This window comes from Epinephelus moara, chromosome 10 (assembly GCF_006386435.1).
Source record: "Epinephelus moara isolate mb chromosome 10, YSFRI_EMoa_1.0, whole genome shotgun sequence".
Lineage (NCBI taxonomy): Eukaryota > Metazoa > Chordata > Actinopteri > Perciformes > Serranidae > Epinephelus > Epinephelus moara.
The window spans coordinates 17,080,638-17,143,784 of NC_065515.1; the positions used below are offsets into that span (position 1 = coordinate 17,080,638).

A 63,147-nucleotide genomic window follows, 5' to 3' on the forward strand; every position below is an offset into this window, starting at 1 on the left:
TTACCAATCACACTGTCAACATTTCATCAACAAGCCCTTCTAGCATGGAAGCTGTCTTTTGTCCACAATTTCTCACCCCATCAAACTTTTCTCTGGAATAACAGCAATATTCGTATAAGAAACAAATCCTTATTCTTTCCTAAATGGTGTCAAAGAGATATCATCCATATCCTCAATCCTTTTGATAATGCTGGTAATATGCTGTCTTATGAACGTTTTATGTCTGTACACAGTTTTCCTGTTCCCTCCAGAGAATTTATCTCTGTAACTCGTGCTATCCCAAAAGACTTACCAGTAATTCAACTTATAAAAAGCCACTTGAGTTACAGTGAATACAAAACAAGTCAGCCTGTGCTGATGCTGGGTGGAATTGAACTAACAGATAGAAAGTGTGATAATAAACATATTCACCAGTGTTTTCAAAGAAAGAATGGAGTTGTGCCTAGAGGCAAGTTTTATTGGAGGTCTCAAATAGAGGACATAAACTGGAGAAGAGCTTGGCTTTTACCCCATAAATATTGCATATCGAACAAGGCTAAAGAAATACATTTTAAATTCTTGCATAATATATACCCTGTTAGTGTTATTGCTAAGTTTATAGATGTTGATGACTCCTGTACTTTTTGCAATCATAATACAGAAACAATTTCACATCTGTTTTTTTATTGTGATATATCTAAAAAGTTTTGGAGTGAGGTTGAATCTCATCTTTTTGATGCTGCCGACTCTACCTACTCTCTTACTCTTAGAGATGTTATTTGCTACTATGTTAATCCAGAAGATAACACTCTTGAACACCTGATGAACTTTTTTATCCACAAACAAAAATTTGCTAAATCACTACCTGAGGTCGCTCCTTTTCTCCTGGAACTGAGCCCTTTGCTTAAATCTCTTAGTTTGGTGAATAACAAAAAAAAAGCAATACCTTACTGAGTCATTACGAAAAGTTTTTCCCTGAAACCCCTGGATAAACTTTTGTTTTATTTCTTTATTTGCACTCTATCCTTGATTTATTTATGTAGTATCTATTTATTTTCTCTTTCCCTCAATCATCTTTTTTTACTGATTTACTGTTATTTGATGTATATGACTGTCCCTGATGTACTTGATATATTCTTTCTGTACTCTCATCAGTTGTGCTGCTTGTTATTGCATACCTTGCTGTTTTGTGCATTTAAAATGTTCAATTAAGTAAAAAAATGTATCAAAAATATTATCAGACTCATATATCAGTTTGTTCTCACTCTTGAGTTGTTTTAATTATGATAGATTGGTTTATTAAAATGCTTTACAGGCGATGTGTAACTTGTGTCCATGGTTCAACCTCCATTCGACATGAACTCTCATGTAAATCAGCAACATATCAGTTTGACCTGTCCCTCTAACTACAGAGGCTAAATAAATTCTGTCTGACTATAAGGTTCATATTATCAGAGGAAAAAACACAAGACAACAGCTTTCATTAAAGATCAGTCAGATACAGTCAGGGCTTCACATCTGTGCAGATGTTATTTTAAGAATCCTCACATCTCACTGACCACAAGTCTCTGTGATGCTAAATAGGCCACTTCAATAATTAAAACAGTCTGTTGTTAATATACAATAGAGTATGTGTAGTTTATGATGAATGTATTTAGTCTCTAACAAGTGAACTTCACCATCAGTCACATAACATGTTTTCTGTGAACAGAATAAAACTTCAAATCAGACAAATGAAATTAAAATCTCTGAAATTCACTAAAATTGAAAAGTTTATCTAAAAGGTCATATTATTGAGTCAACATCTAAACCAATTAGCTGTTAGACCAGGTGAGAGCCAGGCGTTTCCCATGATGCCCTGGGTCTTTTCAAAGATTTGGCTCTTTTGGCTCGGCTCCCTTAGAAGAGCCGGCTCTTACGGCTCTGAAACGGCTCTTCATTAAGTATCACTCGGAGACTTATATTTTAACCTAATTTAGCAATTATGAATGGTTTGTGCGTTGGTGAGCAATTTTTCATTCAGTGTTTTCGTAAAAGCCTTATTTTTATGCAGTTTTTTTTTCCGTTACAAAAAAAAATACACATTTACTGTTGTTTAACATTTTGATCAAACCTTTGAATGAACAACTGAACACAGGACCACAGCAACCACAGCAAACAAATCAAATAAATAAAGGCCAAAGTCTTAACATTATGACATTATGACTGAGTCTTTAGTGCAGGTTGGCATTCAGAAAAAAGAGATGCCCCAGCTTGGATGGGCTGATGGGATTTCTCTTCTCTGTGATTATTTGTCCTGTTTTTGAGAAGACTCTCTATGAGGGGACCAATGTGGTGACGATGCAGAGTCTTCCTGCCATTACCTTAACCAGGCCTGGGTAGACTGAAGCCTCACCTCCAGTACCTCCAGCAGACCTCTTTCACTGTCTCCCATTCCTCTTGACTTAGAGTATCATCAAGAGCGTTGATGATAGCCAGGGTGGAGATGATGGCATCTTTTGACTCCAGGATACATTTCAACATATAAAATGTTGAGTTCCACCTTGTAGCACGCTCCTGTTTGGGCTTTAGCTCTGGCATCCCCATCTGGCGTTGCGTGGACTTCAGCTTCTCTGTAGCAACCGTGCTTTTGTGGAAAAACTCTACAATAGCCTTCACCATGTCCACAGTTGGTTTCCCTCAGCCTATCTTTAACCATCAGGTTTATTGTGTGCGCAAGACATGGGTGGTGAGTCCACTGCAAAATTTGTATTGCTTTTGTTATGTTTGCTGCTGTATCAGTAACACAACCTTAACTTTTGTACTTGTCCCACTGAGTTTCCCCCTGACGCCGCTGGGCACCATCAAACTATAACGGCAACCGGCCACGTATCATGCCGACATTGAAAGACACCTTTTTTCTTGGTTTCTGACACTGCAAGTCACTGCCCAAGCACCAAATACTTGCTCTGCAGCTTTGAGTGTGTTTTGTTGTCATGTCACCTATTTAATATTACAGATTTTTATCCAGGCGACTGTGGCTCAGGAGTTAGAGTGGGTTGTCCACCAATCGGTAGATCAGCACTTTGATCCCTGGCTCGATACTGAACCCCACATTGCTCCTGATAGCTGTTCCATTGGTGTGTGTGAGTGTTAAAAACTGGGTAGCCAGTGGCACCTTGTATGGTAGCCTCGGCAACCAGTGTATGAATGTGTGTGTGAATGGGTGACTGTGACTTGTAGCGTAAAAAGCGCTTTGAGTGGTCAGAAGACTAGAAAAGCACTATACAAGTGCAGGTCCATTTCATGCATTTATCTTACTACTTTACAAACTGTTGTGGAGTTTAAGCCATGAAAATGCATCACACTGAATGTGGTTCATTTCTGAGAAGTGCACTGGATTGGAATACAGTAACATAAAATGGAAATACTCAACACCTCATATTTGTACCAAAGTACAGTACTTCAGTAAATATACTTAGTTACACTTGCACACTGTTTGGAATTCAAATGAAAACAGTAACTGAGAGTGGAACTAAAACACTGATCTTATGTTCCGTCTCTGGGGCAACATGGAACACGTTAAAGTTTGTAAATACATGTGGGCACAGAGCTCCAAGCTCATTCCTGCACAAACCCTTGGAGAGGTAAGACACACTTTTTACCAGAAAAAAATGTTTGTCATTTGATTTTTTTTATGTTCAGTTGTGATGGGAGATGAGTACATTTACTTTTCACACATTTTTCTGTTAAGTAAATTACTGTTTTCATTAGTTACAATCAAAACATCAGCACAGTAACATGTGCTGTAGTCAGGAGATAAAAATGCACATGTTGTCTTTTAAAACACAATTTAAATTTGTCAACTGAAAAATTAAGATTATTTAATAGGTATTTTACTAAAAATGACTCCTCCCTTTGTTATCCCTGTGTGGATCACAAAATGTTTTTTTTTGTCATGTTACAGAAAAAGCTTTTCTTGAACTTCTTGTGGAAAACAATCATTTCCTTGTAGCACTGACATTCATGTTCTGTTTTGATTTTCAAAGTAGTATCACCTATATTATCAATATTACTGTTATAATCATTATTATATTACTGTAACCACATTTTTTAGAGTCCAGTATCGTTTGTTGAATTAACTGCATTAGTTGCAACAACAGTACTGTATTTAGTCTTTTCAGTGTCAGTTTTTAGTGTAATCATAGTTTTGGTAGACCTGCTTTTAGAAATGAACCTTTACTTGTTTTTCTTATGGCACAGTGTAATGACCTGAGAAATATTTCTCGATTTCAATTTTAGCTCAGTTAAACAATTCCCCTCAGGATAAATAAAGTTTAGTTTTTAAGTCTTATCTTCAGATTTAGTGGAGTTAGAAAGTCAGTTAAGAATTTGTTCATTGTACTGCTTGAAAAAATCTGATCATAAGTGAAATAATTGTTGTGTGTGTTTGTGTCTGCAGTTTTCCAACGTCAGTGTGAGAAATGATCATTGAGAGAATACTACGATCCATTTTTTCAAGACCTTGGTCTTTAGGAGATATGTATAAACTAAGGGGTGAGAGACCTTCGTCTCCTGAAGACTTCAACCCTCCCACCATCTGGAGGGAGCACGAACGAGGGGGTGAGAGACCCTCGTCTCGTGGAGGCACCAAACCGTCTGCCATGAAGGAGCACGGACCAAGGGGTGAGAGCCCTTCGTCTGGTGACAACAAGGCTTCTGAGACCTGGAGGAAGCAGGGACAAAGGGGTGAGAGACCTTCATCTCGTGGAGACTTCAACCCTCTCACCATCAGGAGGGAGCAAGAACGAGGGGGTGAGAGCCCTTCGTCTTGCGAATATAACAAGTTCTCCGCCACCCAGAGGCAGCAGGGACGAAGGGGTGAAAGCCCTTCGTCTTCTGAAGACAGCCAGTCCTCCACCACCCGGAGGCAGCAGGGACAAAGGGGTGAGAGTCCGTCGTCTTCTGACAACAAAAAGTCATCCACCACCCAGAGGCAGCAGGGACGAAGGGGTGAGAGTCCGTCATCTTCTGACAACAACAAGTCATCCACCACCCAGAGGCAGCAGGGACGAAGGGGTGAGAGCCCTTCATCTTCTGGAGACTTCAGTCGTGGAGACTTCAACCCTCTCACCATCTGGAGGGAACACAAACGACGGGTTGAGAGTCCTTCGTCTTGTGAATATAACAAGTCCTCCACCACCCAGAGGCAGCAGGGAAGAGAGGGTAAGAGCCCTTCGTTTCCTGACCACAAAAAGCCTTCTACCACCCAGAGGCAGCAGGAACGAAGGGGTGAGAGCCCTTCATCTTCTGGAGACTTCAACCCTCTCACTACCTGGAGGGAACACAAACGACGGGGTGAGAGTCCGTCGTCTTGTGAATATAACAAGTCCTCGTCTCCCAACCACAACAAGCCATCTACCACCCACAGGCAGCAGGGACAAAGGGGTGAGTGCCCTTCCTCTCCTGACCACAACAAGCTCTCTACCACCCAGAGGCAGCAGGGACGAAGGGGTGAGAGCCCTTTGTCTTCTGCAGACTCCACCAACCAGTGGATCGATTATGATTTCTTGGTTTGGCTGTGGAACTGGAGGGAGAGAAAACGAGAGGAGCAGGAGGAGAGAAAACAAGAGGAGCAGGAGGAGAAAGAGAGGATGGAGAGGATGGAGAGGACGACAAAGGCGAGAGATGAGCTGTGGGGGGAGATGGCAAGATTAGATGAATTGAGGAGAGAAAGAATGGAACGACAGATGAAGGAGGAGAGAGAAAGATGGGAAAGGGGGCCTGATAAAGAGCATTTGAAGAGGTTGGAAATGGAGAGGAAAAGACAGAGGGAGGAGGCGAAAGAGAGAGAGAAGATGGACAAGCAGGAGAAAAAAAGACAAAGGAAGGAGGAGAAAAAGAGGCTAAAGATGGTGAAGAAGGAGATAAAAAGAGTGTGGAAGGAGGAGAGGAAAGAGAGAAAAAGACAGAGGAAGGAGAGGATTGAAAAAGAGTGGAGGGAGAGAGAGATCCAGGAGGACTGGGGAACTTTTGTTCTCTTTAAAAGAGTCCAAATTGCATGGCGCAAATCTTGGAAAGACAAGGTCACAGTAATCAGTCAGCAGGAGCATCACCTCCTACAGAGAGGTAAGAAAGTCAGCTGGCATTCCACCCTACTAGTCTAACTTTGTGATGTGGCACCAGGCCAACATGTGCTCTGTAACAACATGACAAAATGATACAAATGAAGCCTGTTGACTCTTTCCTGTTCAGAGGTGTGCAGGTGCACAACTGGACTCCAGACTTAACCTTTTATATGCTGTTAATTTCAGGTGGCAGGAATGCGGAGAAGGAGACTGCAGAAACACAACAGGAAGTGAAGTGGGCAGAGTCTAGGCAAGAAGTGAAGAGAGAGAGGAAGAAAAAAAAGAAGGAGGATGGCGGCAACTCAAACGCCCTTCAAAAATTCTTCAGGGCATCGCCACACAGATGTGATAACTTCATATAAACACACCTTTCCTGCCCACTTACTCACCTGCATCGCCCAGGAACCTGCCTTTCTCCAACACTGGTGTCCACCACTAGTTTCTTGAGTTTCTTTCACAACAGCGACTGCTGCTGCTGAAAATAGATTAATAAATCAATACATTTTTAGAAAAAAGTTTGATCAGTGAAAGTTTTCTTCATTTTTTTCTGAGTCTGTCTGGCAAACACAAATAATTAAAACATGGCCCTGCGTATAAACTGAAAACCAACTTTGACAGTGAAAGGCTGACAGATCTGACCTTGTCTTAACCTCACTGTCAACACCTGAGGGTTGTACCATGAAGCCAGTTCAACAGAGCCAGGCTCTCTTTGCCTGATTTGGCTCGACAAACCTTAAAGCCGCGCTCAGAGATGATGGGTACCATGAAGGTGGTTATTAACTTGCTCTGTTAACCCAGGCTTTCTTCTTCAGGCTCTGTGCACGCTCTCATAAAATAAGTCAAATGAAGCAGTCAGTGCAACCTTGCATGTTAAATAAAACAATATTCAAATTCATTTAAGTGGAATTTGTAATTATAACCAGATTTTGTTGATATTTAATTTTATAAAACGATCCTGTGTTACAAAATGTTGCAGTTTCTTGCATTTCCCGTGCAATGTAAATTGTTTCCAGTGTCAAAATCTATTTTTCTTATTGAACAATATTTTTTTACATGCAATGAAGTATAATCCATAACCACAAAAACACTAAACATACAAGGCACATCAGGAAGGAAAGATAAATTCTATAAAATAAAATATAATAACATAGGCATCAAGGTGTAGAAAAGAGAGGGAAAAAGTTAAATAAGTTAAATAAAATTCACTTCAATTCAATAGAGCTTCAATTACAGTCACACAAAATACAGGAACAACCATTAATTAATTAAAAAAAAAAACAACAACAGTGGGTAACCCGGGTCAGGATCACACACTGGGGCCAGTTTTTAAAACAGTAGGGTGATAAATATCAGTCAAAAAACTCCAAATATACAAGATATAAAGTAAACCAGTGCCTTATAGAGTAACATCGAAGTCGGATAATTACAAGAATTACTAAATATGAACTAAAATATTTTAAAAAAAAAAAGAAGCATGATAATCAATGTTATATTGTATATAACATCGAGAAGTAGTATTGCACATGAGTTTAAGAAAATGATATTGCGCTACATTGCTAAGTGACCATGATACTGAAAAGTAATATTGCGAATAACAAAAAATAAATAAATAGTAAATAAATAGATAAATGTGGCATGCACTCTTCCATTGTTAGTCTGGGGTCCTCAAATAATTCCAGTTTATTTATCTGCCTGAGGGTCTTAGGGGCTCTACATCTGTTGAAACTTTTAAACATAATCTCAAGATGCATCTTTTTTTATCATTGCTTTCTCCTGAAGCCTGTAGTCCAAAAGGTCCCTTTTAAAAACAGAGAAAAGGGTGTCGTTTTTTTCCCCATTTGGATGCGTGACGTCATATATGGACGTGGAAGGTCCATGACCAAACGTCGATATGTGTCGAGGTCGGAGTGAGAATGTGTTGCTACTGTAAACACAGCTAAAGCCAAGTTAGTGACCGATTGTTGCTGGAGCACGAACACACACTGTCGTGTCTTAACCCAAGTAAGGAAAATTAGGGTTCCAAAAAAGAAAGAAAGAAAGAAAGAAAGAAAGAAAGAAAGAAAGAAAGACAGAAAACAAACTGACTCCGAAACATTTTTTCAAAAGATGTGTGAGAGAAACACGGATCAAGAGAGGAAGGCCAGGGGGCCTGCAGAGACTGCTTATGCATTTGATCCTATACACCCCCGTCTACACCCATTCAGAGATCCAGTCTTAATGAAGAGGGACGCAAGTACACATTGCTTTGTTTTAAGGGGGCTCAGGGCAAAAAGGTTGGGAGCAACTATTTCATTTTTGTGTCCATCATGTATAATGCAATACATATAGTACAATAAATGCACACTGTATGTCCCAGTGCATCATGTGGCATGCAGTTCCAACTTTGGCCACTGTGACAAAATCTCCCCATACCTGTTGTCCCTAGCCCTTTTTAGACAGGAATTGTGCAAATTTGCAGGAAAGCCCAATCAGTCTTTTTTCAGCATTGGCAGTATAAAAACAAAATCAGGGAGTGCAGCAAAATGCCGCCTGCCTACTTTTGCTTATACAGAATGTGCCTTTTTCGGGGCAATGGGGGGCGTGAGCAAGTAACAAAACGTGTAGCTCAGCGTGTGACGTAACCAGTGATGTGGGAGGGAAGCCGTGGCTGGTCAGTCCTTCGGCGATTCTCTCATAAGTTGGCCCATCCTTCACCGTCCCCATCATCTGATGGTTAATGGCCTCTTCGTTTGTGAGGGCAAGGAGGGTGCGCAATTCCTTGTCTCCCCAGTTGCTCATCTTTACAGGTGTCAGGTTTGCGTTTCCCTCTTGCTACTAGCTGCTCGCTAATTCCTGCTATCAGCTGTTTCCTGTTTATCCACCGCCAGTGGCTCGCGCGGCGTCATCAACAGCTCCTCCCACAAGTCTTCAACAGCCCCTCCTGTTGTGGAAGGCCACCTTGGTCTGTTTAAACTAAAAGGGTTCTGCCAATATGACTACCCTACGAGGTGGCACCTCCGATCAACTCGCCAATCCGGCTCTTGTGTCTAAACGCTCGCAGCTTGCTGGCAAAATGGCCCAACATTTAAATCTGGCAGTGTAAAAGGGGCTCCTGTGACTTGTCTCCCATGATGATGGATCCTGGGGTTATTCTCACTTTAATCCTTTAAGGGACAGTTCACCCAAAAGCAAAGCAAGTAACTGTACAGCAGATCCAGCAGTACGCCGCAGTTATTCAAGTCTCCCCCACACAACAACAAAAGACACCACAAAAAATCTGTCATTTTTCTTCATTTTATTAAAACATTTTCATTTATAATATACGACAAATATTCAGTCTAGCCTATATTTATTTTTCATTATCAAACCATGAGACGGTTATCTACTGTCCAGCACAACTGAATTATGACAACTGTATCAAGAGTATTACATTTAACTCGAAAAGAAAGGGGGGTGGTACATTAAAAATCAACATATTAAGCTTTTTGAGATGCTGCAGTTTGAAAATTTAATCTGGATTTAAAAAGCTTTATTGAAAACTAAGGGTTGTTTTGTTCCTGCAATATCATGATCAGCAGACACTTAGCTGTGGATTTCCAATTGAGTGATGTTACCCCTCGATATAATACCCGGCAAGTATCACAATACCATTTACTAATATGGTACAGACGACTGATGAAGTTGTTGAGCAGTAGAAAGCACTGATATGAAGCACTGATATTCCTGTAACTTGTTCTTTAAAATTAGTACACAAGAACATTTTACTTTTTGCATTTCAGTGCCTCAAACATAATGCCTGCCATGTAAGGACTAGTGTGATATTTACAATACAGTACTATGATACTTAAAAATTGCTGGTATCAATATCGCAGGATACATATCATAATACCCTTGGCGTGGGGACAAGAATCGTGTCTCTTTTTTGGCACAGGTATCATCCTACTCTACAGGGAGTGCATCTTTACAAACGTAAACAACATGTTGCATTTTTTTTGTGTTGTGTATCCCTCCCATAGGAATGCCAAGCATACTGCTATTTTCTTCCCTCTGCTGTGTAACCGTACCATGAGGGACAAAGTTTTACAAAAAGGAGTGAGAGACAACAGGGAAAGTTTCCAGAACTTGGAAGGGCATCAGTAGTCATAAGCTGCAAGAAAGAAACAGAAGAGCAGTTATCCACATCTGCTTTAGTTCACGAGGAAGAGGAGCATGCGATCCACTTCATAAAGAGAGGCTGAAATCCAGATAGGAGGTATCATGCATTACGCAGGCATGCAAATCACACCAAGGTGGTCTTACTTTCTATTGTGAGGATGCAGGTACTTGCTGCTGTGCCCCTGCTGTTCACAGCCTTGCACATGTACTCTCCCTCGTCCTCTGGGAAGGTCTCTGGCAGGTAGAGGCAGTACGTCTCTCCTCTGTCTATATACTGATAGTCCTCACAGTCTTGAAGCATCTCTCCCTCAAACCACCAGGTCACCTCCGGCTTGGGTTCCCCGGTGATCTTGACGGTGAATCGAACCGGCTCCGAGTCCACCACTGATTGATTTTTAAGCGGCTTTTTAAACCACGGAGCCCCCGATCTGGCATGATCGTCCTCGTCTTCGTAGGCTGCGGAGCCGTTGATGATGCTACCCTCGTCCTCCACATCATCCTCCCTCTTCTGCAAACAGATGATAAAAAGATCACAGACCACTGCCAGGATCAAAGCAACCTTAAACCAGACTACTGCTTTGCTTTAATGCATAAAAATGATCTTGCGTATATGGTCGTGAACATGTAAGATTTACTTTTTGGAGGGCAGCGTCGATCTCTTGCTGCTCAAACTGCATCCTCTGCAGCTTCTGCTCCTCTATCCTCCTCCGCTCCTCCTCCTCTCTGGCTTTGGCCATTTGTTGAAATCGGGCTTTCATATCCACCTTCTGTTTGAATGGTGACTCCTCGGCCCTCGCTGAAGTTGTTTCTCTTTCCTCATCTTCCTGAAAAACACAGCGAGTACAATAGATGATGCTGAACTAATTCTCCAAGGAGGGTCAACAGTTTTTGGTAATTGTAACATCTTGAGTTATTGACTTCTTACCTCCTGGAACCTCTCAGCTTCTCTCTCTTTGATTTCATCATCAATGGCCTTCCTCCGTGCTCTCTCCATCTCAATCTTTTTCTGGATTTCCTCTTCAGTCAGCTGATTGATCTTCTCAAATTTGGACTTGAGGTTCTTGGCCTGGATGGAGCCGGTTCTCTTGAGTTTGGTAAGTTCTTCATACTCTGTGCTTACAACATCTGAGCTTTCATTCACCTCATCCTGTGAGATAGAAGCCAATTAGTTTTTTGTATAGTTGTGAGAACTCCATAAGTGATGGGAAAAGCGACCACAATGTGCAATGACAAAGAAAATATGACATGTTATTCAAGTCAAACAAGCACTGACCTCGCCCATCTCTTGTCTGAGTTGTTCAAATTCCTGCTTCTCCTGCTCCAGCTTCTTTTTGCGTTCCTCTGCTTTGCGTCTCCTCTCAGCTTCCTCCTTCTCTTTCAGCAGCTCCTCGAAGTTCATCTCCAGTTTTTTAGGGTGCAGTGCTTCCTGAGAGTCACTCTTCACCATCCCTTCATCCTCATCTACTACCTATAAACACACAAGTGCAAACAGAGGAAGAGATTTCTGAATGGGAGTAAAATAACTGACCGTCAAATTTCATGTTCATAACAGAGCAAAACAACAAACAAAAAGTCCAACTAAAACAATTCCAGAAAAATCGGGACACAGTGTGAAATGTAAGTAAAAACAGAATGCAATGATTTCAAATCCCTTTTGACCTATATTCAATTGAATACAGTACAAAGTCAAGATATTTAATGTTCAAATTGATAAACTTGAAGTCTGCAACCAGTTCTAAAAAAATCGGGATAGGGGCATGTTTGCCACTGTGTTACGCTCCCTTTTTTAACAACACTTAGTGAGTGTTTGGGAACTGGGAGCACTAACTGTTTAAGTTTTGAAAATGAAATTCTTCCACAGTCTTGCTTGATATACGACTTCAGTTACTCAACAATCCGAAGTCTCTGTTGTCGTATTTTGTGCTTCATAATGCTCAAACAATTTCAATGGGAGACAGTTCTGGACTGCAGGCAGGCCAGTCTACTACCTGCATTCCTTTACTACGAAGCCACGCTGTTGTAACATGTGCAGAATATGCATTGGCATTTTCTTGCTGGAATAAGCAAGTACATCCCTGAAAATGTCCTCATCTGGATGGCAGCATATGTTGCTCCAAAACCTATACGGACCTTTCAGGATTCATAGTGCCTTAACACATGAGCAAGTTACCCATGATGCCATAGCCACTAACACACCCCTGTACCATCACAGATGCTGTCTTTGTGCTGGAAACAATCTGGATGGTATTTTTAGTCTTTAGCCCAGAGGACGCACAGACGCACTTTTACACTTTGTGTCAGTTTGTTCAGCCTCGCCCCTTACACGCAGAAATTTGATGATATTATGGATTATAAATGGTGAAATCCATACATTTCTTGCAATTGTATGTTGAGAGAGGTTGTTTTTAAACTGTGGGACTGTTTGCCCTAGCATTTTTGCACAAAGTGACCATCCCTGCTTGTAAACAACTGAGCCTTTTAGAGGACGCCCCTTTATACCCAGTAATGATACCCAGTTTTTGAGTCTTCCACAACTTTCCCAGTCTTTTTTTGCTTCTGTCCCAACTTTTTTGTAACATGTTACAGGCATCAAAAAACAATAAAGTTCATTAGTTTGAACACCTAATATCTTGTCTTTGTACTGTATTTAATCGATCAAAAAAGATTTTCAAATCATTGCATTCTGTTTTTATTGCCATTTTACGCAGCGGCCCAACTTTCCTGGAATTGGGGTCGTACTTACCCAACATTAAATAATGTCATAAAACCAGCAAACAGTAAGCAGGAGCCATTCTTATTGTTGCACATAGCATTTAAAAACATCATGCATCCCAACCTGATCATCATCATCTGTAGATCTCTGTGCCCTTGTGCTTGCAAGGAATAACTTCATAATAAAATACTGTATAAACAACTGTTGTTTCCTCATATTTCTCTGTGAAATATTATACTCTTGAAATTAAAAAATATCTTACTGTTTCATCTCCATATGCAGACATTTCCTGATCCAGGCCAGGGCTCTTAAAGAAATAATTCGGACAAGGAAACAGCAATGCAGGTGTACCATTTGAACCAATCAGAACGATTAACAATACATTAGTCCTCATCCAATTAGAAACTTATTATAGATCATATTTAGAGAGTATTAGTATGAAAAGGTTTAATAGGCGATAGCTTGATGTAGAGTAAAATTGCCTTGGTCATGACTGATATCTGTTTATGATGCTTTTAACCAGCAGTGCAGTAGAAGTTGATGAGGTCGGTGCACTACTAGGTAAATAGATAGGTTACTGAGGAGGAAGTGGGTATACACTCCTATTTATTTCAGTGGCTTTTTGGCTGATAGGTGGGTATACAGTAAAAGGCCAGAAAAATAGATGTTTATACCCCGTATACCTGTGTATACCCTCCGCTACACCACTGCTTTTAACTAATACAAAGATCTCCACGTAGACATTAAGTGTGTCTATGTGTCTCTGGGCAATTAAGCACTTTGTTATAAAGCAGATTTTTATGTCGCTTTTAAAGCTCCACGGTTCAGCAGCAGCAAACGAAGTCAAAGCCCGAGCAACAATAACTGTCACGTTCTGTTAGTGACCAGTAAAATACATGCAAAGTATAATTTTTGGTGCCTGAGATAAATGTAGACTCACCATGCTCTTGCGGGCCTCAGCAAAGAGCCTCTTCTCCTCTTCCAGTCTCCTCTTGGCCTCCTCCTCAGCCTTCTTCTGCTCCTCCTCTCTTCTCTGGCGCTCCAGATCCTCAAAACTGGCACATATCTTCCCGGGCTTACTGCCCTCCAGGTTCAGTAAGGCCATCAGCACCTCGTCATCCTCATCTACAAGCTGAGGAAGACCACAGAAGGGTGAGCTTTGAGTAGTAAAGATAAGGAGTGGCTGATGGTGTAATCACCTTATGCCAGTTTAATATAACCTTTCTTGTTTGCTCACTAATTAACATTCAAGGAAGTCACTGCTGCAAACCAAGAAACAGTACAACACAACACCTCATTTAAATCATAAAATTTTCGCTTTTACACCTCAGGTTTGTATGGATTAAACAAAATGAGATAAAATTGTTAATTAATAAACTTTAGAGATGCTGCTAAGTGGATTTTATTACCTTTGAACAGAACCAGGTTAACTGTTCCCCTGTTTCTAGTGTTTGTGCTAAGCTAAGCTAACTGGCTGCAGCCTTATATTTAGCGTGCACATGTAAGAGTAGCGTCAATCTTCTCATCTAACCAGAAAGTGAATTAGCATATATCACAAGGCCATATCAGATCTATAAGGATATATGAATTATAATGACATTACCACCAGATATTTTTGCAAATTGAGGTGCCAATACAGCAAGAGAATTTTCATTAAGCTTTCTGAGTTCTCTTAAATTTTGTATTCATTTATGGGAAGCATACTGACCATGCTCTTCCTGGCTTCAGCGAAAGCTCTTCTCTCCTCCTCCATTCGTCTCTTGTACTCCTCCTCTGCTTTCTTGCGCTCTTCTTCTACCCTCTGCCTCTCAAGCTCTTCAAAGCTCAGCCTCAGTTTTCCAGGTCGGGCCTCCTCCTTGTCATCCTGAGCTGGCTGACCGTCCTCCTCGTCTTCTCCCTGATAACATGCAAACGTATTATAAGCACTGATCGAGTCAGTCAGTTCAAACATCGCACAAAATTCACTGTGCAAACATGTTTGGCAGCTCATGAGGTGTAAATGGAAAATGAATACTCCATCTAGTCTAATGTCTAAATTATATTTTTCTTATGTCGCTGCTTGTCAGCATCTGGAGGATACAGAGATGTTGACATAGTGTATTGCAGAAAAAAAGTGATTTGTCTTTCCATTGAAGTTTCGTTTACCATTTCCAACCGTGCCTCCTCGAAAGCTTTCTTCTCATCTAGCAGACGGCGCTTGGCTTCCTCCTCAGCCTGCTTCCTCCTCTGCTCCTGCCTCTCCTTCTCCAGCTCCTCAAATGTCACATTCAGCTTTCCAGGAGTCATCTGCGCCTTGTCCGAAGGCTTCTCTTCTTCATCCTAAATGTGAGATTACATTGTTGAAATGTGATCCACAATCATTAATGCGGTTGTAAAAAGCCAAGATCTTATTTAGTGTCAGCAAACATGTCCGTACCTGTTGGACAACGGAGCGTCGCTTGGCATCCCTGAAGGAGCGTCTGTTTTCATCGTACCGTCTCTTCTTCTCTTCCTCTGCCTTCTTCAGTATTTCCTCCTCTCGATTCTTCTCCATGTCTTCAAAGTTCATTTTGATTCTACCTGGAGGTCGTGATGACTTTGCTGGAACTACTCGTACCAGGATTGTGTCATCTCCCTCCTAAAAAGTGTTTGATAATGTAAGATTATACGACACAGTGCAAAGGCACAGAGTAACAAAGTCAGGTGCAAGAGGTTGACAGCAACTAAGTACAATTTTGAGTTTCTTTACTTGAGTATTTCTCTTTCAGTGCATGCTACTGTTGATATGTTGAGTACATTTTGCTGATAATATGTCTTTATTTTAAGGGATTTTAAATGCATAAATACTTGTAATGGAGTTTCTTTTACATTGTTATGAGGAGCATTTAACTTAGGGTACTGTATCTGAACACTCTTTCAGCTACTCTTGTAGATGGCATGACATTAACTTTTTATTGGTGGAGGGAAAATAAATAAATCCAGGTCAATCTCAATGCATATCCACCCACACACACAGAGACAGACTGGGAATAAGAGCATGTGGGTTGGGGTCAACTCTGTTGGCCTAATGTCGCCATTTGCAGTAGGTCAGAGTATGGGTGTCGGTCTAAGATAGCAGAGTCTAATTCGGTCACGGTAAGGAGGTCTAGAGCTAATTTAATCACTGGGAGGTGTGGGAAACAGTTGCCAGTCATATGCTGTCTACACCAGGCAGCTCTATAACTGTGCTATTCCAGTTGTTTCTACATCATGAAATCACTGCTTCCCTCTAATCATGATACATTAATCTATTTCTGATAAAATATCTAAAGTATAATTTTATCTTTTAACATATGGTCAACCAAGAAAAGCGTGCTGTACACACAGATAGAAAGTAGATACACAAAAAATGTCTCTAGTTAATGTAATTGTAGATGTGTATCTTTTGAGAATACACTACGTTTGCAGAGAGTGGTGCTGCTGATTGCATTTATGATTTTGTCTGCAGCATTTCCAGGGTTGTAGCCATGATTTTAAAAACACCAAGGTCATCAGTCAATGGCCCCATTCATCCCAACATCACCCCGAAAGAAAGTACCAATTTTTTTTTCTTCATAATTTTGATTTTTCAGTTAGTTTACAACCAGTGAAAGCAGCCTAAATAATGTCCGAGTCTTAAATAGTGAAACACTTATTAATTGTTGTTGTTAAAACCCTGAGATTCCCTCCAAAACCGCAACATGACCTTAGTGTCCTCAGTGATAGCTGCATGCTTGATCATTTCTAATGGTGATAAAGAAAAAGGAGATATATCCAAAATTAAAAGCTGAATAAAATCCCTACTATTACAACTGGTCCTGTTAAAGCTTTCTGTATAGCTCTTGAACGCAGCCTTGTTAACGCCATTATCAGTTTGATTGTTCTCTCTGTGCTAGAGCAGAATTAGGGCAAAGAAGTAGCAGGTAATTGCCTGTAATTGCTGGCACAAGGATAGTTACGTAACCATTCCCAAGAACTACACTGTGTAGAGGTATAACAGGTCCTCTATCTGTTCTGTGCTGGTTGGAAATACTCCTTTGATTTACATTACATCATTTTCCAAACTCCACAGTCAGATATAATAAAGGCGACTGATTTCCATGAGTTCACCTGCTGGTCATGTCAACAATGCTACTGGTGGTTTTAAGACCTGTGTCCAGCCTGTGCCAACTGTTTGGCTCTCAAATGCCACTTAAAATAACTCATCCGAGTGGCAGCTGAGGATTACCTGAATCATTACAGATACACATACAACGTTCTCATCAGAAAGGCGGCACAGAGCCATGTAGACATGCTGTCCCACTTCCCAGTGAGACCCTGTACAAACAATTAAGTCCAGGTGTACTTACCTCAGCTGCTTTCTGAGCCAGCTCTTTCTTTATTTTAGCCTTTTCCAGATTGTCCTGGGCTTCCCTCTTCTTCCTCTCCCCTTCCATCCTCTTCCTTTCTTCCTCTTGCCTTTGTTTTTCCATTTCTGCAAACTTCCCCTTCACACTACCTGAAGATTTCACAGAGCACAGCACAAGCCTTCAGCTTCCTCCTCCTCCTCCTCCTCCAGAGCCCTTGCTGAATATCCACCCCTCCTACCCTTTGCATCCCTTTGTGTGTCTTACCTGTGATTTTGGGGACATAGGATTTTTCAACCTTTGCTGGCTTCACCTCTTCTTCCTCATCACTGGAGGCGAGTAGTTCTTTTATCTGTGGCGGATCAGATGGAGAGTGGTGGTGAGGTTACGGTTTAGCTGGGATCATCTCCTTTGCCTCTCAGGAGCCATGCTGGTCCCAGCAAGAACAAGGGCCTAATCCCTGCTAATAGCCAGGTCATGTGATCTGCATGTGGGCCTGTGATTGGGCCGAGGTGTTGTTCCACAGATAGCAGATGAGCGTAGGTGCTCGAGCCCGGCCAACATATGGCATGGCCGTACACAGGGATGTTGTTCTGTCTGAGTATCACTGCTAATCCACTCACATAACACCGTATCACTGCGTTTATTTCCCCACAGTCGATCTTGAAGAAAAGCTTAACCTAGAATGCCTGATCTCTGACTTTCCCTTTTCATTTTCACACATGCACACAGTATTTCCTCCACACTGTTTGTCAGTATCATCATCTGTTTCTTCTGATGAAAAACACACCATTTTTTCATAGGTTAATATTGCATACACTAAAGAACAATAGATGTCTTATGCATCGTTTTATATTGCTATTTATTCATTGATTATTGGCCATTGTGATTAGTTGATTAATTGATGAGTTCAAATGCAGAATATGGTGAAAAATGCCCATTACTATTTCACAGAGTCCAAAGTGATGTCCTCAAATGTCTCATTTTGTGCTGACCAAAAGTCCAAAACCCAAAGTTTACAACGAAACAGAAAAGATAAGCAAATCATGGGCAATATTTGCAGTTTTTCCTTAAAAATGTCCCCCCAAAAATTACACTATCAAACACTGACAAGTAAAAGTGTATTCCACTGATTTAGCATTGCACTTATGACACTGTCGGACTCATGATGGACAGTTTAAAAAGAGAAAGGGTCAAAATCAGTGCAGCAGAACCAGATGTACTGTCTTGTTTTCTCTACACATTCTTCTTCTCTGTCAAAACCTGGTGCCTACATTACCCACAATGCAACTTAAACACAAACAGTTCAGTCAGATATTTTCATCAAATTGTGTGGGAACAGCACAGAAGTATAAAATTGGCAGAGTTCCCCTATAATTTTGTCCTTAGACTATTTAACCTCCTGAGAGCCAAACTTTGGTTTGCATTTTAATTTATTTTAGCTATTTGGAATCAGTAGGATGAGAAGTATAAAAAATTAAACATTGTCAACAATAATTAAGTCCCAGTGTCCTCAATGAGATGATAATAAAGTCCCAGTGTCCTCAGACGAGTACTTCCTAATTAACAGTGTCTTAGCTTGTTGCCGTTGCTGAAATTGGTCAAATTTGTTGCCATATCAAACTACAAACTTTAATAATCATAAATATACAAGTTAAACCATAAAATGTGATCAGGTTTTGTAGCTTGTCCACTTTTGTGTCGGGATCTGCTGCAGACTGACTTGCTAGAGATGGCTGCCATCTTGTTTTTACACGAATTAGTGTATTGTGCTCTTACTACCACTAGATGGCACAAAAAAGTGTCCACGAATGAGGACAACAGGTCCGGAATGAAGTATAAGGTCAAGTTAACCCAAACTGTGATGTCCTCATATGAGGACACAGGGTCTCAGGAGATTAACCCACATTAATCAGCATTATCTTTTATAATCTGATTTGGGATTGGGATTGGATTACAATGTAAAATAAAGTTTAATGAGCTGAACAATATTTGGCTAACATGCGTTTAGAATTATGGAGGATCCATGGAGGACCAGTGGAGTTAAGTTCTTTAGTGCTCCTTGTGCTCGTTATTAAAGTTAAAATGACCACCTTTTGTAAATCATAAAATCTTGACTGTTATGTGAACTGATAATTAATTTGTTAGTTGTATGAAACAGTGTGGTGTATAGAAGACAGTGAATTCTCACTCAAACTGGCAGCCTTGTCACCCCGTCATGCCTCATCATGCCATGCAGGTCACGGTCGGAGGTTAGTGGGGGTTATCTGTCTTTGACCTGCTGCTTCCTGCGGTTCCACTCTCTCTCCTTGACGTATTGCTCCTTCCTCTTCTGCTGCTCCTCCTGGTTCCTCTGCCTGCTGCGCTCCTCTCTGGCCTTCTGCATGGCCTCAAACTTGCTCGTCACATCTCCCTTTTCTTTGCTCTGCTTCGGCACGTAGCTCCTGGCCACCTGCTTTCTGGATCGGAGGAGTCTCTGTGGTTTTACAGTGAGACGGAAGATAAGATTATTTGTCTCTGTTAAGGGAAATATCCATATCAATGAGAAACACTTTAGAACTGTATCTCATCACTTGATCTTAAACTCCTCACTCACCTCTTTCTTAAGCGCCACATCCGAAATATTATGGTCTTCATCTGCGTCATCTTTTGCATCCTCCTTCGTCTCTGTGTTCTTGGCTACACCATTAACGGCCTCTGGGCTTTTCTTTTTATCATCAGCTGTGTTTTCTTTGTGTGTCTTGTCAGTCTTATTACTTGCTTCATCATCCGCATCATCTATGTACGATGTCTCCTCGTCTTGATCAACCACTGCGTCATCTTCCTGGTTTTCTGCATCGCTCATGTTGAGTTCACTTTCATTTGTGACATCATCCATGTCGTGGGCGACCACAGCCGCAACCTGCGCCACCTCGGTCATGTCTGTACCACGATGACAAGTTGACAAACAGGCTCTGTCTGAATGTTACCTGCAAAACAAAGCACAGTTCAAATGGTAACTTTCTTTTTACATTAAGCCCAAGTGACTGATTGCAAATCTGCTCTACTCACATTTTCATTAATTACCAGATGTATTTCTTTTTAAATACAGTATCTTTGACCCTTGCAAAAAGTTATTAAGCTTTTAATTGATCGGCAATGCAAAAATATATACAAGAAAAAGGACTTATGGATTATGTATTTGTAAAATACACTTACAGTGTGTTTATTATTTCACTGAGAAATGTAACCGGTGAGTTGAGCACTCTTTAAACACTCAAGATGGCAGACAAGACTCATGTTTTAGCAAACTTGTGACCAATTTATTAATTAAATCAATGATCCAGGTTGTTCTTTTTTAACTAAATTTGTATACTTCTAGTTACTATGTATTTTTTTATATTTTAATTTCATCATTTTTCTATGGTTTTGGGATTTAAATGTGCAAAAGACACTCACTGACCACAAAGTTAGGGTCAAAGAAAGCTGCTCCACTTCCCAGTATACTGAGAACGAGTGCAATGGAAGCCTGACCCCTATTAATAGCCCACTTGTGGGTGCAGGACATGTGATCATGGCTATTTCTGAAAGGTGATCGGCAGTTGGACGGAGCTCAAGTTGGCACCCACATGTCGCCCCACAGACCCTTGACAAAATGGCCCCAGACAAAGAGCTAGACAACTGGATGAATGAGAGCTGTTTGGACTGTTAGTCATCCAACACTAAAAGCTGTTGCTGTTTATCAGTGTCCTCAAATACCGTTTGTATTCATGTATGATGATTTAATGCCGCTGATTAGGAGCTTGAGCATTTCAGTGTTGAGTGGAATACAAGTGGAAATTATTATCACAGTGTAGCTTCTGTTTCCCATGTTACAGTGACTTTGAAACTTCTAATCAGACATTTAGTCCACCTGCCAGCGTGACCATTGTCGGCTTCACTGGTGCAGTTAACTTAAAATGTCTGCCCCATTGAATCCTCTGACCAGCACATTATCTGGAGTAATATTTAAATTTTACTTGCATATTTCTGATTTAGCTCAGTTGCATTAATGCTCCAGACGAATGGGACTGAAGATTTGGAGTCAGAATAACACTAAACATACTCATTTATAAGTGGTCCAGTACATCTGATATTGATAACAGCTCTAGTTTCACATTTTGTACATTGTACACACTAATTGATTCTGATCCTTTTGATTCATCTGACACTCTCAATCCCGTAACAAGGAGGAGAACATCAGGAGACTGACAGGAACACAAACTGACAGCTGTTTCAGATCCTCACCTGCCCTTTTCAAACTGCAGCCTGTGACAATGTGTCTTCTGTAGTGCATTTCAAACTCAGAGTACACAACTAAATAATCTTTCATAGTAAGTTCTTTATGACTTGAAGGTTTCTATTTGGGCTGATGTTGAAAATGTTAGCTACTGTGGGCAAAACATCCGATCAATCACATCTCTCATAAACCTTCTTATCTAAATTTTGACTGATAGTGTCAATGTGACATCTGGCAAATCATCACTGACCTGAGAAAATCAAGTTACAGGACAAACTTCAGGTTTGGGTGGTGACGTCCTATTTCTGTACCCAGCTGGCACAATATATCATGGCAGTGTGTGTCAGGGAGAAATATAGTTTGACACATATACAGATTGAATCATATATTAATGTATCAATCTGAAGAGGCTGTTAAAGCTTTACAGAATTATTGTGTTTCTGTTCCTGTGTGTGTGATCACATTGTGAGGACAACTGTAAGGACCACAATCGGAAAAAGAAAGTAGATTTAGATGTTAAGTGATGTCTGCATAAATTAAGACGTATGATTAGTTTAAGTGAACTTCTGATTAAACACCTAGCTTTGACCTTGCCACATAATGATGAACAGACTGCTTTATGATTTTGAAAACCTCATGCTACTTCAAAATGAATAAAAAAAATGTGAGTTTACCTCTGTAGCTCGCTGTCGTCCTCCTGTTTTTGACTTTGTAAATATCCTTTGGTTCGTTATAAACCAGATGAAGTGAAACGCAGGACAATCCGAGATGCGACCACCCGGTGCACCAACTCGACTGGCTGCTGGATATGTGTCGGAGAGCCGTTTCCATAAAAGTACCGTTACTTTCTACCGGATACTGCATTCCGCGCGCGCCTGCCGCAGGTTCAGCTGTCGCCTCGCGCGCGCGCGCACACACACCCCCACACTGCTCCATCCAGATCATTTGCAGTCGCAGCTGCAAAAATACTGTAAATAATTGACTTTAAAAATTACTGACAATTTTATTCGGACGATTAGAGCCTGTTATTGACCTTTAATGGTTAATTTGTAGTGATTTATTGTACAGATTTATTTTAATATCAGGTTATTGACTAATGAGGTTATAATTACCTGAGGGATATTTATTTATTTATAGTCTGTGATATCACATTAATATGATGCTGAGTTCACAGTCACCATAATACTTCACAAAGTATCACTGAGAAATTCCTAAAATAATATATTTGTCGTTTAGTTGTTAAAGGTGTATTTGATGACTGTTTTTTGTTGGTGTTTTTTTTTTTTTGTAAACCCTCACTGCCATGCTTTTATTTTGTATTTGCTATTTCCTGATTTTTTTGTTGCTGTTGTTGTTGGTTTCAGACATAAATTTGTCTGATTAAAGATGTTAATAGCAAAAACCACGGCCCTTTACTTTTAAAAAAAATGTGTATACCCTCACTGCCATGCTTTTATTTTGTATTTGCTTTTTCCTGATTTTTTTGTTGTTGTTGTTGTTGTTGTTTGTTGGTTTCAACCATAAATTTGTCTGATTAAAGATGTTAAAAGCAAAAACCACGGTCCTTTATTTTTCTATTTTTTAATAGCTTTTATTTTGTTTTTGCTATTTCCTGGGGGGTTTTTTCCATTGTTGTTGGTTGTTGAGTTTTTTGTTTGTTTATTTCAACTATAAATTTGTCTGATTAATGATCTTAATAGCAAAATCGACGTCCTTTATTTTTTTAATTTATTTTTTTTATACCCTCACTGCCATGCTTTTATTTTGTATTTGCCATTTCTTGTTTGTTTTTTTGCTTGTTTGTGTTTTTGTTTGTTTCAGCTATAAATTTGTCTGATTAATGATGTTTATAGCAAAATCCACTGTCCTTTATTTATTTTTTTATACCCTCACTGCCATGCTTTTACTTTGTATTTGCTATTTCCTGTTTTTTTTTTGTTGTTGTTGTCTTTGTTGTTGTTGTTTTTTTCAGCTATAAATTTGTCTGATTAATGAAGTTAATAGTTTTTTTCAGCTATAAATTTGTCTGATTAATGAAGTTAATAGCAAAATCCACGGTCGTTTATTTTATTAATTTTTTAATTATATATTTTTTTCAGTAATGGTCGACCAAGATAAGAATAGCTGAATTGTCTGGTACAAGAGAAACTAGACACCTCTGGTCAGGTCTGTTTGGGAGGACTACAGTCTAAATGCAGACAGACATTATCATTATCTGCATGTTGACCCGTTAGAGTCAGGATTCCAGACTTATCAGTTAAGAGGGACACCAGCTTGACCTCTATTTTTCCCGCCTCACCTACATGTTGCTGTCACTCTGCCATGCAGTGACGGTTGGAACTCACGTGATCATGCCAAGAGGTCACATCAAGTCAGAGACCAGAAATTCAATAGCACATATTTTAGGAGATAGAGGCCTATTGCACAAAGTTCTGATGAGCGGGTCTTCCTTTAATCTAAGATGAGAAAGTGGTTGTCTCACTGTGGGTGGATGTAAATAGAAACTCTACAGCAGACACATTTTGTCTGCCCCAATGGCTCCATGCACAGCTGCTGACTCACTGACCAAACAGGCCACAGGCAGAAAACCCACCAAGTTGTCCCCATTCAAGTATTCCAGGAATGTTATGGAGATTTCTGAGAGTTGGTGAACCTCTTCATTGATCTCGCTGTTGGATACTTTGCAGCACTGCCTAAATAATAAGTTGTGATGTACTGAAAACCTTGTTTAGTACATTGCATTACATATTCACTTGAAAATGATGTGTGAAACCAGGTTAAACAGCGAGTGTTCATACAAGCAATGCTCACTGCATCCAGTTGGAGGTGTTGAGGCTTTGGGAAACCCCCAACAAGAGGGCCGAAGCTTCAACTAATACTGTACTCAGAAGTGAAATCTGAGACCGAGAGCATCATTCAAATTCCTTGTTTGCAAAAAGTTAAGCCTACTTGCGCACATGATTCAGCAGACATGTACAAAATAATTATAAGAGTGGTTGTAATATAATACATAGACTGCCAGCCAGCTTACTTCAAGCTCAGTGTACTTCCTGGAAGCTAGCATGAAGTGTCCTCTTTACATTGTTGTATTTGACAAGCGTTTGTCACAGATCTGTCCTGTTTTTGGTGATTTTATAAATTATAACATAAATTAGCCTTTCTTAAAAGTTACATATAAAGATTACAACAAACTAAGCTGCATGACATTGGTCAGCCTATTTGCACTTCACAGACTCTAGAGCCTCTTTACACCCCGTCATTTATCCACTTCCTGCTCAGATTGAGGCGTAAACCAGATCGGGGTCTGTTCTGTGAACTCTCAGGGCAAAGGGGCTCCGTCCTCCTCTGTTCCGGGTCCTGCGGGACATCAGAGACAACAAGGGGACTGCTTAAAATAGCACCACAGTTGTGGCAACTTATCAGCACTGTAAGGACAGCTAACCTGAGTCAGATCGGGCCTCAGCTGCTGCAGCTCAGCCCCTGGCACCCCTGTGAATATTTTTGTGGTGGTACAGCCCACACCCCACTGCTGAAGCCCCAGTCGACTGGCTCAGGAGGTCAAAACTGAATAATGTGCTGGTGGATGGACACACCAGTGCCAGCTGTCCACACCTCCACTGAAACACAGTGCATAATAAATATCAGGTCGCATTATCCTGAATAAAAGCTCAGATCAGACAGCTTATTTGGTGAACACTGACTCTAAACCCCACTTTTATGCACGAAATGTCTATCATGGCTCTACATTGTACACTTATTCTGAGAGTCAGGAGTGTCTGTTGTATTCATGCCGAGGGCTTGCATGTGCTAACCAGCCTAGACTGTGACCAGACCCCAGCGGTGAACTCCACCTTATGATGCTCCTCTCCTTTGCCCAGCAGCTGCCCAGTCAAACAGGGTTAACAGAGGTTAAACCACTGCTGCTGAATTGACTGGCCAGGCCCATTAATCTCAAAAACCAGATTGTGATGTTATTCTCTTATAAAGACCTCCATAGAGGACTAAGGTATGTGACCTTTGTTTTTGCTTTAGAATTTATCTGTATCTCCAACAACTGAATATATTTTAGCTGTTTCTCTCTTTAACTACACAACTAGTGAATATGCTTGTCATAATGTCCCAGCTGTGACTGCTGAATACTTTGATGTTAAAAGGAGAAAAAGTAATCCCATCACAGAACAGGTGCCTCCTGTAGCCAGAGCACTCTTATGAGGCTGCTTTAACCCTTTGAAACCTGGAGTGACATCACTTTTCTTGTGCTGCTCTCAGCAACCTTTGAACCCTGAAGATATTGGTGTGATTTCTGTAAGAAACATGGGAAACAAGGCATTGATCAACTTGGTAAGAAATGTCCCACAAATTGCAAGAAAAAATTAATGAATTGAAAAAAATATATTTTTTTTAAAAAGGGGGAAAAAATAGGGGAAAACTGTTTTTATAATTATTATCATTATTACATTTTAAAATTATGTTACAGAATTATTATCATTTTTAAGCACACTTTTCAGGTCATTTTTTTGTTTGTTTTCAACTTTCTTTCTTTCTTTTTTACTAATTTTCCTGTTTGTAATTTTCTCTTTTTACTAATTTCTTGCTCATTTTTCGAGTCATTTCTTTTATTGCTCATTGCCTTCTTCCCATGTCTTAAAAGAAATCAAGCCAATTTGCTTAGGGTTCAAAGGGTTAAAGAAACACAGTGAGCCTTTTTAAATGAAAATGTGATGTAAATTTCGCAGAGTGCAGTAAAAGTAATTTAATTTAATATCATATGACAACGTGCAAAAATTCATGAATGCAATTTTAAATGTTTGGCCACAATACACTACATGAAAATAAAAAAATGCTCCACAGATAAGATGTTTTCTTAAATGCTCCATTATGTCCTGCATACTTCCTCTGCGCAGTGTTCACCAACCTAATGTCAGACAATGTGAGACATAACTCTGCATTATTGGCTGTTTGACAACCTCACCACAGAGAGACTGTTACCAGTGGTGCTATCCACGACTGACCACAACCCCTTAACAACACCAACCACTGCATTATCACAGTTTCCCATATAATTGAGCACCAGTCAACAGTTGGTCACATGCTCTGGCCTCACATATTTCATTTTGCCTCCATCTGGAGAAATCATGAGGGGGGTTTCATGTGTTTTGATTCCTCAACTGTTAAACCAATTAAATCATAAAGTGCATTTTCCTTTAGAGAAACCCATCAAAGTTCAGTTTGTTGCTGAAGTGTGAGAGCTGTTGCAGAGTATATGGATCTCTCACTGCCCTCTAGTGAAAACACACAGACAAAGGCCTCTGACACATTGACTTTGTTGTTGACACTATTCAATTACATGTCCTATTCCCTTCACTTCTTTACTGTTTTAATTCAAAGGCTGTTGATGAACCAAAGTACTGCAGAGCTAATGAACATGATGAATAAATATTGAGCATCACAGCGACACACACCCTTCTTCCATCATACAAAACCTGTTTTTCCCTCTATATTATTTACACATACTTACAGCATGATTGTCAGGTCATGTCTACATGCCAGAACCAATTATCAAATCATGCAAAATGAATTTAAATCATGTGACTGATCTCTTTTGTTTCTCTGCAGGCTGTAGATTCACACATGCATGTTAAATATGACATATGATATTACTGGAGACACACAGCAAGAGGTGGATGGACTTTCCTTAAGGATTTGGAAACTGAGAGCTCATCCTCCTCCATACAAAAAAATTTACAGAAAAAAAACACTCATGTTTACTTAGTGGAATTCCAATCAGTTTTAAAGGGGTAATACATTTGCTTCTTAATCTTTTTTGTGTGTGTGTTTACATACTTTATAGCATGTGGTATTAGTTCTTTAGCCTGTTTGTGTTATTTGAGTTGTGTTTATTGCTATAACGATGTTTTTATCTCACTCTTTTGGCCAGGTCTCTCTTAAAAACTGGTCTGAATCCCAATGAAAATTTCATCTGATTAAATAAAGGGAAATCAAAATGAATAAAATGTGTTTTTGTCTTATATTAACTAAACAGTGTTTATGCCATAGCCCCCTATTCAATGTTTAATGTGATGTGAGTGATATAGTTTTATGTATGGGGTCTAACAGCAATAAGAGCGATATATATATAGAGGGATGTTGATAGTTTATTGAATGGAGTTTGTTGAATCACTTGTCATTTATTTTCGTTTTAAAGATAAAAAATCTTCTTAAAATGTATGCTACTTTTATGGGAGACTTTATCCTGATTTTATATGGCTTTGATTTTACTCTAATTTTCTGTTTAGTAATTTCTAAAAATAAATAAATAAATGAATAAATAAAAGTCTATTATTATCTTTTTTATTTCTTTAGTTGTGCATTATTGAAATTGTTTTTATGTGTTATTATAAAATCAAATTATTTCAGAACTTGTTTATTTTATTTATTTATTTTTTGCCTTTTATGAAGCACTTTAAAACTTGTATGAATAAAGTATATAATGAATAAAGATTTTAGCCTAATAATAATTTCAATTATGAAAGTGTGTCTTAATTACAATATTAATGATAGCCTATTAAAATGTGAATGTAAAATGTGAATATAATATATAATATAATATAAAAACTGAATGGAGTTCAACCATCCGATCTTGATCACAGGGGCAAGGCATGCAGACATGCGCAGTAGCGACAGCGTCGATCCAGCCGATTTGAACAACTTCCTGGTCCGGGAAAATCTGACATTATCGCGATAGACAGCCTGTTCGTATGCAATTCAGCGGCAGGGGCCTGACGCTGGAATGCGAAACTACAAGTTATTTTGTCAAAAAAAGACATTGACAAACCTCAGCGTACCATTTTGGAAATATCACAACTCCCCCCGGGACTCAGCCATGGTCCGAGGCACGAGGGAGACTCGTAACACACGGTAAGTTTTATGAAACCGCCAGTGGCTAACGCTCGCTGACTTTAGCATGGTTAGCTAGCTAATCCATCAACACCCAGGCTTGTGACAGCTGACCAGCCAGCAGGACCAGGCTCAGGTTAGCATTAGCACAGTTAGCTGGCAGGCAGTTGACGAATGGAGTTAATCTTGTTTAAACGGGTGACTTGTATAAGGGATTGTGTTGCTGATTTAGTAACGGGTGACATCGGACAATCTACCTGCTGTGGTAATGTTGCTTCCTGTGGTAGCCTCACGGCACACCGGTGTGCTTGTGTGTTTGAGTGATGTACGGAGGCTAACAGATGCTGATAACTAGCCTGCTAGCTAGCAATGGTATGTCGTCGTTGCTTGGTGCAACAGTATGGCTAAACAAACAACAACAGACTGACAGGCACCTTGCTAGCACTCGTGTGATAATGTGAATGAATACCAGTAACGCTGGGGTGTTTTCACCCTGTCAGTGTGTTATAACCCGTCTGTTTCACCTCTCTTGGTGGATAAATTAAGCTCTCTTCGAAAACTCAGGTTGACACACCTCTCAGATATTATTTTATTCATGTGTTCGTTGTAATTATTGCTGACACATTGGGTGTGTGGCAGAGATTTGGCAGGCCAGCAGCGCTAATAGGGATTATTGCGAGCACTCCCATGACATTCAAGTTTTGCTTCAGTTCTGCCTGTCATGTCTGCATCTTCAGGGGATGAGACGAGACCGGTTTTTTCAGCATTTGCAGCTTTGGGCTCGTTGACTCTCTGTGTCGGCTCAGGATGGCGCAGGGAGGCTCTCAGCTTGACTACCACATCCTGCAGGACCTCAAGCAGCGTTTCCCAGAGATCCCAGAGGGGGTAGTGTCACAGTGCCTTCTGCAGGTACACACACACACACACACACACACACACACACACACACTCATTCCTGCATATGCTCAGAAGAGCTGTTTAGAGAATGTTGGAAATTTGTGGCATTCACTTGGGTAGCAGGGTGATTTGTTTCAGGATAATTTGCTATATTCACACTACTCAATATATTGTAATATCCCCCAAGATGTATCCGTATGACTGACCCACAGTGCATGACTGACACTGCTCTCTGTTGCTGTCCCAGAACAACAATAACCTGGATCTTTGCTGCCGCCTGCTGGCTCAGGAGAGTAACAGATACCTGTATGGCGAGTTCCATCACAGTCCAGAGGAGGGGCGGCTGAGTCGAAACCACATGCTGCACATTAGCCTGGGATACCCAGGCTCAGAGGCAAGCAAGGCAAATGGAGGAGCAGCAGGAGTAGGGCGCTCCCTTGTGCACAGCACCAGTGACAGTCACATCGAACCTCAGCGGCCCAGCTACCCTGAGCCACTGTCAGCCCCCGCCACCATGGCCCCCTCCCCGGGTTATAACCCTTTCTTCATGAACGATCAGAGCCGCTCAGCTAGCACTCCCACTCCTCCACCCACAATGCAGGGCATGTCTCCCACATACTCCCCAGTCCCACGTTACACTATGAACCCTATAACAGTCACGCTTTCGCAAAGTATACCCAGTGTCCCACAGGCTCTGCAGATTCCTCCTGGCCACTATCCTAACAGCTCCAATACCACCCTGTATATACGACCCTCACCCTCCCAGAGCCCTCAGCCAGCACCCTGGTCCTCCTCAGGGGCACCTGTATATCAGCATCAGCAGTCCCCCTACAGCACCCCCACGTACGGCTCGCCTTACAGCTCCCCGCAGCATCAGGTCCAGCCCCAGCCGCAACCCCAGCCGCAACCCCAGCACCAGCAATATGTCTTCCTCCCTATTAGCTCGCCAACCCTTCCCAGCATGCCCTACCATCACCAGCAACAACCCCAGCAACAGCCACCTGTTTACAGGCCCTACCACACAAAAAGCTCCCTCAAGAACCAGATAGAGATTACCCTGGAGGGTCCACGACCTCGCAGCAACTCACCTGTGCACAACCCACACCCCCAGGGATCGCTTTACATGGCCACCAGCCCCTCGCCCAGCTCCCCTTCGAGGGGTATCACCATGAGTGGACCTCAAGGCCCGGCATCCTTCCACCCTGGGATGTACCTGCAGCATCAGGGTCCTGCAAGGCCTCGGCCTGCCTCCTCTCCTCAGCCAGGCCAGTCAGCCTACACCTTCAAAATCAAAGTGTCCCCAGGAGGCCAGGCCCAGAGGCCACTCAGCTCACCTCCTGTGGCTGAAGCAGAGTCTCTTCTCAACATAGTAGATCAAGCGGAGCACAACACTGCACCTGCACCCATCCTGCCCATCTCCGCTCTGCCAGGGAATATTGTCAGTCAGTTTCAACATATGCCCCGACGTTCAAGCTCAGGCTCTGATGACTATGCCTACACACAAGGTAGGGGATTCTTATTTTTTTAATCCTTTTCTCCATCTATTGCTGTGTGTGTGTGTGTGTGTGTGTGTGTGTGTGTGTGTGTGACTTTCTGTCACTAGTGTTGTACAGTTGAAGTTGACATTGGATGTATGTTTCTAAAAGAGACTCAACTAGAGCATTTAGCCTGAAAACAGTTGTATCAAAGCGTCATCTTAGAATATGTCTTCCTTGTGTTTACAACACCACTGTAGAGCAGAGTTTATAGCTGCATATCATCTTAGAATTTGATGACTGGGCTATGTTGTTTATTGGTGGTTAAGATGTGGACCATATAACTGCAATGTCCCTGGTTTGATTCCAGCTGGGTGTATTTGTAGTTTGTCATCTGTCTCTCTACATTTATCTACACAGTCACTAATTACATATTCTAAAAGTGTATAAAAATTCATGTTCACCTCATTGATTTAAAGGTTCATTCTGTTTATATTGTATATATTCATACATATATGAGCAAATATTTAAGATCTCAACAGCTTTCCAGAATTTGATAAGAACCAATTTGTTTATATGCTGCATGTTTGTGTGCTTTCCATCAAGAATGGGCCGAAACCTTCTGTCACAGTACATGTAATTTTACATCTTGGTAACGGTATACATCACAATACAGTAATTATTTTGAAAATTCAATCATGGGATAAGTAACCATACTGTACTTCATCATATTTATTTTCTTCTTTACTTTGGAACTTAGATTTAAACAAAAAAGCAGCTGTCTCACATGAGACAACACTTCAGTTAAAAACAAAATAATTAAAACAGTAAAACTAAAAACCTCTCAAATTTGAAGCTTTAAGGTTCCAGACAACAATAATTTCAAGTGTTACAGGTGTCTGTATTTACAACTTCGTTCCCCTCCTCCATGTCCGCCCAAATCACGTTACCTTGCCAGGCAGCTGGATATGCAAGATCACGCAAGAATCTTGAGTTATAATGAGAATCAAGTAGTGATTTGCTACATAACCTGCCCCGAATAGCTCCTGCTGTAGAAACGGTCTTGACAAATCTCTACTGGTGGAAACATACCTACTGTCGTATGGTATCTACCGTCATATCTCCCAACACTACTTTCTATGGCTATAAGGTGTTCCTACAGTAATATGCAGCAATCCTTACACGCCAACTTTATGTCTAAAACTGACAGTCTTAAAATTTACCACTTCACCAACACAAAGATGTGTCGGTGAAGTGGTAAATGACCATCATTTAGTTGCGATCTTGTTTGCATAGTTTGCTGTCATATTCGAAGCTGTCTCCTGAGTGGGGTTGCAGCAATAGACAGGTTTCAAGGTATACCATGATGTAAAAGTTGATGGTAATCATACCGTGTGAATTTGCCTTAGAAGAGCAACTGGACGTTGAATCTCCTGTTAATTTTAGTTATTTTCTAAGGGGAGACTTTTTACACACACTTCCATTAACAAAATAGATTCAAGTTTCAATTATGTTATAAAACATTTGTTCAACCAAAAATAACCCTTCCATTTTTATTCCTTTAAGGGTCATTCTCACTGATGATGATAATAATTCTGTAATACTGTGATACCATGAAGCTGCAGTATTTTCTGAGACAGTTATTGTACCGTGGAAATCTCATTGCATTGCAACCCTACTCCCAAGCATGGAAATCATGTCATTTTTGTGACTGCTTTGTGTCTGTTTGCCCTCTTTAACTATGTTTGTCGTCTTGTGCTACATACTGTTAAACTGCTGATGGTCCGACTTCTTAGAAAGCAAACATCCTGCTTGTTGGCCTATATTTTAGTTGTCTGTGTTGCTACCTTTCCAGTTTTTTGTTTTTTTTTCCAGACATGAATTAGTTAGTTTGTTCAGCCCCTGTTCCTTTATGCAGTGTTGGGCTCTATTATTTGTGAGGAGTAGTAACAGTGCACTAAAGTGAGAAAAGGGTTTATATAAAATTGTATTTTTTTATTTTATGAAATAAAAGCATTTTGTGTTTGGTGTGTATTCCTGCAGCTCTCCTGCTCCACCAGCGGGCCAGGATGGAGCGTCTAATGAAGGAGCTTCTTATGGAGAAGCAGAAACTAGAGCACCTGAAGTCCGATGTCAATAGCATGGAGTATGACGCTCTTCAAAGACGCTTTCGACGAGTCAACTCCACCAGTCTAATACCCAGAGTAAGGACCGAACAAACGTTTTCTCCTCTTTACAATTTTGTGTCACTACTAATCTTCTAAAACTTTTCACATGCTTACAAGAGGTGACGTACAACAATAGGCTTATCCACAAGTTTAACACTCAAAATATTTTAGACTCTGTCTTTATCCCATGGCTGTGGAGGCTCAGTATGCTACGGCAGCTACATTGCTACTGACTGACTCTGGGTTTGAGCCAGGCTTTGAACTTAATCATGTGTTGTCATATCAAACTTAACTTAACCTAGTATTCTAGGCACACCCAGATTGTAGCAACAATAAGACAATTTGCTACGCTGTGTCATGAAAAGTGACGTTTAAACAATTTTTTATTAGTAAGAAGAAGTTTGGAAGGAGTGCTGGGGAATACTTGGGTGTTTATTTTGGTCTAATCTAACTGGGTTGTGTGTTTCGCTGGCTGCAGCCTGAAGAGATGACCCGATTGCGGAGTCTGAACAGACAGCTTCAGATTGATATCGACTGTACCCTGAAGGAGACGGATCTACTGCAGTCTAGAGGTATACACACACACACACACACACATAAATGCACATTCCTACACATAAACCTTTGAAGTGTGTCTCTGATTTATTTGAAAGCATTGATCTTGAAAGAGCCAAGCCCAGAAGCAGACAGAGTTGGGTCCAAAGTGATGGATGAGGCTCCATCACACTGCATACAGATGCAGCTTTCTAAAAATGACCGGCTGGTCTGTGACAGGACCCGGGCCAATTCAGTGTTGACACTCACTGGGCCCATGCACAGTGTTTGGCTGGTGCGTGATCCTTGCTGATAACGTAATTGATATCAGCCCCTAATCTCCGAGTGTGAAAGAGTTGCAGAGCTTAATATATGTACCAGGAGTGATGTTTTTGAAACAGTCCAATTGGCAGCAGGCTCAAGAATGTAACTAGTTTGCTTGCAGTTGGCCCCGTGCCACTGAACATTTGGGTCGTGGTCGTCCTGGGAAATTTGCGAACCGTTCTTCCACTTTGTTTCAATCTTGGCAAACACTAGCCGACATGTCATGTATGCAAGTTGTTTTCAACCCTTTCTCTGTGCCGCTCTTCCATAAAGCTGCAAATGGTGAGGCACCCGGGCAGCAGTTGTTATATATACAATGTCTCTCCTCTGAGCCTCTGAACGCTGACTTCCCTCATCAGTGCCCCTCTCACACTTGTTGTTTTTGTGGATGGCCTGCTCAGTCAATGAAGAAATCTAAACAGCTGCTGCAGAATAATTGGATTTTCTGGTCAGCCCCTGAATTTAAACGTATACTTCTTGGGTGCATCATGTTTGTTTGAATGTTAAAATGTTAACCGAGACATGTTGTCTTTGCTGGCAGACAAAAGACATGTTGAAAATCAGGGTATCATATTGTTACATACAATTACATACATTGTTCCTGTTATTTAGATTTTTTTAACCTTTGTCTTGGTGCAAAGTATTTGATATTTTGGGCTCTGTCCAGTTATCTAACGGCCAGTTGTTGCGAGTTGTTGGAGAAAATAGTTGAATGGATGTTATAGGCCTGTTAAAAATGGTGTTAACTGATGCCTCTTTTGTAACAAACAGCCAAATGTGAAGTCATAATACGTGTGAGTGGTCTGTGTACTTCTCAGGGCCAAGCTTTCATACACTCACAGAGCAGCTTATTTAGTTAGAGAACTTTGCTTGCAGAAAATTCCACCCAGTTGCAAAAATAAAACAGAAAATCGGGTTAACATCTGACTGCAAGCCTGTGGCTGTACGGCCTGTATTTCTTTTTAGGCTGATGAAACTGCACCTAAGCAGACAATGAAATCCCATGTTGATTAATGTGTCGTAAATCTGATTTGAAGAAAGATAGCAGGCTTCCTTATTTAATGTTGCAGTTAATTAAAAAAATGTGTTTTGTATATCCAAGTGAAGACTTGCCAAAAAGATCAAGGTTTCATCTCCTGGCAAAATCCTGTGACTGTGAAGAGTGCTTGAATTGGCTCCTGTATTGTAGCATCAGTGATTACCCTAGCGGCCATTAAGACCAAGTCAAGCACTACATTAACAAAACACAAGGGGCTGCGTTGGTCGGGGCTTGTTGCTACGGGTGCCAGTGAGATGATTAAATACATTCCAGGACGGTCAGTTTGAGTAATGGATCCATGAATTTCAAGGCTTTTTGGATGCTAAAACACTGCACAGTGGTTTGTAGTACTATGAGACAGGATTTTACGACTCTGGAAAGTTATTACAGAAACAGTTATTTGACCAAACTCTGTCGTAAAGACCTGGAGGTAACTAGTAGGATTACGCTGTTCATGTTACAAATTAGCCTAACGGGAATGTGCCTGCATTTGATTGGACATCCTAGTGTGTAACCAGGTGATGTTTCATTACGTTGCTGCAAAATAGAGCCAGATTCAACTTCTTCACCTGTTGATCCTGCAGTCCTCTCTGCATTGCAATGACTGAGGAGGCTGGTATCGTCAGTCTGAACACAGTAGTCAGTCAGGAGGTTCAAGGAGAAAAGCTGGAAACTGTCTGGACCTTTGGTTGGGATAGACACATCTGAACAAACTCATGTATCTGATTTCTGCTTTCTCCCACAGGGAAGTTTGATCCAAAAGCAATGAACAACTTTTATGACAACATTCAGCCTGGTCCCGTTGTGCCGCCCAAACCTGGGAAGAAAGGTGAGAGTTTTTTTCAACACAGTTTTCAGAATTTAAAAATGAGTCATGAGACATTTTCATCAAGAGAAGAAAAACAGATGCCTCATGCATTAATCCTGTTGCTAAGTTACAGGTTTGAGTTTCATTGCAGGATCATTCAGGTCACTGATCACATACAGTATTTCTCTTATGCCTACCATACTCTAGAGGACTTTGAAAAGACTTTTTAAGGACTAAAGTCTCACTCGCTTTTACACACCCCTTTTACAAAGACTGGGGGTCTGGCAGGGTCACTATTTGCTAGACTACAATTAGATATCTTATGAGATTATTTCCCATCCTGCTCCCAGTAGAGAATATTACGCCAAACTTCCTTAAAGAAATATGATTTAACAATCCCCCATGTGTCAGCATAAAACCCCACATAATTCTAGAAAAAAAAGGTAAAAGGTGTCATACATTCTCATCATTTTGGCATCAATATATTCTACAAAAAAATAAACTGTAAGTTCGTACAAGTTTTACATTTTGAATTTTGAGTTTTCACCTCAAGTTACAATCAGCCTCAGTTGATTAGCTGCATTATTTTAGTGGGAGGAGACCGGGGGAATTGATGCTCATATGCCTCCCCGGAGTCCCCTCCATGTTTACCATCTACCCAGTCTGCTGCTTCTTGTCGGTACTGGAGAGAGCGCAGCTATTGGTTGTTGATAATGTTCGCGACATTGAACTTCACAATTTGCACCAAAGACTTATGGTAATATTAAACGTACGATTTTGTTGGAACGTCATGAAGTGAAAAAGATCGACTCAAGACAGCTCAGTTTAATGACCACCTTAAGCCAAACGATCAAGATCACTGGAGATTTAGAGAAAGTGAAATTGCTTGAAAATTCGTCTGATATAAGCCCGAGATTTGTTCTGCAGATTTGGGACATTTTTATTTTCAAACCAAAACTAAAAGCTTAATTTCGACTGGGAATGTAGGCTGAACATTTGTATCGGCCGATATTCACCTTGTTGACTGCCATCAGCTTATCTGCAAATAAGATGACATTCATTGATGCCAGTGGCAGATGTTTTCTGTTGTGTCACATCAATTTTGCACAGGCTGAAGACTAACAGGCACAGACTTAGAATAATGAGCAGATACAAGAAGAATACAATGACTGTTTGGCAGATGGGCTCAGTGATCTTGCTGTTCTACTATGAGATGGCTCAAATGAGTATCTGGCAAAAGTAAATTATAGCACTCTCATGATGTGATCAATGTAATCTTGTAAAATGTAGTTTATGGCGAGATGGTCAAATTTGTTGTTTTCACAGCAAGATAAAAAATATATTAGAATGGGGATTATGATATACAATATATAATAAAAAGAGGTTTTTTTTAAAGGGTGTATAAAGGTTTCATGAATTTGAATTTGCTCTCATGCAAAGGTCGTGTAATAAGGCCGTAATTACTTACAAACAGTTCATGTGTTTTTTTCATGGTGTAGATTTCTTCAACATAAAAACATTAGTAGTGGCTATCCACCAAATTGTTATTTTAAACATCAGCATCAGCCCAGAATTTCAAAATCAATGCATCCCTAGCGTCCACAAATTTGTTAAAATGGAAACTATATGAGAAACCTTACTATGTAGCAGATCCCCATGTCTATCAACATTAAAACTGAATGGTTGCTGCTTGAACGCCTCACACGTGTTGAGTGACGGCCATGGTTAATTTAAGCCCGGCGCTGATGACACTTAAATTGTTGTGTCATGCACTTTATCACATGAATGAACAGCCTTCGTCATGCACTGCCTCTCTCTGTTTCTGTTAGAAGCGGAGCAGGGCCCAAAGCCAGTGCCGGGGCCCCAGAGGGACGAGGACTTCGAAGGCGCCCAGTGGAACTGTGAAAGCTGCACCTTCCTCAATCACCCTGCACTCAACCGCTGTGAACAGTGCGAGATGCCGCGCTACACCTGAGCTTAGCGCTGCGCTGTAATGCCCCACCCCTGCCCCATCCCCTGCCAATCCTTGGATAGTATAAGCCCCACCCCTCCAAAGTCTGCAGAATCTGTGTAGAGGTCTTCCCCCTGTCAATCAGTATATAAGCCCCTCTTACCTGCTGAGGAAGAGCCACTACCCCTCTCTGCCCACTTGTCCTTCTCCCATCTACTACTCCTGTGCACTTTGACCCTGTTTATTTTCCGTTGGAGGATGATGATGAAGATTCTTATTCAGGACAGTCGGAGACTCTTATCATGGCAAATGTATAAAAGAGGGAGTGGCGCTGCGACTCTGGCAGTGGGTGGGTCGGGGCTTCGGAAAGGTCAAAGCGATCAAGGATTGAGGAGGAGGAGCTACAGTTTACCTAGAGAACATTCCACGCAGAAAGAGAGACTGCCCTGTTTACAAGACTGCGCCCATTCCTGAACTGACAATGGAGGCACTTCCACTTTAATCTAGGACCTGTAACTCCCTCTCTGACAGTGGAACAATGAAAGCAATGGTATATACATTCTGACTAATGCGAAATGTAGACTGTACACTGTATCTGGCTCTGTATTAGAGCTCACTTCACTGAAAGAAGAACACTAAAAGACATTTGCATATGAGTATATTCCTGGTACTTTTATGCATATTATGCCACCCTGTATTATGTGTTCGGAAGATGTTGATTTCCTGTGCAAATGCCTCAACTTGCTGTACTTAATAAAGGAGCTGATTCTATGTGACTTGACCACGCACAGCTGGCATGTCTGCATAGTTCTTTATGTGGGTTTATGATGGTGGTAGGGAACACAATATCTCAAGAAAGCCTTAAGGGAAGTCTTTCAAAATTGGCGCAAACATCCATCTAGACTCAATGATATGTATATTAGAGGTCAGGGTCACTGTGACCTTGTGTACATCTCATTCTCATGAGCGCGATATTTTAATAAGGTCTTGAGTAGGGATGGGAATCACCAGAGGGTCCATGAAATGATATCATGACGATACTTAAGTCCCGATACAATATTATTGCGATTTTAATGTGTTGCAATATTCCAAGTATTGCGATAAAATATACTGCGATATATTACCTTTTTCCAACTGTAAATTATGTCGCCCAAAGGAAAACTTTGTCAACATTTGTATATCTAATAAGATTCAATCTGTTCATCTCGCTTCAATAATTTTATTTGCAACAAAAATGTATGTCGTGGACTGAATTATTATTCAAGTAAAATACCTAAAGTTTAATTTGTATTTGTAAAATTAATAATTTATATAATAAAAAAGCAATACTTGACACTCAGTACGTTTACATGGACAGTTTAATTCCACTTTTAATCGGAATGAAAGGCCATTCCGATTAAAAGTGGTCATGTAAACGGTCATTCCGATTGAAAATTAAATCCGATTAAAGGGGGTGGTTTATTCCGTTTGTCATTCCGAATGAAAGAATTTTGTGTGCATGTATACACTCATTCCTCTTTAAGTTCATTCCGGTCTTTCTGCGCATGCTCGTTTCCTTGCCCTTCTGGTGCGATGACGTAATAGCGCGCATAGCAACGGGCTGCATAGCAACGGGCTGAGCTAGAGTAGTCGGACTCGTTGCACTCACCGGTTTCCATTCACCACAGCACGGTCTTCTGCCTCCCTTCTCCTCCTCAACAGATGAAGCATTAGCAGAACAAGGTTGTTGTCGTACTGCTGTTTCAAGAATATAAGCAAAACACGCCCGAAAAAGGCACTAAGAACGGCGGCGTCAAGCATCTTGTTATCCGGAGCGAGGACTACAGTGTTTTCTTCCGGTAAATGTAAAACACGTAACATCCGCCCCCGCCCCCTATCCAATCAGAAACCTTCCCTGCCCCAAACCTTGCGCAGACCTAAATAAAGGCGATTGAACTGATCTCCCATGTAAACCCTCATTCGGAATGAATATTTCCCATGTAAACTACGTGGAAAAACTTTAATTCCGAATGATTTCATTCAGATTTATTTCATTCCGAATGAGAAGCCATCATGTAACCGTAGTGACTGTGTGACGATACAATATTGCTGCACAGAAATATAGCAATACTATTAATTTATTAATTAAAAAAAAATTGTAATTTCTTTAAATTTGGCACAAACGTCCACTTCAAATCAAGATTGAACTAATAAAAATAACTCAAGAATTCACAGGCTAATTATGACAAAATTTCACACAACTGTCTAATAGGATGAAATTATGACGTGATGGCAGTTTATACTCATAAGGTCAAAGGTCAACTTCACTCTGACATCATACAACATTTGGTCAGATACTGAATTGGTGACACTTATCTTGGGTGTCCAACCTTGAAATTCTACTGATTGTATAGATCGTCCGTACTGCCAGGTTGAAGATGTGTGTGAAGCATTAACGTTTCTTGCAGCAGCATCCATTATTTGAAGCATCGTCAGCCGTCACAGCTACACGAGTCCGGGCAGACATGGATCTTAACTGCGACTTCACTGGTTTGCAGAGGTAGTAATTCTAGTTAATAGCTCTCCTTTCTCCCCACATCATCCAAACACACCTTGTTTTTCTCCAGTACATGTTTATTGTGTAAGTAATCAAACCCCTGGGAATCAGAAACACAGCAGCAAATGGTAGTGGCATGCACACACTCTCACTTTCACTAATGTTGCCAGAAGAAGTTGGAGAAGTTTCTGACCCTGTCGAACGAAGTTTGAGAAGACATATTACCACCGCAGGTCCTCCGCCGCCACAGGTCTCACCTCTCGCTCAGGTATGAAACTTCCCATTTTCTACTTGATTCTCACAGTCCTCGTAACACTACTCATGCACGGCACATAGCACTCTGGCATCTCCTAAAGTACTTTATCATGGACCTTTAATTTAGATGCAAAAACTACATATACTGACTTTTTCTGATAACTACAATAATTTTCTGCTACAGCCTCTCCCTATCTGAAATTTGTTGTCTTCTTACTGGTGTTTACTCTACCAAGCATTCCCATTTCCTACAGGGTGAGAAGATAAGGAGGCATCACATGGGGAGCTGTGTGAGCACATGCTGGGTGGTATGATCATGCAGACGTGCGTGCAAACTCGGCAGACATGGTCATTTGCCATCTTCCTTCCCACTGGTCTTCCTGTTGTGAATATTACTTTAATATGCTTAATGTGCATACTTACATATAATACAACCATTTTTAAAAAAGAAGGTATAACTTGGGTTATGCTGCAGGTTTACATGTGATAGACTGCTGTTTATTAACCTCTCACCAGTATGCTATCATTTGGAAGGGGGCTGTGGAATGTGTTCACTGTCTTAGGTAGCTTCTTTTGTTATCAGTATCTCTGATGCTTTAAATAGGACAAAAGAAAATACAGCGACTCTTTCGGAGCGTCATGACACCCTTTAACCCAATCTATTACACTCTGCTGGAGGAAGAAGGCTTTGCCAAATTCCAGTTTCTAGTGTAACTCTGGGGAAATGTAGCATTTCCTTAGGTGTGCCCTGTCTTCCTCACTTTGTCATGCTATAACTTCAATAGGACATTTCTCTCCCTGGATGTGTGACTTCCCTTATTGGCTTGAGTTTACATCATTCTCTGCTCTGATTGGTTAATTAGTCCATCGATTCGTCCCAGTATGGGGTCAGCGAATCCATCTGTTCCCTCCAGATTTTCTGCCCAAATTTAAAGACCTACTGGAGTTCCACTTAAAGGGGACGCGGTGTTATCTGAGCGCTGACATTCTCTCCCAAATTAAACTGGCTGGGTTGGATTTCTTTTTCGCAGCCGTGTCTGCTGCCAAACCTTCTGAGAGAGACAGCACGGGGCTTCGGTCCAATGAGTGAGGATAGTCTCTGAGACAACAAGTTCACAGTATCAAATGGAGGAGCTCGTTTCCAGTCTTGAAACTAACAATAAGCATTTGTATTTCCTGTTTTTTATTTTTAGTCTGTAGTTGTGCACTGTGTAACAGACAGAAAGTTCCTATTTCTGAGAGGAAAGTGGGTGAAACAGAGAGTCTCAATTCCTCCTCTTGTCTCACACGTTTTAGTAGTAGTCTTCATAGTTCTTGGGGTTGAGGCAATAGAGGATGGCTCCTCCAAAAGAGAAGATGGTCGACCCCCAGGCCAGGCCGTAGCCCCAGTTAAACTCGTGGTACACCCTCAGACTTACTGTCTCTATGAACTTGATGGGGAACAGGATCAAGCTGCACACCTGGAGCACCACTGCAGAGGGAAACAGGAAAGAGAGACGGTACTAATGTCAAAACAAGTATGGTAAATACACACAAAGTGGAAGAAGACACTCTGATAGCTACCAAAATCCTACATTCAACCTTTTTGTTTTGCCTCCCTTTCATCTTTCCCCTGACAGCTATCATGGATGTAGATTGCTGTGGAAGCTGGACAGTCATTGTGTTGTATTTTTGGACTGTCCTTGAGCTCCTCCTTCTTGTTTGTTTGCGACAGACTCTCTCCACGTACCTGCAGAGAACAGCATGACAGCCACAGGCTTGTAGCAGCGACTCCTGGAGCCCGAGCACAGGGAGATCAGCGCTACGAGGAAGGAGAGCAGGGTGAGGGCCGCCCCCCCCACCAGCAAGGCCAGTGTGGCAATCTGCCAGTCTGAGACACACACACACACGCACACACACACACACACACACACACACACATGGGGACAGAGAGGAGGGAGGAGAGGCATGAAATCACACTGAGATAGAGAGTGACATAGGTAGCTAAAACGAGGTTACTCTGGAGAGCCGTGTATGTGCCGTTGACAGCAGAGGGAAAGTGTTTAGATAGACGAGGAGGGACAAAGGACAAAATAGGTCCCAGGCTGTTTTGGTGAGCCGCAGCAACACTGCCATGGTCAATCTTTCACAAGAGAAAAAAATGATTCCACCCACTAACGTTTGTGGTGAATTACCACAGCGTAAACACACAAACTATTTGTGGTTTGGAGGCTGAGACTAACTCGTTGTTCTTATTCTGAGAAGCTGACGATGGCTTATCGTGTTTTGATGTGAGCCACTGGGGATTCGAGGCCAGTGGCGGAAGAAGAAGAAGAAGAAGAAGAAGAATGTGAACCATGCGGTGAATAACTGTCGAACCGAGCACAGCAGTTTCTGGCTGACAAGAAACAAACAGACACACACACACACACACGCCTGGCTACGCTCGGATATCAGCGGGTTCAGTAATGGATCCCGATGCAGCAGAAAGCTTCTGTGAGAGGTGACTCAGATAATGAGTATCCCTCCCTCTTGGCTGATGCCAGCTCAGCAGCTTTCTCAGCATTTCATTCAGATTTACTCTAAAAACAGTCAACTGGAAATAACTGCCGTCTCAATCTCGCTTTCCCATCCTTGTTGGAGTGCCGAAGTGAGTGCACAAAAAGGGAACAAAATGTGTTTGTCAAAAATAGAGTGAAAAAAGGAGCGATTTTTTGTTTGCTTTGTGTAAATAAAAACAACCCACTTCATCAGAAGAGCGCGTTTGAGATTTAATTAGCCATGGGACCTTAACTGAGGATTGTTGAGAGACACACTTTGTGTTATTGTTCAGAGATTAAGGGTCTGCTCCTTAGTTTTTCTGTGTACTTGCGGAAACAGGAGGTCTGTATGTAAACAGGCGGAGGATATTATGATGAGGCATTTGATTACACAGGAGGAAATCATTTAAAGTGCAGTGGGTGGGGAAAAAATAACATCAAAGCACAAAGGAGATTGGCCTCTGCATAAGTCATTCACTATTACAGCGGGTGAAAAAAATCATACTGAAGACTTAAATTTAGAGTGTGTCATTTTTTCGTAAGTATACATAATATTGTCTATTATGGGGCCCAGGAAGTAAAAAATGATGAAGCGTTGCCAAGAATATTTCCTCTCTATTGAGGCAGAAAATCATTAAAACATTCACCAGTGGAGAGAAAGTGACGGAACATAAGCGGCTTAAAATACAGTTCCCACTCTTGTTGGAGGGAAACTTTATTCCAGGGGCCAAGCAGCTCAAATATAAACAAACATCAACTACTTCTGACCAAATATGGTTCAGGATTTAGGGTTTAAAAATGGGCCCTGTCACCACAGGATGTTGGAATGAGCCCACAAAAAGCAGAGCACCCGCTCCCTCCTGACTCCGGCTTGCACAACACGAGGCCCCCTTGAAGACTGACCCCGTCACATTCTCTGCCACTGGTTTCCTCCCAGAAAAAGAGCCGCAGTGACTTGACCTGTTGTTGTCAAAGCCTATCATTGGTGAGCTATCTTCTCTTGGTCAGTGTGGTGCCTTCAGCCCAGCCGGCCTGCAAAGCCTTATCAGTGCACTCGCGAAAAACAGGAGGATGCAGAAAGTCATCGCATCTCAAATTTGGAACAGACCCTGTTCGCTGTGCGAGAAACACAGCCAGAGTCGGAGTGCTTAAAGGCTGTGACGAGCAGGAAGCGCCAAACTATTAATCTGAGCCCCGCATGATGACAGATGGAAAAGGAGATACAGTACACAAGATCCAATCTGAGCATTAATTATGGTCCCATGTGTGCATGTCAGGCACTGCTCAAGTGTTAATCGAAAAACTCCCTCAGGGCTCCGATTCTGTTTCTTTGTCTGAGACAATGGTGGAAGATCTGTGTCACAGAAGAGCCTCCAGTGTCTCTCTTGCTGTCACACACACTCAGTCTCACTCTGTTGTGAGGCAGCAGGATGGAGAAGTTTAAGAAACACGAGGATGTTCAGCCAGATGTGCCTGGTTCAAGACCTGAGTGTCTTTGCTCAAGAACCTTTTTTGTGTCTTGTGACCTCCCTCAAAGAACAGAAAGTCACCCAAAAATGGGATCAATAACGTATTACATTATTAATATGCTTTGGCATCACTGCGTCTAACTGAGCTGGGCTCGCTCACACACTGGCTCCACATTCGTCCCCTCATCTCACACTGACCTGGTATCCACACACACACTGCTCTTGCATGACCGTTCCACATTCCTACTCCTGTAAACTCTGTATCTTTTATACTTGACCTCTGACCCTCTGCCTAAGTGTGTGTGTGTGTGTGTGTCAGAGAGAGAAACTAACAGAGAGCAGGAGTTACTATTTGTGTCAATATATTTGAAACACTTCATGAGCATGTAACAAGGCCATATCTCATGTCTGCTCTCTAATTCACACTGCATATTATTTTCCCGGACACACACACACATGCAGGCCTCGCAGAAAGAGCTCAAAACATCTGAGCGGCCAGCTGGTGTTTCAAAACTAACAGGATTTGTTTAATGCCCAGAGCATGACACTGAGGAAATATTGGGGGGCTGACGAAGGAGAGGAGGGTGAGGAGGGGTAGAAACTGATTACTGGGATTCGAATCAATAAGCCTAGCCAAGCACACGCCTGAGGAAATGGGCAGTTTGCTGTGTGCATTTACTGTGGTATGCTGCTGCTGCTGCTGAGAGCTGACAGGGAGACTGCATGTCTTTATATGGCACCAAAGTGCACTTTGTCTGCGCTGACAGAGGAGGATCGGGGCCAGCATGACCCACAGTTACTCATCTCTCAGACAGAAAGAAAACATTTTGTCAGACTAACAAAAACACAATTCACCACTCAGCACACAGGAGGAGGTCAGACGCAGCAAAAAAAAAAAAAATATATATAGGAGCACACTCACAGAGAATAAAACAAAGAGGCTGGTGTTGGAAACATAGTGTGATACAACCTTATTTCACATTTGCAGAAAAGAGTTTAGACAACTTTTATATGAAAAATAACTGATATATAACAAAATATTAAGTGGTAATCAGTACATTAAAGTGCAGACACAGGAGAACACCTGCAAAATACAATACAACCCCATTAAAAACAATGCAGTAAACACATTTTTGAGGCACAGGTTTAGATTTTGGAGGCGATACAGGGGTCACGTCGCCCTCAATATTCGGAATATGTGCATTTGTCACCCACAGAAAACATAAAGGTAGGGGATTACTTTTATTGTGACAAAATTAATGACATGTAGCAAATAAATTGGTGCAAAAAAAGGCACAAATTGGTGCAAAAAAAGTGTTTGATGCTCAAATTTTTCTGGTAGAGGAACTTTCATATGTTGTACGTAATGTTTGTACTAGAGTTTAATATACTGTAAGGTGTTCATATTATGTTGTCCACTTTATAATCCAGTGTAATCTATTACAGCAGTACCACAGACTGTGGCCCAAAGAAGTTGCCAGTTTTTAAACAGTTTAGAAAAATAACATTAAAAATTGCACACTGATGCTCAACATTTTCTGACAGAGGACCCCCAAACACCACTTTCATATGTGCACCCCTCAATTTTTAAATGAAAGCGATGCCCTATAGTTTGTGGTGTTTGCCCTAGACTTGAATATACTGTAAGGTGTTCATGTTATTTTGTCCAATTTATAATCTAATACAGCAATACCACAGACTGTGGCCCAAAGAAGTTGCCAGTTACAAACTGTAGGGCTGCTGTATTGGATTAAATTAGATTTTTTCAACAAGGCAATTTTTTTTTTTAATTAAATCATTTTAGATTTTTTTGATGATGTTCATGACCTCTCCGCAACCACCCTTCTGTCCCTGAATGTCCGGCTGTGATGGAAATATAAAATGCTTCCAGATAAGAAAAAACAAACTTCATGGGGACCTCATAAAGAAGTTTCCCTAAAAGAGGAAAATCAGCATTTCTGGAGTGCTTCACTTGTTTCCCTGGTTACTAATCTCCAGGCATCTGGATCTCTGGGGAGTTCTCTGCTCCGAGTTGCCCTCGCTCCTTGGCTGGTGGAGAAACCCACACAAAGGCTCATTTTGTGAGCAACAAAAGGCCAAATGAAACCCCAGCTGGACCGCTCCTGGCGAGGCGAAATTCCCACATCATTCAGTGGCGCACTGGGCAAATGTTTGAGAAGAAAAGTTAACTCGCCTAGATAGAAAAACCAAACACGTCTTAATTCATCAGACTTTGACATTCGGATAAACTTTTTCTTGCACTTTTTTCCTTTTAATTTCCCACGTGGAGAGCAGAAATGTGCAGCCCATTGTTCAATATCTTATTTCCTGTAGAAAAGTTGTGCAGTTTAAATTAAGCAGGCGATAGCTAATTATAAAGTAATTAACATTAAGCACTCTCTTGGGTGGTGTTTTATAATTCTCACCCACAGAACAGATTGGTTGAGCAGTGCACTGTCTGCAGGGACCCTTTGTTATCCCCGTGCGCTCTGCATCTGACTTTCATTTGAATATCAATGTGGGTGTCTGTCTGCACCCCGAAACCTTCCATTTTAAGGGGGAACATCCCTAAAACTACACCAGCCCTCTGGTTTAAAACATCCCAAACAACATGGTGGCGCATCACCCCATCAGCCACAATAAGTCAGTGTGTGTGAGCGCATGAGCGTGCGTCTGTCTCACCGGTGGTCAGCGTGCTGTTGCAGGACCACTCCGCGGAGCTGACGGGCTTCCAGCAGGACACCCACATGGACAGGTAGTACTGATCATCCGCCGTGACCCACGCCGGGCTCAACACGGCCCCGACATCCAGGCACAGGGCGAGAAACACGCATACCAGTCCCACCAACTTCAGGGGCGTCAGCGCCGACACCCGGACCTCCTCTGTGCCGCTCACGGATGAAGCCATGTCTAAAGTATCTTACTCATTTAAAAAACAAGAAAAAGAAGAAGATCGTGTGTTTTGGGGAGTTTGTGTTGCTCCTCAGATCCACAGAATGAGTCAGGTAAAGTTGTGCTTGTCCCCCCTGCCCGTGCCCGTGCTGTGGGAAGCAGGATGGGGAGCCGCCGCTCACTCCGCGTCCCGAGTCCAGAGGACGCTGCTGCCGCTGCTGTAGAGCCAGAGCTCTGCTGACGGGACCGAGCTGCAGCCCTCTGAAATAACACGGGGCTGCACCTGCTGGGTCCTAGTGCCTAGATCTACCCCCACCCTTTACACAGCATCCCTCTATGTCTGTTAGCCCTCTATGCACTGGAGAGGGAGTAAAATATAACAGTAGCTATAGGCATTTAAATCTGTGCAGGTGGTGTCTCTGAATGATACAGCTTTACAGCAAATCACATTTACACACCAGGGGTGCTATGGAAGTGAACAGCGGAAATATTTTAAAGTCAACTTTTTTGTAGGATTCCACAACTAGACCAGAATATAATTATAATAATAATTTTGAAAAAACTGGAGAAATACATAGCTTTCTGAGTAAATATTTTAATCTTGAGGGCCCTTTTTTCTCCTTTTAATAGAATTTTAGTTTATATCATTTCATTGTTCGGGGAAATTTGTCAGAGCATTAAATTCTCTTACAACAATGCCCTGAATTCACATTCATATGGGCTAAAAAGATGTGGGCATATGGGCAGGGGGACGACACGTCAAAGTGGGCCCCTCATCCACACCCATCTTTGGGTGGGGGAAGGGTGTTACTTTACATATCACTAAGCAAAATGTTATACTTCCTGTGAATATAATCCTGTCAATCATATTTCGACATGTATGTTGTATCTACTGTTAAGACTGTGTTTTCTTATTTTGAAAAGCAGAGGTACGTCACGTGGGTTCTGGGTTGAAAAAATGCCCTCCAATGACATGGATTGAGGAAATTAATGCAAAAATATTCAATTGTTGTAGGGTGCTTGATCCAATTTAAGGGTCAACCATGGACCTTTTCATGAAACACCAAGAAGTGAGATAGATAGATAGATAGATAGATAGATAGATAGATAGATAGATAGATAGATATTCTGACTGGTTCTTAAGACCCTAAATCAACACTCAGACAGGAGCAGCTCAAACTCTGAGTGTAATGGATGTTTGTCCTTCCTGCGTACAGCACTGTCAGATATATTGCAGAGTTGTTTCTGTGACTTGCCAATCACCTTCCCTGCAATGCTGACAATCTTAGAGAGCTTGTTTTTGCTCTTTGCACTCATATTGCCGCAACATGCTGCAGTGTTACATGATAAAATACTTTCGACCATTCTGCTGTATGGTATTTCAAGTATGTGTGGGTTGGCTGACACTGAAGCTCCTCGGCTTCCTCATTAAAAACAGGTGCTGATTGGCTCACTTAAAAGCACTCCCTTAGTTAGGGTCTGTTAAATAATTGTGTCCAAGTACTGACTTGACTTTTTCTACAGGGTGATTATTGGGTATGACGGGGAGGATATGACTGGTCCAGTCTGCTTCTTTTGCTGTTAGCTGTTCGCTCCGTACATCACAAGCTGACTCACATGTGTATCAAAGGTTGTGTTTTTTCCTCTTGAATATTACCAGCCTGCAGTCACATTGTTCAGGATGAAATTCAAATCTCTCCCTAACCACAGTCTCATGCAGCCTGTTCAAAACCTGCATGACATGTTTTTATTAAAACTTATTTTTGACTTCAAGGTTAAATATCACTGTGAGTGTCTGTCAGTGGATACTGCGGCGTCTTAACAACTTCAACTGCAACTCTATTTCGCCCCTGGAGGGTTGTGCAGCAAGTAAAAACATAAAAAGGCACAAGTGAACACATAAGGATATAAATGCTCAACAATCAGGGGGACATAAGGAGAACCAACAGTGAAGTGCTAATGTAATGCTAATTTACTGTCTTTATGTTGTGCTGTTTTAGTGTTTTTTTCTGCTTTTTTCTGGGGGAGAAATGTAAAAATGTTTGTGGAATGAAATGCAGCCACCTCGAGACAAAACTGATTTTACACACACCTAATGGTGCAACCTAGAAACGTCAACAGTGATGCAACCTGGGGTCATCAGGTGTTTCAACATCATACACCCTTGCCCAGGCGACCCAGCCAGGGTTGATCAGACCCCAGGCTGTGTCTAGGCAGCTAGTGTGGTCCATGGTTCACCCCTTTTGATCCACAGACATCCTGATGCCCTCTCAGCAGCATCAGTGATGTTCCTGATGGCTCTCCTGCTGTGCACTCCTCTGATGCCCAGCAACTTGAGGGCCCTGCAGACCTGCAGACCCTGCAACTAGCCGGCAAATCCTCTATGGGGTAGCATCAGGTCTTCCATCCATTGCTTCGGCATTAGAGCTCCTCATACTAGGCCTTCTTCCTCTCAAACGCCTCTCCCATCCGGTCTTCACAGGGCACAGTCAATTCCAGCAGGACCACCTGCCCCGATGATTCTGACACGAGAACCATGTCAGGGCTGAGCGTGGTCACAGCTATGGTGTCAAGAAATTTGAGCTGTCTCTCCAGGTTGACCTTCAGCTGCCAGTCTGTTGCCAGAAGTTGCGCTGACGGGTTTGTGCGCTGTTGTGGCTTCTCAAAACATTCAGAACAAAACATTTGTTTTATTTTTTCCTCATTTAACCAAACTTTTCTGTTAGTGGGCTCACCTTTAACTGCATCCCTGCTTTACTCTTGTGACACCCTTCTTCTCTCTGTCTCTTCGGGTTACACTTTGTTTAACACCCTGTGTGTCTCACACACACACACACACACACACACACACACACACATACACACACACACACACACCGAGCAGAGGGAAGCTTACACAGCTCATTTTTTTTCCTAATTGAACTTAGCTAATCCTTTGTCCTTAGGGAAGAATCTGGGAATTAATTCATATTGATTAACACACTTACACACTCACACACATGCACAATGATATCTATGCACACACACACACACACACACACACACACACAAACAAGGAGTTTTTGCAGCAAATTAACTTCATAGTTGTACTTGAACAGAAATGCAACGTCAGCATCTGCGTAAAACTTAAATTAATTGAGGCGACTGTCAGTTGCAGTAAAAGGTTACTGAGTGGTTGCTGAAACACTGGATTAAATAAAAAAGTGTTCATCTAATGAATATTAAGTTTTATTGTGTTAGTGAATTTAATTTCACGAACCAAATAGAATTGTATTACTTCCGTTATACAGGCAGGTTGACAAGAAGTTTTATTTTACTCTGTGTGCGTGCGTGTGTGTGTGTCTTTGAGTTACCGGAGTGTAGGTCAACTGTTCCTGGCGGCAAAGTCTTTCAACATCATTACTGATGATTACAGATTGTAATCAGGAGGGACTCGCTGAGTAAAAACACACACACACACACACACACACAAACACATAGTCCTCTCATCAGCGTTAATACAGTATAACATTACTGCTGTGAAGTTGCTGTGCATATTTGATCGCGTGTGTGAGGTACAAAATGTCACTGCTCAAATTGAAATTTTTAAATCGACTGACACAGAACATTAAGCAGAAGTTAAACCGCATGGAAACAAATTGATAACTGTTGTCTCTCCCTCTGCCATCAATAACTGGCAGGCAGTGCATCACAGCTGATTGGCTGATGTGAGCAAAATACAAAATTAGAGCAGGTGAGCAGAAATGTGGCGCACATACAACAAATACATTTATCTTTTAGTATTAATAATTGCAGTTTAATGGGGTGGAATTTATTTTTTAGTCTTTTAGGGCCATGAAAATGTCAATGGTTACATAAACTTATAGTCATCCCAACTGACCAGGATCAGAAACTGAACTTGTCATCATCAATTCCACCATAACTGATGACCATTACTGCACCAAATGCATAATACTCAGAGGTGGAATGTCTTTTTCGATAAATGTAATGCCATTTTAACAACAGAGTAGTAATGCTAGCTAAGCTTTAGCTCACCAACAATGTTAATATCAGCCACGACTTACCATTCTTTGTGCAACTTTGAATGTTGAACAAAGTTGGAACTTGTTTCATCTCCGTCTGTAATTTTCAACCTGCACTATCTGCACAATCTTTTTTTTTTTCTTTTTTTTTTTACCAACACATTTTTTTATATGTGAATAGAATTATCTTTGATGTCATTTTTTCCACCTGGTGCTCAGAAATTCAAAGTGAGTTCTTCATGGTTCTCTCCTGCAACTTGATTGGATGCTGTCATAATAATTAAAACAAAGTAGATCTGGATTTGCTTGGAATGAACCGAAGAATCGAAGAGAAATTCATGGATTTGTGGCACATTTTTTAAATAACACTTTTTAATCTTTGGGATTGTATTGAGTTTTTTTCAGTCAAAAGGCTCAAGTCCAGGTGAAATCATTTGACAATAGTGTTAAAGTCCTTGTTGCGTTGCAAGCCTTTATTGATTTTGTCAAGGCGAGTCTAAAGTCATCAAGTTTGTGACTCGAGGCCAAGTCATGTGACTCGAATCCACACCTCTGCTAATACTTATATTCACAAAGCACTTTTCAGAGCTGTTCTTTTCAATTCACAGTAAAGTCAAAATTGAGTTTCCTTTACAAATTAATCTAATCTACAATATGTATCTTTTGGACTAAATTTTGTGTTCATATCACTGAGGACATCAACTTGCTTTTACAATTCAGTGCATTTTCAAAACTACAATAGAACATAATGACAACAAAAGAAGATTCAGTTACTTACTTTCACGGAAAAACATCAACATGACTGAATTTGATTTAATCAAGTCAGACACAAACAATAGAAATAAAATTTGTTGGAAATATGCACATCAGTCAGATCCAGGAAAAGAAAAAGGGACATCTGATCATATTAAAAGTTTTTCTTTTCTTTTTTTTTTTTTTTTACATCATCATGTATTTTCTTTTCCAGTTTATGAGATATGTTGATATATCTAAAGGTGTACTATACGGCAGTGGTTCCCAACTGGTCCAACTACGGAGTCCAGATTTCTCTTTAGTTCAAGGTCCACACAGTTTATATGCACTCAGCCTCATATTTGCATTTAACCATGTTGTTGAGCTAGTTTGCTGTCTCTGTTAAGCAGCTGTCTGTTAGTCACTCACTCTACAGCAGGAAACAGCACTTCAAAATAAAAGCTCTGTGCTAGAAATTCACTGTACTAGATGTGTTACAACTTGACATGTTTGTGAATCACTTGCAGTGCAATTGGAGTGGACCTCCGACTCACTTTTAGGCCGCGACCCACAAGTTGGGAACCACTCCTATACAGGATTGTTGATTAGTATTTGTAAACACGCTCGCCAGTGAAGGTGAAAGTAAAAGCCGACCCTTTATTCACTCTCACTTGATGTGTGACCTCACTAATGTTTGTGTTTTTTTGGCACTGTTTCTCTTGGATACCTGCTGCTTACAGCCTGGCACCTGGTCAGAGTCTCTGCTAAGTGGCAAAAATGAGGCCAACACAGAAGTGCCAAAACCTGCAGTTCTTTGAATGGCCACTTGAGGCTGACGACAGAAGCCAGTCAATCCCTAAAGACCCCAATGTTAAAATGCCCAGCTTTCCAGCAAACATGTTTACTGCCTGGTACAAAAATGGTTTTCGTTTCTGAAGCTAATTTTCTCCTTCATGACAGCTGTAAGGGGGTGAATTTTTTTTATAACTCATCCTTTTACATTTTATTAAGGACTAAAGTAACGCATAAATAAAGGCAGGTCGCTTTGAGTGACACGCTGCTGTTTGTGTACTCAGCTTTTCAGTCAGACCCATCCCTCACTTATCCACAGCTCCAGCTTATCTCCCAAATATGATCACTTCTGGCTTCAGAAAACCAAGATGGAAACAGCCAAAATACTGAACTCAAAACAGGAGTCCACAAACCAGGGTGATGTCATGGTAGTTACGTCCATTATTTTTACAGTCCATGGTCTCTGCAGAAAAATACACTGGCACCCTTAGTGGGTCATAAGTGATGAGCTATTACTTCTATTTTTTCTCAGGAAAACCCTGCACAGTATATATCCTTAATATCTGGCTATGCACGCAGTTTAAATGCCAACAGTGTGGTCACTACACTTGCAAAGGTGAAACCTTTAAGATGAAGCAAGGTTAGAGTCAAGGGCATGGGGTTTTCTTTCAACATTTAGGGGGACACATATATAGTGGGGGGTCTGCCCCCTCCCATGACATTTTGAGCACCAAACACTCATTTCCTGCATTCTGGTAACTTTTGTTAACCAATTTGTACCATTTCTGTTTCATTTGTTTACAGTGGGAATGTTATGGTACCTCCTGCCAAAACCTTGCATAGTTGCTTAATTTTCTTTCTATTTTATAGCAGATTGCAAGATTACACTGGATTATAAAGTGGACAAAATAACATGAACACATTACAGTATAATCAAGTCTAGTAAAAATGCCACAAACTATCGGGCATAGGTTGCATTTAAAAATTGAGGGATGTATGGTGGTCCTCTGGCAGAAAATTTGGGGCATCAAACACTTAATTTCCTGCATAAATTTGTGCGTTTTTTGCATCAGTTTATGGAGTAAATGTCATTTATTTTGTCAAAATAAAAGTCCTCTGTTACTTTCATGTTTTTATTGGGCGGGGGGGATAAATGCATGTGTTCTAAATATTAAGGGGGACATGTCCCCTGCATCCCTGCCAAAAAAATCTACGCCTGTGGTTGGATTTAATTATTTTTCTTGCATTAACACCTTATGTTAAAGCCTATAACTACTAGGACAGTCTGAAATTCGTTATCCTCGGTTGATGTGTTTTATAATGTTGTTTTATCCCATATAAAGTTATTTTGTGAGTTGTAATAGTTGTGCTCAGTTCAGTGTGAGCTGATGTGTGGTCTGTCCCTTTAACTCAGGGGAAGGGGCAGCTCATGGGGCCGCTGGAGGCAAACACAGCTGTGCGCATGCGCACCGCGCATAGCAACACTCTGGGGCAGCAGAGGAGACGAGGGATCGTTTATGCGCATTTGTGGGACGAAAAAAGGTAAGCTGAAGTGATAAAGTTTGTCTCCACACTTACAGAAGGCTTCGCCACGACGTAAAAGCCTATAATAATCACCGGAGGTCCTTATATCGTCCTCTGTATGGGGATATCCAGCCGTTTGAATCATGTGTCGCTCGTTAAATCGCATCCGCCGCTGCTTACTGGAAGACGCACTGATCCTACAAATCATCCCCGCTTGTCAATACACGGGGCGCAAACCAGCCTCACAACCAGCTAACAAAGCTGCTAATACGGACCAGAATAGACTATAAGCAGCCGCAGTGACGCTCAGCTAACATTGTTTTAGCTCTTAGAGGTTGTGTTGTCTCCTTTGTGATCTGTATAACGGGGCGGGGGTGCTTTCTTTGTGATGTTTCCGCCGCTGGTGATCTATTTCGGGCTGCTACGAGCAGGATTCCCGTAAAACAGTCATGTGCAACACTGGTCAGCAGCCGCCATTGGTCACTGTCACTTTGGTCAAGGATGTATCATACTCTCAACACGCCCTGTAACGCTTTGCTGTTATATACTCATCCATTCCTCTTGCTGTAATATTGAATTATTCATCCCAAAGAATGCAGGGAATTTTAACAATGGGGTGGGATGGTTTTACACAAATGTGCTACTGTTGTTAATTCATGATCTCATTTTCAGGCAACTTTTTAAAAGACTTGAAATGTTACACTGGCTAAAATCAGATGTCCCTCCCTGTATAACATGGTCACAGCTCTTGAAAATGTGTGACATTGCCCCCTTTACATCTCTCATGAGTTATTTTGATGTTATTGCAGTGTAGGATTATTTAAATTGCTGTTTTAGAAAGAAGTGACAGGTGTAGTTTTTGAGAGGGCGTCTTAGTGGGTAATTATCATCTGACTTGTATCAGCAGGTTCAAAGCAGTACATTAAAGTGTGTTTGGTTTTTCTGCAGATAAATCAGCCCAAACAGACTCGCAGGAATCATGGGGAGTGGTAAGTTTATTTACACTATACTTATGTGCTTTACCCCACAGGCAGATAAGTTCACACGAACTTCAACAGAAGCTGCACTCCAATTCCTTGTTTGTTTGTTTTTCTTTCCCATTATGTTGGTTAATCATTTGAATCAACTTTAACTTCAACTTTCAACTTTATTTCGACCCCAGAGGGCATTTGGTTTTACAGCAACAGATAAAAGAACACATACATAAATGTGTGTTTGGTTTTCTACAAATAAAGATATAGATGCTGGAATCTCACTCGTCAGGTTTTTTCTGTTGTGTTTTAGCAAACAATTCCCATTCTTTCCTTGGGGAATATCCTGTTTTCCTGCATTATTTCTCTCTGCTTTTCAACTCTTGCGCGGCTCACATCCCTGGATTTATGAGTCACACGGACGCCATTACTCGTTAATTCGTCTGCACATCAGACATTCCCTGGGCATGTTGTGGCATCTTGTGCTCCGTTTGTGTTTGAGAGTTTATGTTCCTGTCCAGGATGTGTGAAACAGAGGGCCACTCTGTCTCTCTAAGTTCATTCCTCTAGTTTGTCTTATGTGGCCCGGGGATTGATGCCTAAATCAAAGGAGCTTTTGTTTTTATGCAGAAATGTGGGCACTGGGCAGCGCTCGGGTCTGCTCTACTGCCTTTGTTTCACTCCCCACCTCTCTTACTTTTTCCCTTTTTTTGGCATATTTCCCTCCTTCTGCTTCACTCCTCTCTCTTTCAATACTCTCTCTTTGCTTGAAATTTCCCCATTTCGCTTCCTCTCCCATGCTGCTCTGTTTACTGACTCACCCCTGCTTTCCTCTTTTTGTCTCTTATGTTCTTGTCTCCACTTGTGATCTTGATTTATGCATTTTTTTTCCGTACACATCTCTCAATCTTACACCCTTTCCCCTTCTCTGCCCTTGTTTTTCTCTTTGCCCGTCTCTCAGTGTTCCTGCCGGCGGACGCGGCCCACTCGGTGCTGCACCGGCTGCGCAGGGCCAACTTCTTGCTGGAGGAGATGAAACAGGGTAACATCCAGAGAGAGTGCCGCGAGGAGATCTGCACGTATGAGGAGGCCCGTGAGGCTTTCGAGAACGACGAGAAGACGGTGAGGGCATGAGAGACGCATCACATCCGACCTAAAATCTGTCCTGTCTTAAAGGCTAAATACACGCAGGGACAGAAAAGTGGAACACATTCAAACACCTGCCACACATTGCTTACGGCAACATGTGGGCACCCAGAGAAACCACAGAGGAGATAGTTGTTTTTTAGTATTAGGTTATTGGAGTCACACACCATTTGTAATGTCTTTACATGGATATTAGCTCCAGCAGAAGTCATGTGTTCAGAGAATTCACAGCCAGCCTGGGACTGGTCTGACAAAAATTTACCACACTTCATGGGGTCAATTAACAAAAATAAGCCGCAGCAACGCCATAATCAAAAACACACAATTATCCACAGGGTAGTACAAAGACTCAGTTATCTTTCTGCTGCTTAATTCTTGCAATTAATTCATATCTTGACAATCAGCTGGCTGGCTGGAACTCTCCAAACACAGGACTCCCACTTGGAGCTAAAAGCCACAGATCAATATTATAACGTCTGAGTAACTCATACCAGCTGGCCTTTGTGAAAAAAATTTGTTTAAAGTGCTATTTGTAGGGTTCATGTGTCCAGTACTGAAATCCTATGCCAAGAGTGGTAGCTTGTGGAATGCTGGTATTTTTTCAGGAAGTGATGATTATCAGCAGGAAGAACAGCCGAGTCTGTGCTGGAGTGGGAGGAGTGTTTGTAAAGCTATTGTGAGAGGCGAGAGAGCAAAGATGGACGTGCACAATCATGTGGTGGCTTTTTGTTGGGGTGTTGTTGTCCGCTGCCTTTGTGTTGCAGTAATCCAGATAGAAAGTATTCACACAGTGGGCAGTGTGTACTGTGACCCTGTGTTTTGGAAACAGTGTTGTTCCACCATTGTAGCCTGCATGAATGTAGCCGAGTCCTATCTTGGAGAAAATATTTCTGATCTTGTATTGTTACATGTTTGTCCGCCTTCTGATTGGCTGCAGAGACGGTTCTGGGAGGAATACGTGCGGGAGAGCAGTCCATCCGGAGGGCTGGAGACGGTGGTCGGAGGAGTCCATTCTCTCTACTTGATCGTGCCATTGCTGCTGGTTGTGTTCATCATCGCCGCTGTTGCCATCACTGTGTGGCGCTGCCACTCCCGCAAACGCTCGCAGCGCAGCCCCAGCATGGGACACTCGCATCACGACCACGTCCTGTCAGTGGTCTCTATGGACCATTGGGGGAGGGATTACCACCACGGTGACCAATCAGAACTCAGCGTCCACAGCAGCCCAGCTTATCCAGGCTCAGAGCTCACATCAGGGAGAGGAAGCGCTGGAGACCCGCCACCATCTTACGAGGAGGCTGTAGGCCATACAGACGTCCAAATAGAAACAGAGCCACCTCCACAGTATGAGGACATAGTCAACACCAGCTCTACTAGTGTCAATGGTGGCCATGGGAAGTAAACACATCTCTCACCACCACCCCAACAAATGCCCTAACCCACACTAAGACCATCCGATCATTTAGCAGTATCACTGTTGTGGTATCACCAGCCTTCCCCATTCAACACATACAGAAACACTATTAACTGTCTGGTCAGTGGACTAATGCAATCTTTGCCGGAGCCAGCGCTGTTGAATTTTGCACTAACCTTTCATCAATGAGGTGAAGCGATTGCAGGAAGGATATTGCAATACCAAAACCAACCAACCTCTGCTGATTGTCCTCAAGTTGCATCTGTGCTGTCACACTGTAGCAAAGCATTTAACTCAGCAGGCGTTACAACTGTTGCATGTGGCGTAAATGAAAAAGGGTTCTGACTGCCAGAATGAAGGACAGCTGTTGTAGAAGTGTAAAAAGTGTATATGGAGGTTGGACCGATGCTTTATGGAAGGTCACTGCCATTTGTTTTCAGACTTAAAGTGGCCAATCTCAGATATTTTGCACCTATTTTTGAATACCTTTAAAGCTGAGCTCTTAGTTGTAAAAAAAAAAAAAACGGTTTCCAGTTATAACAGTGCATATTGCGTACTTTGCAAAAATGTTGATTTGCAAGACTCAAAAACAGCATTTAGAGCACGCAGTAACAATTAAAGTTGCATTAAGTGATTTTTGACCACCAGGGGGCAGAAAGAGAACAACTAGCTAAAAATGAAGCATATAATTTCTTATGCCAAACCTGTAAGCAAACAGTTATCTGCAGTAGTGGATGCTTGGCTTGTCTAGGCTTGTCAGCTGTAAATACTAAATGAAATTAAATGTAAATGGCTGCTCACAGTTTTATATCGGGGGTTAAAGGGAGCCTTGAGACTAAAGCATTTCGTAAATGATCAGGTTGCAGAGCCAAAACAATTCGTCACAACTGTGCAGAGCCGCAGAGTGTGGAGTTAATTCCTGATATGAAAATGATCCCTTAATGCAGGTTTATAGTCAAGTTGCCAAACGAATGCATCAGTCCAACTTCAGCATACACTTGTGAATGTTATGGAGTTTAAAATCTAAGACCAGCGATTATAAAAGGTGTGCTGAAGTGTGTGTTTTGTGTATGTGTGTCATATGTGCTTATAGTTTGGTAATGCATGCAGCTTGGTCTGTACACTCAAGGTTGGATCTGGCTCTGCACTGTTTGTTGATGGTCAGTGCTAGATGGCCCATGTCCTGCTCTGGGCTGTTGACACTTGCCAGAGCCTGCTTTAACTGTGAAAATCTTTTCCCCTGTAGCAAATATAACCATGTTGGATATGACTAAAGAGTCCTCTGCTGTGCCACTTTCACTAAAAGCACACTGAGGATTCTTCAAATAGGTTTGCAGCTATACCATTAGTGTAAGTTGTGGAGTGACTTGCACAGGAATGTGGGACAGAGAGCAGTAGAGACAAGCTTTGTAGACACGTATCAGAGGGGGAAAGATTCTGTATTTAATGACGCCATGGGAAGAGTTCACATTTAGCATGTGTAATGTACCTGTATATAAATATGTATAGTCTGTATGTGTGAAAGTCAGTTACAGTGAGATTGTTTTTTACTGCATATGAGTGCAGTGAATGCATTGACACTAGTGTAACTATTATACAGTAGGTGGTGGATAAATGAAGGCACTTTGTGTTTAAGCTCGAAACGAGCTGTTTGATGAAAAGTAGTACAGCTTGGTTTGACGACTTCAGTGTCTCTCTCTCAGCCATTACGATGTCACTGTAATCCTCGGAAAAGAAGTGCTCATACTCTATATGCAATATTGCTGCATACACTCTAAAAACCAAATATATCTAATGTCTAATGTTCACGGATACTGATACATGTCACATTTCCTGTCTTCACCTCACAGACTTTGAGCACTGATTATTATTCTACTTTTATGTGAGCTGACCTGTGAACCTCAGCACTTGCAATGACCTTGAATTGAGTTGTGCTGGTGGGGTAGCCATTTTGGTTAGGTCACTTGTACTGTTGCAGAGCCCTTTTTTTTTTTTTACAATGCCTTATAAAAAAACAAAATGTTGTATAACATTAAATGCAAGAGAACTTGTTATAAATCCTTGATATGTGCAGAAGCTTGAATTAATTTGTAATAAAACTTTAAAAATTGTGCTCCACATGTCCTTAATATTTATAACACACTACACTATGACTTCTTAAGTTGTTTTTTTATAGCACAATATACTATGAGTTTTCATGATATACGATACTGTGACTTTTTGTAGTTTTTAATGTAAAGCTATACTATTATTTTTTTGACATGTCATACAGTAATATCTCTGATGACTTTTGATTGACATACAACACGTTTTTTTTTTTATGACATACTATGATTGATTTATGGTATACAATACTATATCTTTTTCATGACAAAATATCTTAAGATTCGTTTGACTTTTTGTGTTAAAATATACCATGACTTTTAATGAATTTTTATTACTAACCCTGTTATGACTGTTTTTAAAAACACACTATATGAAATACTATGACTTTTTATATTTTTTAATGACACTATACTGTGACTTTTTAGACATACTACACTACAACTTTTCTGATGACTTTATTTATGACATACTTTACTATGACTTGTTTGACAAACAATACTTTGACTTTTCTAATGACATTTTTTATGACATACCATACTATGACTTTTTATGATGTTATGACACACTGTACTATGACTTTTTTGACACACTATAGTATGAGGTTTTATTTTTGACATACTGTACTACACACTATACTATGACTCTTTCATGACATTGTACACTATGACTTTCCTGATGACGTTTTTGAAAACATACTATTCTATGCCTTTTCACAACAGTATACAATGACTGACATTGACATTCTATACTGACTTTTTCTGACATACTATGACCTGTTTGATACACTATACTATGACTTTTTATAATGTTTTCAAGACATACTATACTATGACTTTTTTGACATACTGCACAGTGACCTTTGTTGACAAACTATACTATGTATTTTCTGATGACATTTTTTTGACATACTTTACAATAACTTTTTTGCATAGTAAAATATGACTTTTTTTTACATACTATTTGACAATTTTTTTGACATACAATACTATGACTTTTCTGATGACATATTTATGACATACTAAACTATGACTTTATTTGATATACTATACTATGACCTTTATGAAATATATACTATACTATACTATGTCCTTTTTTTGACTTCTGATGTCGTTTTTTATAACATACTAGAATGTAACTTTTTTTTTGACATTCTATACTAAGACTTTTTTTGGCTACTATCCTTAGTGTATTTTTTGACATACTACACTTTCATTTTTCCGTTGACAGTTTTTATGACACACCATGACTTTTTTGACATATTATAGAATGACTTTTTCGACATTGACATACTATACTATGACCTTCTTCAACAAACTTTACTATGACTTTTCTGATGATGCTTTTTATGACATACTATACTATAACTTTTAATGACATTCTATATACTATGACTTTTTTTCGACATAATATACAAAGACTTTTTTTATATACTATGCTTTGATTTTTTCTGATGACATTTTTTGTGACATATAATGACTTTATTGACATATTATAGTATGGCTTTTTTTTATAAACTATACTGACATTTTTCATGATTTTGACGACATACTATACGATGACATTTTTTTCAAGATTTTGGACGACATACTATACTATGCAATTTTTTAGGATTTTTGATGACATGCTATAGTATGATGATTTTTCATGACTTCTAATGATATACTGTGGCGTTTTCTGGTGATTTCTCAAGACATAATATATACTATGATGTTTTGTCATGATTTTGACGAAATACTATACTATGACTTTTTTTCATGGTTTTAACGACATACTATACTATTACTTTTTTTTCATGATTTTTAACGACATACTATACCATGACTTTTTTTCATGATTTTTGACGACATATAATACTATGATGTTTTTTTATGATTTCTGCTGACATACTTAATGATGACATTTTTTCATGATTTTGATGACATAATATACTATGATGTTTTGTCATCATTTTTGACCACATTCTATGACGTTTTTTCATGATTTTTGAGGATATACTATAATATGATATGTTTTTTTCATGATTTATTGCGACATACTAAACTATGACATTTTTTCATAACTTTTGACGACATACTATCCTATGATGTTTTTTCATGATTTATTTCAACGTAGTATACTATGACTTTTTTTATGACTTGACGACATACTATTCTGACATTTTTTTCAAGATTTTTGACGACATACTATCCTACGTATACGTTTTTTCATGATTTCTGACGACATACTATACTATGACATTTTTCCATGACTTGACGACATACTATACTATGACATTTTTTTCAAGATTTTTGACGACATACTATCCTATGACGTTTTTTCATGATTTTTGAGGATATACTATGCTATGATGTTTTTTCATGATTTATTACGACATACTATCCTATGATGTTTTTTCATGATTTATTTCAACGTAGTATACTATGACTTTTTTTATGACTTTTGACGACATACTATACTATGACACATTTTTCAAGAGTTTTTGACGACATACTATACTATGATGTTTTTTCATGATTTTTGATGACATACTATACTATGACTTTTTTCATGATTTCGGAGACACACTGTACTAGAGCATTTTTTTCAAGAAATTAGACGACATACTATACTATGTCGTGTTTTCATGATTTTGGACGACATACTATACTATGACTTTTTTTCAAGATTTTCGACAACATACTATACTATGACGTGTTTTCATGATTTTTGACGACATATTATACTGTGATGTTTTTTTCGTGATTTATTGTGACATACTATCCAATAATGTTTTTTCATGACTTTTGACGACATATTATACTGTGATGTTTTTTCGTGATTTATTACAACATACTATACTATGACTTTTTTCATGATTTCGGAGACACACTGTACTAGAGCATTTTTTTCAAGAAATTAGACGACATACTATCCTATGATGTTTTTCATGATTTCTGACGACATACTATACTATAACATTTTTTTCAAGATTTTTGACGACATACTATACTATGACATTTTTTCATGACTTTTGACGACATACTATATTGTGACATTTTTTTCAAGATTTTTGACGACATACTATACTGTGACATTTTTTTCAAGATTTTTGACGACATACTATACTGTGACATTTTTTTCAAGATTTTTGACGACATACTAT

General features: G+C 40.7%; 4 protein-coding genes across 7 annotated transcripts; 2 read left to right on the plus strand and 2 right to left on the minus strand.

The window, feature by feature from the left end:
* Positions 1–9,345: 9,345 nt before the first annotated feature.
* Positions 9,346–22,359, minus strand: nexn (nexilin (F actin binding protein)). Of its 4 annotated transcripts, XM_050055487.1 has the most exons (15): positions 22,209–22,359; positions 19,873–20,245; positions 19,555–19,752; positions 17,544–17,628; positions 17,280–17,428; positions 15,350–15,550; positions 15,079–15,252; positions 14,642–14,830; positions 13,874–14,065; positions 13,196–13,240; positions 11,494–11,688; positions 11,146–11,367; positions 10,856–11,044; positions 10,365–10,728; positions 9,346–10,212 (listed from the first exon to the last, which is right to left on the minus strand). In XM_050055487.1, the coding sequence occupies exons 2-15, from the start codon at positions 20,194–20,196 to the stop codon at positions 10,199–10,201; spliced, it is 2,541 nt and encodes an 846-aa protein (XP_049911444.1). In that variant the 5' UTR covers positions 20,197–20,245; positions 22,209–22,359; the 3' UTR covers positions 9,346–10,198. The 4 variants fall into 4 exon arrangements, with proteins under 4 accessions (XP_049911444.1, XP_049911442.1, XP_049911443.1 ...); XM_050055485.1 differs by lacking the exon at positions 9,346–10,212 and having other exon boundaries at positions 10,345–10,728; XM_050055486.1 differs by lacking the exon at positions 9,346–10,212 and having other exon boundaries at positions 10,345–10,728; positions 19,873–20,198; positions 22,209–22,354.
* A 5,902-nt stretch (positions 22,360–28,261) lies between these two features.
* On the plus strand, positions 28,262–38,415 carry tab3 (TGF-beta activated kinase 1 (MAP3K7) binding protein 3). The gene is made up of 7 exons (XM_050055402.1): positions 28,262–28,452; positions 29,169–29,340; positions 29,576–30,833; positions 32,847–33,007; positions 33,450–33,543; positions 35,614–35,697; positions 37,506–38,415. The coding sequence occupies exons 2-7, from the start codon at positions 29,239–29,241 to the stop codon at positions 37,649–37,651; spliced, it is 1,845 nt and encodes a 614-aa protein (XP_049911359.1). The 5' UTR covers positions 28,262–28,452; positions 29,169–29,238; the 3' UTR covers positions 37,652–38,415.
* A 1,804-nt stretch (positions 38,416–40,219) lies between these two features.
* tmem47 (transmembrane protein 47) lies at positions 40,220–47,563 on the minus strand. The gene is made up of 3 exons (XM_050055514.1): positions 47,089–47,563; positions 42,148–42,288; positions 40,220–41,889 (listed from the first exon to the last, which is right to left on the minus strand). The coding sequence occupies exons 1-3, from the start codon at positions 47,312–47,314 to the stop codon at positions 41,711–41,713; spliced, it is 546 nt and encodes a 181-aa protein (XP_049911471.1). The 5' UTR covers positions 47,315–47,563; the 3' UTR covers positions 40,220–41,710.
* Positions 47,564–54,279: 6,716 nt separating this feature from the next.
* Positions 54,280–60,012, plus strand: prrg1 (proline rich Gla (G-carboxyglutamic acid) 1). Its single transcript, XM_050055394.1, has 4 exons — positions 54,280–54,386; positions 55,317–55,357; positions 56,301–56,461; positions 57,423–60,012. The coding sequence occupies exons 2-4, from the start codon at positions 55,348–55,350 to the stop codon at positions 57,885–57,887; spliced, it is 636 nt and encodes a 211-aa protein (XP_049911351.1). The 5' UTR covers positions 54,280–54,386; positions 55,317–55,347; the 3' UTR covers positions 57,888–60,012.
* Positions 60,013–63,147: the final 3,135 nt, after the last annotated feature.

Coding starts and splice junctions, on each gene's coding strand:
- tab3 (XM_050055402.1), top strand. CDS start 29,239: ATGGCGCAGGGAGGCTCTCAGCTTGACTACCACATCCTGCAGGACCTC. Junction 33,008..33,449: donor CCACCAGTCTAATACCCAGA/GTAAGGACCGAA, acceptor CGCTGGCTGCAG/CCTGAAGAGATGACCCGATT. Junction 33,544..35,613: donor GGATCTACTGCAGTCTAGAG/GTATACACACAC, acceptor TTTCTCCCACAG/GGAAGTTTGATCCAAAAGCA.
- nexn (XM_050055485.1), bottom strand. CDS start 20,196: ATGACCGAGGTGGCGCAGGTTGCGGCTGTGGTCGCCCACGACATGGAT. Junction 19,753..19,872: donor ATGTGGCGCTTAAGAAAGAG/GTGAGTGAGGAG, acceptor GTAAAACCACAG/AGACTCCTCCGATCCAGAAA. Junction 11,368..11,493: donor TCAGACAAGAGATGGGCGAG/GTCAGTGCTTGT, acceptor TCTATCTCACAG/GATGAGGTGAATGAAAGCTC.
- prrg1 (XM_050055394.1), top strand. Junction 56,462..57,422: donor TCGAGAACGACGAGAAGACG/GTGAGGGCATGA, acceptor GATTGGCTGCAG/AGACGGTTCTGGGAGGAATA.
- tmem47 (XM_050055514.1), bottom strand. CDS start 47,314: ATGGCTTCATCCGTGAGCGGCACAGAGGAGGTCCGGGTGTCGGCGCTG. Junction 42,289..47,088: donor CAACAGCACGCTGACCACCG/GTGAGACAGACG, acceptor TGTGTGTCTCAG/ACTGGCAGATTGCCACACTG. Junction 41,890..42,147: donor TGTCATGCTGTTCTCTGCAG/GTACGTGGAGAG, acceptor TTCCCTCTGCAG/TGGTGCTCCAGGTGTGCAGC.